This window comes from Pyrus communis, chromosome 17 (assembly GCF_963583255.1).
Source record: "Pyrus communis chromosome 17, drPyrComm1.1, whole genome shotgun sequence".
In the NCBI taxonomy this organism is placed as follows: domain Eukaryota; kingdom Viridiplantae; phylum Streptophyta; class Magnoliopsida; order Rosales; family Rosaceae; genus Pyrus; species Pyrus communis.
Genome location: NC_084819.1, coordinates 3707108 through 3778114, shown reverse-complemented (window position 1 = coordinate 3778114; position 71007 = coordinate 3707108). Strand labels below are relative to the sequence as shown.

General features: G+C 36.8%; 6 protein-coding genes and 1 pseudogene across 9 annotated transcripts; 4 read left to right on the top strand and 3 right to left on the bottom strand.

Moving 5' to 3' along the window:
• Window positions 1-12871: 12871 nt before the first annotated feature.
• LOC137723257 (protein THALLO) lies at window positions 12872-14034 on the bottom strand. Its single transcript, XM_068462413.1, is given in 4 exon segments — window positions 12872-13153; window positions 13248-13316; window positions 13421-13487; window positions 13708-14034. Coding segments are annotated over 4 exon segments (369 nt in total). The 5' UTR covers window positions 13809-14034; the 3' UTR covers window positions 12872-13021.
• On the bottom strand, window positions 13811-27087 carry LOC137723256 (protein THALLO-like). Its single transcript, XM_068462412.1, has 12 exons — window positions 26956-27087; window positions 26582-26673; window positions 25808-25950; window positions 25448-25594; window positions 25151-25290; window positions 24609-24696; window positions 23235-23414; window positions 22433-22517; window positions 22194-22249; window positions 21902-22041; window positions 21725-21814; window positions 13811-13961 (listed from the first exon to the last, which is right to left on the bottom strand). Exons 3-12 carry the CDS (start codon window positions 25898-25900, stop codon window positions 13811-13813), a joined length of 1170 nt encoding a protein of 389 aa, XP_068318513.1. The 5' UTR covers window positions 25901-25950; window positions 26582-26673; window positions 26956-27087.
• A 6487-nt stretch (window positions 27088-33574) lies between these two features.
• LOC137722860 (uncharacterized) lies at window positions 33575-44478 on the top strand. Of its 4 annotated transcripts, none has more exons than XM_068461962.1 (15): window positions 33576-33887; window positions 34060-34303; window positions 34673-34752; window positions 35411-35449; window positions 36130-36148; window positions 36383-36436; window positions 37119-37237; window positions 37337-37405; window positions 38536-38621; window positions 39175-39284; window positions 39983-40033; window positions 40478-40536; window positions 42383-42427; window positions 43646-43720; window positions 44206-44478. In XM_068461962.1, the coding sequence occupies exons 1-15, from the start codon at window positions 33726-33728 to the stop codon at window positions 44335-44337; spliced, it is 1344 nt and encodes a 447-aa protein (XP_068318063.1). In that variant the 5' UTR covers window positions 33576-33725; the 3' UTR covers window positions 44338-44478. The 4 variants fall into 4 exon arrangements, with proteins under 4 accessions (XP_068318065.1, XP_068318063.1, XP_068318064.1 ...); XM_068461961.1 differs by having other exon boundaries at window positions 33577-33887; window positions 37119-37246; XM_068461964.1 differs by lacking the exon at window positions 36383-36436 and having other exon boundaries at window positions 33575-33887.
• A 1624-nt stretch (window positions 44479-46102) lies between these two features.
• On the top strand, window positions 46103-49479 carry LOC137723036 (uncharacterized). The gene is made up of 8 exons (XM_068462189.1): window positions 46103-46349; window positions 46912-47018; window positions 47502-47545; window positions 47656-47747; window positions 48009-48117; window positions 48424-48437; window positions 48779-48880; window positions 49276-49479. The coding sequence occupies exons 1-8, from the start codon at window positions 46299-46301 to the stop codon at window positions 49390-49392; spliced, it is 636 nt and encodes a 211-aa protein (XP_068318290.1). The 5' UTR covers window positions 46103-46298; the 3' UTR covers window positions 49393-49479.
• A 149-nt stretch (window positions 49480-49628) lies between these two features.
• LOC137723254 (UPF0481 protein At3g47200-like) lies at window positions 49629-51296 on the bottom strand. Its single transcript, XM_068462408.1, has one exon. The coding sequence runs from the start codon at window positions 51294-51296 to the stop codon at window positions 49629-49631; it is 1668 nt and encodes a 555-aa protein (XP_068318509.1).
• A 4279-nt stretch (window positions 51297-55575) lies between these two features.
• LOC137723341 (uncharacterized) lies at window positions 55576-59909 on the top strand. Its single transcript, XM_068462508.1, has 10 exons — window positions 55576-55768; window positions 55883-56106; window positions 56191-56299; window positions 56522-56867; window positions 57350-57419; window positions 57588-57655; window positions 58164-58279; window positions 58371-58477; window positions 58751-58890; window positions 59381-59909. Exons 1-10 carry the CDS (start codon window positions 55688-55690, stop codon window positions 59632-59634), a joined length of 1515 nt encoding a protein of 504 aa, XP_068318609.1. The 5' UTR covers window positions 55576-55687; the 3' UTR covers window positions 59635-59909.
• A 1082-nt stretch (window positions 59910-60991) lies between these two features.
• Window positions 60992-62030, top strand: LOC137723773 (endochitinase EP3-like; annotated as a pseudogene).
• The last annotated feature ends 8977 nt before the right edge of the window (window positions 62031-71007 follow it).

Sequence of the window (71007 nt, the reverse complement as noted above, 5' to 3'; positions counted from 1 at the left end):
CTAATATGAAACTACAGGTTCAATTTAGTTTCATGAACGATTAGTTCATAAAGGAGAGGTTCCTCCAAGAACACAGAATACAATATGTTGAGTTAAGTGTAGCGGATTTGAGTTGCTTCGGGAACTCAAGTGTGAGAGCTTCAGGACTAGAAAATAATGTCAACGGTTCAAAGTAGAAAAATAAATTATTGAATCGTTAATGTCCAAAAGTGATATTTAGGTCAATAATTTTAGATTAATTATTAAATTAATGGAATGCAGGTCACTTTTAATTAATTCAATAGATCGGGACAAAACGGGGTCTACTGTGGAAGCAAAATAATGACAGACGGGTCATACTAGCATCGATTGGTGATAAACCAAGTGATAATTAAATTAGAGTTAATTAACGTAAATCAAAGTACCCTAAAAAAATATTTGGGCATGATTTATAACGCGAAGATGCCAAAAATTGGCATTGGGTAGAAAAAATAATGCGGCCCAGCCAAAAGTGGGCTGGTTGTGATGTGGGGATGGGCCCTGTAGCACGGTTACAGGCCATTGGGCCATAGAAATAAATGCAGGCCTTTGGGCAGTGTGATCTGGGTAAGGCCAACAACATGTGCTACTAGTTTGGGCGTAAAACTGAGGCACGAGGCAAGCCCAACCTAAGGCTGGCTTGTGGGTTGGTGCAAGGAAACCCAGCCAAGGTTGGGTTTCGGGTTTAGGTCGGGGTAAGTCAAGCCCAGCAGCAAAAGCTACGAGCAAGTGGGCCAATGGGTGACGAAGCCCAGCAAGCAACACAGGCTTGCTGCAGGCTGGCTAAGGACGCAAAACTGGGCCCAGTAACACACGTGTTGCTGGTGATGGGCCATGGGTGTGAGGGCAGAGCCCAGCAAATGGCTACAGTTTGTGTTGGTAGGTGGGCTGGGGTTGCAGGCCCAATCCAACCAATCGCAGGCCAAGGGGGCCGAGTTATCTTTGCTCACAGCAAACCCAAATGGCTGCTACCATGGATCAAATTTCAAAACAACATCATCCTGGGGGCGTGCTCGACTCGGCTGGGCTGTAAGCCAGCACGGTGGTGCCAGCGGCGGCGAGCAGCTGCCGTCTCGCATTAAATTCCCATAATTTTTTTCTTTTTTGACTTTTCTAGGGTTTGAAAAAACCCTAAATGGCTTCTAATTTATTTATATGCTTTGATTCACAAGTTCTACATAGCAAAATAATTGTGTAATGGATGAAGTGTGTGTGTGTGTGTGTGTGTATCGGAAGGAAAATATAAATATAGGGTGTTCATGCATTATGGAGAATGTTTTCATGCTTCGTGGATGTTTCAAATATCTTACTTTATTTTTAGCGTACTTGATTGGTAAAAAACAAATAAAAGCCTTTGAATTCTGTAGAAAAAAAACCTCCTCCTACGATCCTTTAGTTCCTTAGCTTTTGGTAAGAGCGTGCTGATAACGTGTTGTAGGCCTATTTGATTTAACTGTATTTAGGACTAGAGAGTGAGAGGGGTCGGCGGTAAAAGAGAGAAGAGAAAGATTGTGTTGTATCACCTCATTGTGCCTTTATTTATAGTAGTATGATATGTTAAATCATTACCCTAATAAGATTATAACTCTAATAGAATATTAACTACTAAAGGGAATATTCCAAGATATCTCTAGATACACTAGGATTTACACAATCATATTTCTATTCTAAATATGACCGCAACAATATGTTATTATTTAGTTTTTTAATGATGTAAAATAAAAAAACTTGCGCATGCACCCCCAGAATAACCACACTTTATATAAAGGAACAGACACATTCTAAATTCTCTCAGTTTCCCTCTTATTCTCTCTATTCATGCTTTTTATTTCCACCATATTACTGAGGTGATTTCCAACATATTATTAGCACAAGCTAAGGTTACAGTTTTGTGTTTGTGTGTGTGTTTCTTTTTCAAGCTTAGTGTCACCTCTAGAGATAGGCAAAATTAATGTGGGTATGAGTAATCGTGGTTATCTGCATATTTAAAATTCATGATTACGGTTACCCGCACATTTAAAATTGATGATTACGGTTTTGGCTAACCGTTTAAACAAATACACCGTTACCGTTTACCCATGAAATATAAATGGACGATTATGAATATTACCCGCAGTTACAAACAAATATCCATTTAACCGTTTGTGTAAATTAAAAGCTCTAAAAACTATTCGATGAGACCACTCCTATCGTGGCTCCTCTCTCTCATCTCTGCCAAAACAATTTCGTCGGTTTGATACCCATGCCATCGATGATGTTGGTTCTTACCAAAATCATTGACTTTTGTTAGCTCAATAGAAATACCCCCTTCAAGCGGGCTCCTGCCGAATGTTGGATTTGACATTAAATCAAAATGCTTAAACTAAAACAAGAATCCAACACGGATTAGGATTGGACTCAAGATATTTGGATTTGTGTTTCCTAATTGGTTTGAGATTTGGTTTTAGTATAGGATTTGGTTTCCTATATTCTAGGGACTTTGTGTAAACCTATGACGTCTATTAGTATAAATAGATGGATGTGAGAAAGAGTTTTTTGTGTGAGTTTTTGAAAGGCATAAGTTTGTATACTTGAGAACTGTCACATCCTGGCCCGGGGCAGATCACTTCCAGGGCCCGCTCCACCACCGTAGTACGATATTGTCAGCTTTGGGCTTACCATTCCCTCACGATTTTGTTTTTGGGAACTCACGAACAACTTTCCAGTGAGTCACCCATCATGGGATTGCTCTAGTCCCCTTCTAGCTTAACTTCGAAATTCCCATGGAACCCGAACCCAATGAGCTCCAAAAAAGCCTCGTGCTAGGTAAGGATGGGAATATACATATAAGGTTCACTCCCCTGGACGATGTGGGATGTCACAATCCACCCCCCTTAGGGGCCCGACACCCTCGTCGGCACACACATGGGCAGGGTTAGGCTCTGATACCAAATTGTCACATCCCGGCCTGGGGCGAACCACTTCCCGGGCCCACTCCACCACCGTAACACGATATTGTCCGCTTTGGGCTTACCATTCCCTCACGGTTTTGTTTTTGGGAACTCACGAGCAACTTCCCAGTGAGTCACCTATCATGGAATTGTTCTAACCCCCTTCTCGCTTAACTTCGGAGTTCCGATGAACTCCGAAGCCAGTGAGCTCCCAAAAGGCCTCGTGCTAGGTAGGGATGGGAATATACATATAAGGATCACTCCCCTGGGCGATGTGGGATGTCACAAGAACACTTTGTGTTTGTGAGTTTTCTTGTATTTGTTGGTAATCAATAAAGTTCCTGTTGTTAGAGAGGTACTCTTATATTAAAGGAACTCTGAAATCGTTGTGTTTTGTTTATTGCTTGATTGGTTTTTGATTTAGTTTATAACAGTGAATGCCTTCTTGTTGAAAAAGAATAGCTATTTAGCATTTCGCTTCAAAGGATGTAAAATAGAAACATTGCTCAATTATTCAGGCCTAATTTAAGTGAATTTTCGTAGAAATTATAATAGACGGATGCTTCGCAGGCACATGAAGGACGTTATTAGCGTAACGGCCAATAATATTTGGCCCTTAACTTCTGCTATAGGTTGAAGTACAAAGCTATTTATAGGAATATATTTTAATTTTTATTATGGAATCGGATTCATACTCTACTTTTCGTGTTGACGTTTTTCATTTGGTGATGATAGTCCTGTGAAGTTTTTTGTTAGTAACCTAATCCATTCTTAGAAAATATATTAGTATTATCTTCATTGACAACAACTAAAAACATCATCTGCAAATTTTTATATCAATTTCAAGAATAGTACAAGCACTTAAAGGATTGGAATAGAGAAATGCATGTTAAATTTACTTATAACGGCGTTCAATTGGCTTTTAATTTTCAACTTGTTAAAAATGGGTAAATGGGAAAAAATGGTTAAACGGGTACACGGTTACGGTTAAAGTTGGAATTCAGTTATGTATATGGTTAACTGTTTATAAACGGTTATGGGTGTGGGTATATACCCGTTTATACAATTACCCAACGAGTAAACGGTTATGGATAAATAACTGCTGTTACCTGCCCGCCATAACCGTTACCCATCCCTAATCATCTCATACTGTTTGGGCATGAACAATTTTCATAGACAAGTGAACAATTTTTATAGACAAAATTCTAAAAGGTGCTAGTCAGGCTGTGGATAGGGACTTAGCATATAAGAGACTAGGCGAGGTCTAGCTGGGGCCTAGATTTTTTTTTTTAATTAAATTATTGTGTGACATATAAACATGTGTCAGCTTATACATAAAAATATACATATATAATTATATTGAAAAACATAAATTGCAAAAAGATGATATATAAAATTATAAAATACTAAAACATATTGAAAATATGAACAAGCACATAACAATCTTCTTACAAATTATTGGAAATATAAAACGAAAGTTATTTATTTCCTGTCTAAGTAAGAGTTGTGACCCTAAGCTGTTTTCTTAAATAAAAAAAGTAAGAAAAGTCATAAAACACCAAGTTTGCCTAGATACAGAGCTTATCTCCCTTAGGCCATCTCCAATCGACCCAGCCAAACGATCATAGGACTAAAAATAACTCGAAATGACATGCAAAACCGTTTCCAACAGAGGGCTTGTGGGCTCCACTGAACCAAAACACCAAATCAGGCTAGCGGCTTGACCATTTCCAGCTTGCTAGCCACCCTGATGAGCCCAGCCCTTTTTTTTTTTTATGAAATTTTTTTTCCTACACCATTTCATACTATCTTACCTCTTTTTTTTTTTTTTTTTCTTTTTTCAATTCTTCACATTATATTCTCTTCCAATAATCTTTCCTTTAATTTTTTCAATAATTTTTAAATGACCACCTCTTTCAATAATCTTCCAATATGTCCGAAAATCTTATCTTAACATGGTAGTTTAATTTAATTAACTATATTAATTCAATTAAAATAATAAATTATGTTTGACCTATGGTCCTTTGGCCCTCTCGGTTGGAAATGATATAAAATATGGTCTGACACTGTTCATTAAAATATAATTTCTTGCAGGGCTATATCACTAAACAGAGTCATTTGACCCTCCTTCGATTGAAGATAACCTTACATTCACCTAGGCGGACAAGGTGAGGGTCTAGGCAAGTTTCAGCACCATTTTTTTTTTTTTTGTTGAATAAACGATATTATCTACACTAAGGGAGATGGTAAACTTAGTCTTATAACAAACTAAGAATAATATGGTTCAAATTCATATTTAACAGGAATCAAATATAAGACTTTTCATTTACAAATAATAAAAAATACATTATTTTTTAAATTCTAAAAATATATCGTGGTGATAGCAAGCTGCTTAATGCTTAAGCGATACCTTGACAACTCTAGATGGAGACTAAAACATTGCCCAAGATATATGGCCCAAAACTTTTGACTCCAAAATGGCACCGGGAATTGGGGCATAAAACATGGACATACCCGTGCGATGAAAAAGACACAAAATCCAGAAAAGTCCGAGATTCATTAATCGCCATAATTGTCGGCCCCGCGCCGTCCTCTTTCCGAGCAAAATCCGGAAATCAGATTTAATATTATGTTGCATTTTTCATTAAAATGGCAAATTGGTAAATATACTTCTCTTCCCAAGAGCATCTTTGGTCCCTCTATGTTTACAATTTTCAGTATCTGCATGCATGTACATGCACTCATGCGTTTAATTTTAGAGAAATACGAAGGAGACTGTTTAAGAGCTAGTTTGGAATTAATGTGATTACTATGCTTTGAAAAAAGAACGCTATTTTTAGAAGTAAGGGTAAAGCTGCTTCTACTTTCTGCATTTTGAATCCATGATTTTGACAAAAATCACTTCTTTTTTTTATTTATTTACCAAACACAATTTTAGCCTCAGCATTAAAAAAAAAAATTACTTTTAAAATAATTTTAGCAATACCAAACCAGCCCTAAAGTGGGACTCTCTGCCATTTCACAATTTGACGTTAATTCATGTGTTAACGTTATTAAACATTGCGCAAAAAAACATGAGGTGTCAGAAAGTCCATGGAATGTTCCACTTTTAAGAGAGTCGCCTTAACAATTCTCTTAATTTTACATATAAACTTGGTTAGTCAACGAATTTTATACATAAACTTTGTTAGACAAGGTTTTAAAGAGGCAAGGCTAATTACTCACTTTTTAGTTAATTCGCATATGTTTGTATTGAGTTCGATACCTAATTGGTAGCTGATTAGTTGTGTTGAGTGCCAATTTTAGAGTGCATTCTTATTAAATCTAACAGAATCAGTTCATGAAACTTTGAAGACTCTATTCCTCCGAAGAAACCACAAAATTTTGGTCAAAATACAAGTGGAGCATCAAATTTTGTCTAAACAACTAGCAAATTTAGGAACTGGCTCAATACTTACATGCATTTGATGTCAACCATTGATTTCTCCTTTCCAGTCCAACTTTTTTAAGGAAATGTTTCACTTTCCATGTTTCATTTTTTGGGTAATTCTCACTTTGCTATTTTAAAGTATCGCAATTTTTAAATTTTCATATATCAAGTTTTTTTTTCATCCTAGTATCATACGTAAAGTGAGAAATGTCCATTAAATTTTCGGTGAGAGACTTTATTAATCCGTGACAAAATGTCTCTATGGACAATAACTGAACGTTGCATGGTACCCTTTCAAATTAAAAATATATATATTAAAAACTACGTTTTGCATCTGATTAGTGCCAAAGCCTTCACGAGCCAATTCCCAATTTTTTTTTTATTGGAAATAATTAATTTAAAAAAAAAAAAAAAAAAAAAAACAGAGAAGGAACAAGAATTCCCACAATTTAATGGGGTTGGTTTATAATGTCAAAAGGTTGATAGGGTCAACATCTCTTTTCTGTTGGTGAGTTGAAAATGCTTGCTGAAGGTGCAAAATCATTGTCAAAGGGAGGTACGAGCTTTTCCCCAACCCAGCAACCTAACCTGCCCATTCATTCTTTTGTTTTTTTTTTTTACAAGTGATTAATAATCTAAGTTAAATTTATCTAACCTATGAAAAGAAGAGAATGTTTGAATCCGAAATAAAGTAAGTTAAAGAAAAAACATTTATATACTAAGACAGTTCACCACTAGCCGTTGTTTTTCATTTTCTTACTCAAACAGAAAAACATACCTATCAATCAATATTAAAAAGGAGATTGGGATCTTTGATTAAGATCTTATAAGAAATTTTATGCACCTATCTTTTCTCCCATGACAAGATTGCAAGCAAGATTATTAGCGATGCTTTAATTTGTCGGAAAGTCTTAAAAAATAGTATTCATTAAAAATAAAAAATATATATTTTATATATTTTACAAAACCATAGTCTTATGAGTTTTGTTTGACATCCAGACATTTTACTTTGACCACATTCATCTGCACTCTACGCTTAGCTCAAATTTCTCCTCGTAGAATAAATGTATTGTTGTATCGGTTATTCAAATGTAGAAACTAAGCAAGGTAATTAGTCCAACCGGAAGAGAAAAAAAAAAAAAAAAAAAGGATAAATTGCACAGAACTACCTCAACTATTGGGTCATTAACAGTTTCATACTTCGTCTTTAAAAAGTTTTAATGTCATACCTCATCTACTAATTTGTTACAATTTCATACATTCCGTCAGTTGTCTGTCAATTCCTCTGTTAAAATGCTGACGTGGCAAGTGACGAGACTCATTTTCTATTAAAAAATTAACTAAATATTAAAAATAAAAAAATAAAAAAAACCTCAGCCTTCTTCTTCCCCCAACCCACACCCAGCTCACCCAAAACCAGAGCCTTCACTACCCCCCCCCCCCACCCCACCAAATCCCCAAAACCAAAAACAAATCCCAAATTTCCCCAATTTTCAAATTCAAAACCCCACAAAATTCCCCCAATTTTCAAATTCAAATCCCTCTTCTCCCGGAAGAAGAAATCCAGTCTCTCTTTTGTCGGCGCAGCTGCACCCCACCCAACCTTCACCCCCACGGGCTCGCGAACCCCTTCCTTCCACTCGCACACCCAGATCGTCGAGCTCGACCAAGCCACCATGAGCAGCATGAGGCAGCAACAAGTTCCGGTTCCTCTGGCCCACGTCGCTGGGGTTCGGCGTTCACCGGGTGCTCTCCCTTTTTCCCTTTGTCGCATGATTTGGGATTTGTTTTTGGGAAAGAAAATGTGTGAGAATATGTGTGAAGAGAGAGGGAGAGGGAGGGAGGGAGGGAGGGAGAGAGGGAGAGGGGGAGAGAGAGAGAGAGAGAGAGACGGGTTGCAGGGGAGGGGAGACGAGGGGGGATGGGATCTGGGTTTGGAAGGGGGGATGGATGGGGAAGATGGGAAAGGGGGATGGGATCTGGGTTTGGGTTTCTTGTTTTTTTTTTTTTTTTTTTTAATATTTTTTTAATATTAAATTTTTAATTGAAAATGGGTCTCATCACTTGCCACGTCAACATTTTAACGGAAGAATTGACAGATAACTGACAAAAGGTATGAAATTGTAACAAATTCGTCGATGAGGTATGCCATTAAAACTTTTTAAAGACAAGGTATGAAACTGTTAATGACCAATAGTTGAGGTAGTTCTGTGTAATTTACCTATAAAAAAAAGCAAGGTAATAAGCGGGGTAATTTGGGAAAGGCAAGATAAAAAACTAATTTAGGCCCAGTTAATCAACCTACTCTCATACATGTCAAAAATTTAAAGAGACGGACCAAAATTCAACTATAAGCTTGCATGCTCTATCAACTTGCACCTCATCAACAACTAGGGTTTTATCACAAAAAAAGTCTCAGCATAAGTATAGTGAAACTACTCAATATAAGTCATTTCATTTAGTCAAAATTGTGATGTGAGATTTTTAGGGCTTGTTTGGTATCATATTAAAAAATTTCATAATTTCTCAAAACATTTCTTAAAAACATGTTTTAAGAACAATTTTGTTTAAGATCCAAAAACTTGTTTGATATGAGATTCAAAATTATTTTTAAATTTCAATAATTAAAAAGAAAAAAAAAATATCCTACAACAATTCAATTGGAAGGTTAGAGGAGAGGCAGGTTAAAGAGAATGAGAGAGATGAGAGAAAGGAGGATAGGAGAGAGATTTGGGGGGAGGACGGGAGGACGGGAGGAGAGAAGTAGGAGAGAGATTCTAGGGGAGGATGGAAAAAGAAAGGACAGAGGGGAGATAGATTCGGAGGAGGATGAGGGGACAAGAGAGAAAGAGAGAGATGAGAGTGAAATATCAAGAGAGGAGAGAGAAATAACTGAGAGATTTGGAGGGGAGGAAAGAGTACGATAGGATAGAGAGAAAAATCGGAAGTGAGAGGAGATGAGAGGAGAGAGAAAAAGTAGTGGGTTTGGAGTTTAAAAACTTGTTTTTTGTGTTTTTAGAAGTAGTCTAATTTTCAAGTTAGTTTTGAATTCAGATTTTGAAGAAATCATATCAAATAAGTATTTAGGGTTAATCTTAGTTTACTACCTTGAAGTTTCTTGGTTTTCAACATTTGATACATGAAGTTTTTTTCGTCTTAGAGTGGTACCTAAAATTATAATTTTGGGACACTTTCATAGATCCGTTAAGCTTTCCGTTAGAATCTCTGTTAACTGATAACATGGTGCCTATATAGACAATGATTGAGTGCCATGTGGATATTAAAAAACTTTAAAAAATTAAAATTAAAAAAAAAACAAAAAAAAAAAACCTGGGCCTATCCTACCCACCCACCTAGCTCTCCCTCCCATCCTTCTCTCTTCTCTCCTCTCCTCTGCGCCCACCCCAAACTCAGCCATGGCTTCTCCCTCCCCTCACAACTACAAGATCTGTAACTCCCTCTTAAAACCACCAACCCTCATCGGAGGCAACCGCACATTTGCCCAATTCTGCTCCCACTAAACCAAAACTCCAATATGATTTCTTCAATTTATACAAATTCAATTTATTTTTTCAATTTTGATTCCCAAAATTAGGAAAAACAAAAAGATGGAAAAAGATTTGTTTTTCCCCAATTTTTTGCCCAAATCTTTTCGTATTTTCGCTTTTTGTGTTTTTAGAAGTATTCTAATTTTCAAGTTAGTTTTGAATTTAGTTTTTGAAGAAATCATATCAAATAAGTATTTAGGGTTAATCTCAGTTTACTACCTTGAAGTTTCTTGGTTTTCAACATTTGATACATAAAGTTTTTTTCATCCCAGAGTGGTACCTAAAATTATAATTTTAGGACACTTTCATATATTTGTTAAGTTTTCCTTTAGAATCTCTGTTAACTGATAACATGGTGCCTACATAGACAATGATTGAGCGCCATGTGAATATTAAAAAACTTTAAAAAATTAAAATAAAATAAAAAACCTGGGCCTATCCTACCCACCCACCTAGCCCTCCCTCCCATCTTTCTCTCTTCTCTCCTCTCCTCTGCGCCTACCCCAAACTCAGCCATGGCTTCTCCCTCCCCTCACAACTCCAAGATCTGTAACTCCCTCTTAAAACCACCAACCCTCATCGGAGGCAACCGCACATTTGCCCAATTCTGCTCCCGCTAAACCGAAACCCAATATGATTTCTTCAATTTATACAAATTCAATTTATTTTTTCAATTTCGATTCCCAAAATTAGGAAAAACAAACAGATGGAAAAATATTTGTTTTTCCCCAATTTTTTGTAGAGAAAAGGGTTTATATTTTGCAGAGATGAAACCCAGGGTTTTTGGTGGGTCACGGGTACCTTGCGCATGGAAGCCGGAGTGGAACAAACTCCCAATGATGGAGCAGGCGAGGCTAAAAGCAAGGCAGGGAGTGATGACGATGGCGGAGGCAAATTCATCGGGGAGATATTTTGGAGAAGCGGGTGAGTGATGGGTAGGTGGGCAATGGCCACGGAAAGAGAAATGAGGAAGGGTTAGCTAGCTTCCCTACGACAGAGATGGCGTCTGCATGCTCTGCAAGGTGACTCCGCCTAACGCTGATAAGCTTACATGCAAGACCTGCGTGACCCCCTAGCACGCTGCCTGTCTTTTGGCCAAGCCCGAGTCCCTGGCCGCCACTCTCCAGTGGGAATGCCCCGACTGCACATCGATCTCCGATGATGCTCCTGCGCATGTCTCCTCCGTGAACGTCGGCATGGGCGGCGGTCTGGTGTCGACAATCCGGAAGATCGAGAACGATGCAACCCTGACGGAGCAGGAGAAGGCGAGGAGGAGGCTGGCTGGGTGGGAGCGGGGGATGGTTAGGAATAGGCCTAGATTTTTTTTAATTTTTAATTTTTATTAGTTTTTTAATTAATTTTTTTAATTTTTTAATTTCTATTTTTTTTTTAAATATCCACGTGATACCCAGTCATTGTCTATGTAGGCGCCACGCCATCAGTTAACAGAGATTCTAACGGAAAACTTAATGGATGTACGAAAGTGTCTCAAAATTATAACTTTAGGTACCACTCTGGGAGGAAAAAAACTTCATGTATCAAATGTTGAAAACCAAAAAACTTCAAGGTAATAAACTGAGATTAACCCAAGTATTTAAGTTGTAAAACTTAAAGAGTTTTTTTTAGTCTAAAAAGTCGGATTCAAGTTAAATACCAAACAAGCCATTGTATTCGTAAGCAATATTAATAAAAAAGAGTAAGCAAAACCGGTACACAGAGAAACTTAGAAGCAAATCAATTGGGATGTGGCGTAAGGTGAATTGCACACAAAGGTTTGGTCGTCGAACTAGTATCATGCCCTTAACCCAAGTATTTAAGTTGTAAAACTTAAAGAGTGTTTTTGAGTCTAAAAAGTTGAATTCAAGTTAAATACCAAACAAGCCATTGTATTCGTAAACAATATTAATAAAAAAGAGTAAGCAAAACCGGTACACAAAGAAACTTAGAAGCAAATCAATTAGGATGAAGCGTAAGGTGAATTGCACGCAAAGGTTTGGTCGTCGAACTAGTATCCTGCCCGCGAGAGCCTAGAACAACACTTAAGACAACCCTTCCCGCAACACATACAATGCCTTAAGTTCTAGTGTTAGAATAAGACCCAATATCACTAGTTAAATGAATAAAGTGATGAAACAGCAGCATAAGACACACACCCTTGAAAGACTAACTAAGATTCAGCACACATCAACCAAGTCAACACATTAGATACATCTTATAGATGACGTATGTGAAAATCAATGTACGTCTTTGGCAGTGTCGCACTGTCAAATGCATAGCAGGGCATTTGCGTCGCAGCGCCTAGCATTGGACACATCCTAAGGCCGTACTCATATATTATTTTCAACTGAAAGGACTAAACAATCCTCTCAATAAGTTATTAGTTTTACGTTTATACTTTAAATTTATTGGTTAATTTAGTTAAATTATCGTTGAATGTTTTCAAATCTAATAATTGAATTTGAATCAATGATTGTAACTGAGAAGTTGAGTCTCAAAAAAGGGGCTACGAGGAGGGTTACATTTGGCCAGCCTAATGCCTTGGCCAAATAATAGCCTGGTAGGCTCCATAAAATTATAGCCCAGCTATCGGTTGAAGATGTGTGTTTGGACAAATTAGGCCATTTTTCATGACATTTAGCCCTCTTCATTGGAGATGACCTTCTGGATACAAAAATGGCATACAGACAAGTCATTTGCGTCGCAGCGCCTGGCATTGGACACGCCTTGAGTCTACTCGGAAAGGGACTTGGGAACTAATAATTTGGCGGGGGTTCCCAGCCTCTCAACAAACTCTCCTCTTCAAATTTTTGAGAATTTCACATTTAGGGTTTGGGGACTTTTGGTTTCTACTCCTCAATCTCAAATCTCAAATGGATTAAATAAAATTGAGGCATGCACCTTAGTGCAGGTTCACTCCTCACCTTTTCCCTACTTGCACCTTCATGCAATGCAAAACGAACTTCTTATATAATGCAGGCATTGTATACAAGTACATTTCGGGACGTCATTTAAGTTAATCACAAAATTATCTCGCTTAAACATAAAAAATTCTCACTATCAAAATTGGGACACAACGACGAAAGCAAGAGCAATATTTAGTTCTTGAACCTGGTGCTCCGACTGATTCCCGCATTGATTCCAGTGGCATCTCCACCATACTGACCTAAGGGCTTCCTCACCTCCCGCACCTGTCCTTTTCTACTCTTCACTGCCTTCTTGTGCTTCAACTGCGCACACACAGAGAAGGAGATGAGTTTAACAACAGAGCAGTCATTTAATAGGCTGCAACATTACGCATGTTCGATTATTTGATCAAAATACCTTATACTTCTTTCTCGGATTCTTGATCAGCTTCTTGCGAGCACAAGTAAGTCCCTTGTTCTTCTCCATCTGGTGTAGATGTGGAGGAAGAAAACAATATGGTGAGCCAACAAACTATGGTAAATATTATACAGCCAATTAGATGAGCATGCTCAAAATTGGCTCGTAATTACCTGATACGTAATATGGCGTTTCCCATCAACAGTTTCAATATCAACCAAAGACAGAACTGTCGAGGACCTGCAGAAGCAAAGCACCAACACAAATTACCAACAATAACTAAAAATCACCAACCCCCTTCCTCAACCAACAATAACTCAGAGAGTAACATTGATGAAACCAAACTCGTACCAAAAAGAATGAAACCAAACATGAAAATATGGTTATCAGATCATTTTGATTAACATTTATTGTACAGCAACTAAAACAATGTAGCAACTAACCACAATGAAAAATGTACCTCGAATAAATCTCAGCTTTGGCAGCAAGTTTTGCAGCTCATTTTTCTTTCACTTGTTCGTAGAAGTCATCTTCGGAATCTCCAGTTTCACTATCCTCCATCTTCACATCCCCAGCATCCAAAATAGTGGCATTTTCATCTCTAGCTTCAGCCTGAGACTTGATTCCAGCTCCTGCAAGCACTCGAAGCTCATGTTTTCTCCGCCTTTCCCCAATATCATCTCGCCGAGGTAAATCATCATCGCCTGAGATAACCTTCTCAAAAGAATAAAAAATAAATAAAAAAGAGGGGGAATGACTTCAAAAATTATTTTGATAATCCAATGATATAGTTGATCCGAGAATTATACGCGCACAAATTAAACCCTCTTTTTGTCAAATTGTAGTAAGTATGTAAGTAGGGATCGTTCTGGACCGGGGATTAGGAGGGATTGTTAATCACTTGGATTTGACTCAAAAACGTAAAAACACAATATAAAACACTATACTAGACTCAAAGAATGCAAAACTAAACTTTAAAACACTAAAACAAACCAAAAGACTCAAACATCACCCAAAACACTCAAAACTGCCTTAAAAACACTTTCTGGGCAGTTTTGAGCACTTTGGTGAATTTGGACGAATTTGTGTAACAAATTGGATCAAAACACTTATAAACACAAACTAAATTGATTTCTAACTAAATTGGACATTAAAGTAAAGGGGGATTTAGGTTTTGACGAAATTAAACTAAATGAACAGATTGTAATTAAAACAGAATGTAAATATGAATATGATGAAAGTATGAATGGATGCTAGCCAAGAAGTTCATCTCCACACATGTTACACTTGCATAATAAAAAGATTTCCAATTGCATTTCAATAAACCATGAATTCTCAATGCTCCAAGTTAATTAGATCCGCTTAAATTAACTTTCAGATTTCCCTAGATTCATTGGATTGAATGGAATACGCATTACAACCAAATTATTCCTAATCAAAGTCCCTAACTATGGAATACGCATGATAGAGACATTCAACAAAGATTATTAAGTTCAACGGAAATCATAAACATTGACTAGGCATTCATAACTATGGAATACGCATGAAACTTATGCCAAGAATTCGTTTAACGCGATTGTTTATAAGCAACCTCCACTACTTGTGAATATAAGTTCATAACTATTAGGTGAAACTCACTTATATTCTAGCGTCGTATTCATGCATGAAAATTAAGCGTGCACTCTCAATAAACATACATAAATAAGTTATCAATCAAACGGTTAAACAAATTGAATCCACAACTTATGAAACGTAATTAGAAGTAATCAAATCAAAATGCAAGCATAAACATATATTTCGAATCCCCCCTAGCCAAGGGGGGTTTAGTTCCTCATACGTACAAACACAAAGAGAATTGAAATTAAACATTGAATTCAAAGGAAAAGAAACACCTAAACATTCCAACAACTCAAACTTGAATTGTATGAACGTTTAGGCCCGCTTCTCTTCCTCTTTGTTGTAGCACAAGGTCTAAGGTGAGTTTTGGGGATTATGGATGATGTAGAATGGAGTGGGGTGGTAGGATAGTGTTTTTCGAGGGATAGGAAGCCACGGCCAAGGGATGATTTCTGGATATGGATGTGCACGGCACTTTGGATTCTAAGGGGATGTTGTTGGTGTGTATGGATGGTTTTCTGAATATATGGAAGAATGAATGAGAATTTCTGAATATGGGAATGAGTTTTGTGGCTGCAATGGATGCTTATTTATAGGTGGAGAAAGGGGTGAATGTGCATGTGGCTGATTTGTGGTGCAATGATGAAAGGAAAAGTGCATGTGGCTGATTTGTGATGCAATGATGAAAGGCAAAATGCATGTGGCTGATTTGTGGTGAGTGGGAATGCAATCTGAAATGGGAGAGCATGTGGATTAAAGGGGGAATGTATGTGGCTGCAATGGATGTTTATTTATAGGTGAAAAAGAGGGAATATGACAGCTAGGAGGTTGGTGGAAAGCTGGAAATGCATGTGGAGTGGCTGCAAGGTGTGAATGATTATGAATGCATGTGCAATGTTTTGGGAGAAAATGGGAGTGCATGTCAATGATGGTGTTTGGTGCTGAAAATGAATGTGTTTGCATGTGAATTAAAGTTAGGGTGAATGATGATGAATGCATGTGGATTAAAGAGTGAATGGTGGCTGCAAAGTGAATGAATAATGAAATGGGAAAGCATGTGCAAGGTTTTGGTGTGAATGATTGAATGTGCATGTGGCTGCAATGGATTAGGAATCCTTCAATTTCGTCCATCCTCTTGGCTCCAAGCATATGATATCCATTCCAATCTCTAATTTGCTCCAAAAGGCATCCTTTTGCATACTTTGCCCTTAGAACCTGAAAACACACAAAAGAAGCATAAAGGACTAAAATAACTAAAGAAACATAACGTAAATGCACGAGAACAAGCCATTTAAGTCGCATGAATATGCTCCTATCAAATTCCCCCACATTTAGCTTTTGCTAGTCCTCGAGCAAAACAAAACAAAAGAAACCAAAAACAAAACAAAACAAAAGTTAACTCCATCCACCCTTTCTCTTTGAACACCTTTGAAAAATGACTAACTCATCGAACCTTTGCTTAGATTTGAGTCTCAGCAGCGATCCGGTTGCGCCCCGTCAAGGTAATGTATGGCGCCCTTCTTTTTTATCTTCTAACGGTCCTCTTACAGGTGAAGACTCCATGATGACGGATGCAACAACAGCTACGATAGTAGCTAGGAACCTCCTCACTCCTAAGGATAGTAGGCTGCTTTCAGGACGGTCCGATGAGTTGGCCGTTCAAGAGTCCCTCGCTCTCAGTGTTCAATATGCAGGCTCTGTGCCCAACATGGGCCAACGTCTACTTGCTCGCTCCCGTCAGGTTGAATCGTTGATGGCAGAGGTGGAAAGTCTCAAGTAAGAGATCAAACAGCTTAAGCACGAGAATAGAAGTTTGCACGTGTTTGCCAACAATTATTCGACGGGCATGAAGAGGAAGCTTGATGAACTGCAAGAATCTGAAGGTCGGATTCAAAGTGACCGTCAAAGGCTTGCGGCTTATCTCCAGAGGCACCTTTTTCCTGGGTCATCCAGCGTTTCACCAAGTATTGTGGCCTCGAATGATCTAGCTCCGATGCCTCCCGCTTCGATGCCTCCCGCTCCGAGAGTTTTGCCAAGTAGTGGGGCTTCAAGCAAACAACCTTTGTGAAAGTTACATTCTTTTTTTTTTTTTTTTTTTTGAATCAAACGGCATGGAATTGATCTTTGAATGGAAGGTGATACTTGAAATGATCCGGTAATGGTTTAAATTCAAGATTGGATGCCTGAATCATTAACAACATGTTAGTATAAAAGAAAATTGAAATTGGAGGAGGTGGCTTACTTATGTGCTCCGACATGAACTCAAGGATAAACACATCTTCTTTGAACATTTCAGGAACTTTGCCCTTGGACAGATTTGATGTGAGGATTGGTCCTTGTCTTTTGTCATAAAATTCAACTTCTTTGGGGTTGTTTGCCTCAAGAACGTCCTCTTTGATGAATTCATGATATTCCCTACTTTGCACCTTTGGAAGGGCTTCCAAGATGTCTTTTTCACTTTCTTCTTCCTTGGAATTCATGAACCTGCAAGGAATAGGGATATTAGGTGGAATGGGGTTAGAACTAATTAAATTTGGAACAACCTTACTTGAATTAGATGGCGTAGGAGCAATTGGTGCCTCCGGCAAAGGTGTTTCCACCATTGCCGTGGGTTGGGTGTATTCTTCCTCAAATTGCAATATTTCATCTTCCTTGTGATTTGATTTTGATGGTTGAGGGTCCGTTCCAACCTCCTTGTCACTTCTCAACATGATAGCATTGGCAGTTTCAAATCCTCCCTTCGGATTTGCAATGGTTGAATTAGGGAGTTCGCCTTGGTCTCGAAATTGTCCTACGAACTCCGCGATCTGCCCAATTTGCTTTTCCAAGTAGTCCAACCTTTTGTCTTGATTTGGCTCTCTTTGTTTTGAGTTTGGACTCCCTGCATCAAAGTAGTAAGTAATTGAAAAATCGTATCATTATCATTTGAATTACCTACATTACTTTGGGCAGGTTGTGGTGGCTGCATAGGCGTTGAATAGAACTCCTCATATGGCTGCCAATATCCTTCTTGTTGAGCCTCATTGTCTTGATTTTGTGAGCCCTGCACCAAACAAATTAATTCATTAAGCTTTTGATTATAATCTATTGACGAACTTGAGTTTGGTTGGGCATATTGAATATGAGGTGGCTGCCAATATCCTTCTTGTTGAACATTTTGAGGTTCCCACCACATAGAAGTTGAATGATCACTCCAATCCGAATTGTAAGTATTGGAAAACACGTTATTCCTTGATTGAAGATCAAATGTACCAACGCTTTGCATTTGGGACCTTTCCATGAGCTGTGACAAAAGGGAAGCATTATCAAGTGCCAAGTTGTACTTCTCTAGTACTTGAAATCAACAAACAAAACACAAATAAAAAACTAAAACTAAAATACATAACAGAAACGAACAATCCAAGGGATTAACAAATTTGCTAATCCCCGGCAACGGCGCCAAAATTTGATGCGAGAATTATACGCGCACAAATTAAACCCTCTTTTTGTCAAATTGTAGTAAGTATGTAAGTAGGGATCGGTCTGGACCGGAGATTAGGAGGGATTGTTAATCACTTGGATTTGACTCAAAAACGTAAAAACACAATATAAAACACTATACTAGACTCAAAGAATGCAAAACTAAACTTTAAAACATTAAAACAAACCAAAAGACTCAAACATCACCCAAAACACTCAAAACTGCCTTAAAAACACTTTTTGGCAGTTTTGAGCACTTTGGTGAATTTGGACGAATTTGTGTAACAAATTGAATCAAAACACTTATAAACACAAACTAAATTGATTTCTAACTAAATTGGACATTAAAGTAAAGGGGGATTTAGGTTTTGACGAAATTAAACTAAATGAACAGATTGTAATTAAAACAGAATGTAAATATGAATATGATGAAAGTATGAATGGATGCTAGCCAAGGGGTTCATCTCCACACATGTTACACTTGCATAATAAAAAGATTTCCAATTGCATTTCAATAAACCATGTATTCTCAATGCTCCAAGTTAATTAGATTCGCTTAAATTAACTTTCAGATTTCCCTAGATTCATTGGATTGAATGGAATACGCATTACAAACAAATTATTCCTAATCAAAGTCCCTAACTATGGAATACGCATGATAGAGACATTCAACAAATATCATTAAGTTCAACGGAAATCATAAACATCAACTAGGCATTCATAACTATGGAATACGCATGAAACTTATGCCAAGAATTCGTTTAACGCGATTGTTTATAAGCAACCTCCACTACTTGTGAATATAAGTTCATAACTATTAGGTGAAACTCACTTATATTCTAGCGTCATATTCATGCATGAAAATTAAGCGTGCACTCTCAATAAACATACATAAATAAGTTATCAATCAAACGGTTAAACAAATTGAATCCACAACTTATGAAACGTAATTAGAAGTAATCAAATCAAAATGCAAGCATAAACATATATTTCGAATCCCCCCTAGCCAAGGGGGGTTTAGTTCCTCATACGTACAAACACAAAGAGAATTGAAATTAAACATTGAATTCAAAGGAAAAGAAACACCTAAATATTCCAACAACTCAAACTTGAATTGTATGAACGTTTAGGCCCGCTTCTCTTCCTCTTTGTTGTAGCACAATGTCTAAGGTGAGTTTTGGGGATTATGGATGATGTAGAATGGAGTGGGGTGGTAGGATAATGTTTTTGGAGGGATGGGAAGCCACAGCCAAGGGATGATTTCTGGATATGGATGTACACGACACTTTGGATTCTAAGGGGATGTTGTTGGTGTGTATGGATGATTTTCTGAATATATGGAAGAATGAATGAGAATTTCTGAATATGGGAATGAGTTTTGTGGCTGCAATGGATGCTTATTTATAGGTGGAGAAAGGGGTGAATGTGCATGTGGCTGATTTGTGGTGCAATGATGAAAGGAAAAGTGCATGTGGCTGATTTGTGATGCAATGATGAAAGGCAAAATGCATGTGGCTGATTTGTGATGCAATGATGAAAGGCAAAATGCATGTGGCTGATTTGTGGTGAGTGGGAATGCAATCTGAAATGGGAGAGCATGTGGATTAAAGGGGGAATGCATGTCGTTGCAATGGATGTTTATTTATAGGTGAAAAAGAGGAAATATGACAGCTAGGAGGTTGGTGGAAAGCTGGAAATGCATGTGGAGTGGCTGCAAGGTGTGAATGATTATGAATGCATGTGCAATGTTTTGGGAGAAAATGGGAGTGCATGTTAATGATGGTGTTTGGTGCTGAAAATGAATGTGTTTGCATGTGAATTAAAGCTATGGTGAATGATGATGAATGCATGTGGATTAAAGAGTGAATGGTGGCTGCAAAGTGAATGAATAATGAAATGGGAAAGCATGTGCAAGGTTTTGGTGTGAATGATTGAATGTGCATGTGGCTGCAATGGATTAGGAATCCTTCAATTTCGTCCATCCTCTTGGCTCCAAGCATATGATATCCATTCCAATCTCTAATTTGCTCCAAAAGGCATCCTTTTGCATACTTTGCCCTTAGAACCTGAAAACACACAAACGAAGCATAAAGGACTAAAATAACTAAAGAAACATAACGTAAATGCACGAGAACAAGCCATTTAAGTCGCATGAATATGCTCCTATCAATAGTTCAGCATAATGACAAACCACATCAGGGTCTCTCTTTTTCTTTTGAAAGAAAAAAGGCTGTTTGCGAATTTACGCCCAGAATTTTATGGTCACTAACAGTTTACCCCTAATGGTCAAATTTATACTCATCAAATTTTCATCAAAGTGTCATATGATAGGCAAGTGCAGAGTGAAATTGGTATTTTCAACACGAATTGGGGTGAGAGGAATGAAATCCAAAAGTCTCCAAACTTCAAAAAGTTGGGGTCAGAATGTGATGTTTCCATGAATTAAAGTTTTGCTGATATTACCAAAATATCAGTCGAAATTTTGGCGAAGTATCAGATATTTAGACAGAAGATTTGTTTTACGATGGAAAATCTTCAGTATTTAACCGATTTTGAGCAAAATATCAATGAAATTTCAGTATGAACCCAGCAGAAAATTGGCCACGTTCGGTGCAAATACGTATTCCCTAACTTCCCCTCTATCGTGTGACCACATTGGTCCTAGCTGGGTCACACAATACAGAGGGGTAGTTAGTGAACACGTAATCTCACCGAACTTGGTCAAACGGAGGGGAAGTTAGTGCAACACTTTATAAAGCAGTTGCTCACCATTTTTATATTTTGATCAATATATCCATGAATTTAGACTACCGATATATCCACCTACCGATATCTAAATCCTTGGATGTTTCTGACCCAAATTGGCGTGGACAAGACTAATGTGCCCTCTAAAGTGAGACATGCCCAATGGTGACGCTATTAGACAAACAAATTGAATGGAATGTGAAAAATAAAAATTGACAAGGGGGAAAATTTTGCTGATTAAGCACCAAATTTTCCAAAAAAAAAAAAAAAAAAAAGTTTAGGGGACAAATTGACAGTGGCCACAAAGATCGGGGGGGGGGGGGGGGGGGAGTGGTGGGGGTTGTGTGTGGCCACAAAGATCGGGGGGGGGGGGGGGGGGGGGGGGGAGGGGGGGAGTGGTGGGGGTTGTGTGTGGGTGGTTGGTGTGGTGGCAAATTGACGGATTCCTAGAAACAACATGGTAAGGATGGCCAATGGATACCCATTAGGTGTTACATTGTATGTGTTAATGGAAAGAAATGCAGAGGTTTATTTCCTGTTTGAATCTCTTGAGGAAAAATGAAGACATAAATATTATAAAGTTCAATATGTTTCATACCTAGGAAAGAAGTCAAAAACAAGAATTGATTGGAAGGCAGCAGTGACGAGGTCAATACCTTCGACTTGCACGACCGTTGTTCAATCCATGGATGGCACCCTCAATATTTACAGTGTCATCATTAAAATCATCATATGATTCAAGCTTCCTGTTTACTCGCAAATTGGTTGAGTTAACTTAGTACTCACAATATAGGAATAAATACATACTATAAAGTATGGAAGCAAAGTGGTACCCATTCAATGGCTTCAGAAGTTTCCTGGGTTTATCAATTTTCGGAGTGATGGAACTGAAGACACCTTTCTGCTTCAACTTTTCCTCAAGGGCAGCTCTTACTTTCAACATTTTCATGCTCTGTACATCAACTTCATCATTCTGCCACATACTAAGAGGTCAGCATAAAACAAAATGATAATCTTCTTGCAGCCACAAAGAGAAAAGGAGTTACAAAATTTAGGAAAGAGAACAGAATCAGATACTCGTAAACAAATATGCCATGTATTGACCTGAAATTTGCATTTTCCCACCTGGTTTTCATTATCCTTCAGAGACTCCGGTATTTCTACCTTAGCAATGTCATGCACTGCAGTGAATTAAAGTATGAATCTCTTAAGATATCATTGCTTAAAACAATACAATGTATACTGCTCAAAGACAGAGATTAAAGCAGTATCTACCACAGCTGCTGCTTCTCCCTCAACCAAGACAGGTTGGGGTCCATATTCTTTAGAAAAAGAATCAGATGCGTCAATAGAAGTCTCCTTACCCGACTTTGCCACTGCTGCCACCCAATTATATTTGTTTAAAATTTCCTCAAAATGAGATGGTAGATTGCCATCAAGTTGCTTCATCTGTAAAGGGAAACCCACATTAGCCAATATCTTTGGAACAATGAAACAGCATATCGTCATACAAACCATTACTATAATAAGAGCAAAAGGAAACCAAACTCTATACTACCATATGTAATTGTTAATCTGCACTACGTAATTGTTAATCTGCACTCTGCAGGGACCATTATAAAACAAAATTTTGACTCAAGTGGGTTGTAATTTTCCTTTTGCCCCACACCAGTTCCAGTTATAAACAATACCAACACTAAGTTGCAATAGTCATCCTGATCTCAAACGAGACCTTTAAATTGCAAATTAAATACGACATAGTTCCATTGAAACCAATAAAACATAAATTTGAAGATAACAATTAAAAATCCTTAATTAATTGGGACAAAAGTTTAGGAGAGCAATTCAAGGAGAGGCAGACAATCTAACTAAATTTATAGTATCAAAAGGAGAGTTGCTTACTATCGAGAGAAGGGACACATTCTCATTATTCAATAATCACCGATATTCCATTTTTTCAAAAGAAAACATGTAAATAAAATAGAACTCGAGAGATGGGAGCAAAAGCACTGCATCAAATGTATATGCAATTTGTACACACATATCTGAATATTATTTACTTTTTCAAATTAAAATCTTTATGGAGACCGTAACCAACATATAGATCTGTGTAAGGCCGGCAAGTTCAAGATGCTTTAGTGAGTGAGTTAAAGGAAAAAAGATGACCTTATTCAACAAAATCTTGATCTCTATTAGGCAAGCAAGTACTGGATGGTCACGAACTGGTTGTCCTTCAGACTTGAGAAGAAGGTAGAATGTTATTGCTTGGCAGTAGGAAAGCAGAAGAAGCTCCTTAACCTCTAAATAGCGCATCCCTCCTTCCAACATGACCTCCCCTTTTTTAACCTTGAGAAAACATGAAAATTTCAATATAACAACTTAACACACGACCGAGCAAATGTATTCAAAACATTTGCATGTAACCAGGGGAAAAAAATCATACAAAATTAGACAATAAGAAGAAACCTAAAGAAACTTGACCCTTAGATGTACAGAAATTGAAGTCTAAAATCATAAGAGCATATTTACAGCCAGAAGGAACCAAATACATGGATGATTATGAATTTATCCCAACACATTAACTCCTTAAAGGGACTGATCATCATACCACTACATCTGCAGGCATTCATGCTGAAGACAAATAAACATGAGTCCTGTATCTTAAAATCAGCGTATGCTTTTTAGGAGAATCTGTGAGACATTCCCTATCTAGTTTTGTTATTCCAAATTTGCCGCTTTAAGTTTCATCTAGGCATAGGTTAGAAATTATTTTGAATTTGCAGGAAATATATGCAAAAGGAAATAGAAATGTTACCGTCACTTCTTTTAGAACAGTAACATTATTTTGGGGCCAAAAATAAATCCGTGGGACAGAATCAAGGAGTAATACTAAAAATGATTTAGGTGTAATATATAAAATAGATTCCGGATGCAGACATGAACATCCCATCTCCAGGCACGATTTATTTTATTATAACTATAAGCAATGAAACCCATGAATGCACGTATAAAACTGACAAATAAGAGAACAGGGAAAAATATCGCCGGATGCAGACATGAACATCCCATCTCCAGGCACGATTTATTTTATTATAACTATAAGCAATGAAACCCATGAATGCACGTATAAAACTGACAAATAAGAGAACAGGGAAAAATATCGACATTGCAAAGCCTAAGAGAAAAAAGGAGACCTTGTCAAGGAAACAAAAAAAAGTAGAAAGGAGACCTTGTCCAGAAAACAAAAAAGAGGAACAAAGGAAACATCAGAGTGGGGTAAATCCATAAGAATGACACTAAAACGCTTTGCTTCAACATCATGAAAAATAAGACACAACATTATCCTGAAAAAATTGCCTCTTTGCTCTTCCTACTAAACCCTCCATTTTTTGTAATAAAAATAAACCTTCGTACCAAGATGCCAAGAAAAGTGTTTTGCAGTGACACTTAAGAGTACATTCAAAAGAAAATTAGGATAGCACTTCAAATTTGACGACGTATAGGTAAATTTTGAAAATAACAAAACAAAAAGAACAATACCTTGCCCAGAAGTGGATTCACTTTTCTTTCAAGCTCTTCATGTGCATCATTCAGCTCTAACAACAACCCAACTAATTCAGGTGCGGAACTGGAGGGAAAAAGCATTAACTAAGCAGGGTACAACAGAAGAGGCAAAGTGCCAAAGTAGAACTAAAATAAATACAAAACACAAAGATGTGCAAATTTGAATAAGAGACAAGGCAAAGGAAAATCTGAACTTCTCATAATCCAACTGGAAAAAAATAAAAAAATGTGTCAAATCAAACAAAACGCTGCACAATCACTTGGTACAAAACCCCAAACCAGTCCAGTTGAAAATACTAAAGTGAACATCCCCTGTAGTAGGTACATGTAGGTCGCTCCATAGAAATAACATGAAATGGTAAAAACTGCATAGCACATTTAAAATATCAAACTTCATAGCACTCAATCTTTAATTTAAAAAGAAAATATAGAGATGAAAAAATTTACTTATATACTTAGAAGGTCGCACTTATACTTTAATTTTTTTTTTTTAAATATATATAAATGAAAAACCTTACTAATATAAAACATCCATTTGCTCCGCTTTTGACCAGGCACTCAAATCTTTCTTCACCTCCTCATAAGCTGTACCCGTGCCATCTGCAAGATCGATTCCCACTGGAAACCTTTTTGTACTGTTTCCCTTCATTGAAATTTCCTGTACAAATAAAGAAATTTGATGGACATTTGAAAGAAAAATTACATCATAATCCCTCTTTTAAGTTTTGTACAGACTATATTTAACATTTTAAGTTCGTCCATTTCTCCCGATCCAAATAAGAGATTCAAAAGAAACCCTTGTCTTCAAACCTCACCTCAAAAGTTAATTCCTCATCATTCTCATTTTCCCAAATATCGTCAAGCCCATAGTCATCCAGCGTTGAAAATTTTGCCCTTTCTTTCTGCAGCCTCACCACTTCTGATTCTTCCTCTTCAACAGATTCATCGTCACTTGATTTTTGCTACATCAATAACAAATAACTAATTTAAAAAATCAACACAAAAGAATATTAATGAGTACACAGGACTCCTGCTACGCACATTGTGATTAAATTTGAAAGGGGGAAGAAAAAGCATAAAAGAAAAATTGTCAACAGTAAACTGCAGTAAGTAGAAATAGGTAGGTGTGTGTGTGTGTGTGGATATATTATAGCACTTAATGTACATGCCCTCACCTCAAAATCACCATTATCAACACCATAATAGTTTTGCTTCTTTCCACCCCATACAGGTTTTTCTTCTTCCTCGTTTTCTTCATCATCATGCATTTCATCCTCAGCACCAAACTTCTCCCTTAGGAACTTCTGCTGCCTAACAACTGTAAGCATACATAACTATGAGCAATTATGTAACTTCAAATAGGGTGTGGTCATAAAACTTAAAACTTGTAATAGCCACAAGAATGTCAAGAAAGATACTTTTCACGAGAAATTACATAAATATAGTGATTTTTCAACCCAAAAGGAACAAAGAGTTTCAAGGTAGAATAATGGTGTTTGAAACAAGGTAGTTTGTTCGCTTGTTAAAAATAGAATCATTCATACAATGAATACAAAGTGACCAATAACATATCATGTACATTTCATTTATGCACCCTGTCAATGTGTGGCCTAGCAAAGCATAAAATGTCAAAAGATGATTACTTTCTTCATCTAATGGAGACCCATTCCCATCTACTTCATTAAATATTTATTCTTGACAAAAACTCAATTTTCCAAAGATTTCAACAGAGAACTATGAAATCAAGCATAATAGGAAGTCTTTTCGTAATTTGAAAATTACACAGGCCTAAGGATTTCATCAATAAAAAAATAAATGAAAAGAACAATGCAGCAACTAAAAACTGATTCTGCATCTCTCTAACTAAAAGAAATCAAATTACTAAATGGTTGTAAAAGGTCCATAGCAACTTTAGAACTTGATGAAAGGGAATATAATGAAAAGAAAACCTCCAAACCAAAGACGGGTTGTTCGTTGTCTTCATCGGAATCTCCATCCTCTTCATTAACATCAAGAGGGATTATATCTCTTTGTTTGTGAACTGCAACCAAAGAATTCAGTATAACCCATCATTTTCTTGCCCAAACAAGAACCATACACATCCATCAACTTCAAAATATAAAAAAATTAAGCAAAAAGGAGACTAAACGTCTATTAAACCCGTTGCTTTCTCAATGCGAATTCAATTCTCTTGCGATAGTGATACCAAATGTGAAATGTCCAAAACTAAGTTTCATAAAACCAATTTCAACGAGGTATTAAACAAGCAAACACCAACTCAATTAACAAAACAATAAAAATGATTTTAGTTAAAGTAACATACAGGCATCAATTTCGTCGTCCATGTCGTCGTCTTGAATGGGACTGTATTCATCCCGGAGCTTTCTCTTACTCTGAACTGGATTTCCATCGCTTTTCTTCAGACTCTTTCCTCTCTTGCCCATTTCGTCGTCACCTTACCCCTACAAAATCAAAGCATATCTAGCAGTTGAGTATTCGGTTCTACAAACTATCATGGTGCAACGAATTCAAATTACCAAACAATGCAAATACTAACTTTACTGTACTTTTCAGGTTCACAAATAATACCATTAATTTTGTAAAAAAAAAAAAAAAAAAAAAAAAAGAGAAAAAAACAAACGGAAGAAAAAGACGTTAAACTCACTGTGTGAGAGAGAGAGAGAGAGAGAGAGAGCTGGGTTTGAAGGTGGCGGGGTGCGGCGCCTTTTGGTATTTATTTCCCTGATAACGCCGGAAATCAGATGACAACGTGCGGTTAAACCAAAGAAAATATCAGAGCCGGACGAATGGAGAAGAAAGAGAGTAAGCAGGTAGCCGTGTATTGAAAAAAAAAACTGCTTTTGTGGAATAACTAGCCGTGAAACAAAGCCTAGAGTTTTTAGTAAATATTTTTGTAAAAATGTTTTTGGAAAAAAAAAAATAATAATATTGTAGTGTTTGATAAAGTTTGATGTAAAACAGCTGTGATTATGTGAAATGATAAAAAATAGTATAATACTAGATGTGTCATTAATTTAATTTTCTTAACAAATAAAGATGAATTACTAAATATACTTTATTTTTAAAAGAAAAATATTTATAAACTTTATCTTAAACATATAATTCAACGTTTAATAAGAAATTATAATACAACGTTTAATAAGAAATCATAATCTAACATTCAACATATAATCCAACATTTATAATATCTATTCACTATACAACAATTACTCTTTATCTTTTCTTTTAGGGGTGTGCTATCCACACATCCTTTTTACTTCTCACACACCCCTTATTAATTTATATCTATTGATCTTCTTCAATTCATCCGATCTGACGGCTGAAAACTAAAAAGGTGTGGGATAAATAAAAAGGGGTGTGTAGATATCGCAATCACATCCTTCTTTTATTATGGAATCATCATTTCTTATTTTATTTTCTTCCCCAAGGTTCGGTTCTTCTCTTTTGCAAAACCTGTATTTTCTTTACTCTTCCGCCGCCCACTCCCTCTCTCATCCTTCTCTCTCTGTCTCTCTCTGCCATATCCTAAGGAAGGCTGGGTCGCCGACAAATTGTGACAACATGTTCCTAATTTTACGATTTTATTAATTTTAAATGAGTGAATTAACGAAAATGCTGCTAGAGGCGAAATCATTGATTTTCGTTGACCAACGTATAGTGAGACGTACAAAATATTCTTTTAGCGTATTCTCGAAGTACTCAACAGTACGAACGCGTAGGCGCAAGCAGAATTAAAATTAGAGCTACGGTTAAAGTTTTACAGAGGTACAAATCTGAAAGTATTTTTGAAGAAATCACTATTTTAATTATATTATATTATTTTATATCACTAAATTGTTATGCCACATGTGTGTGGCTGAGTGGGGAAAAGAAAGGAATCGGGGAGGAGGAGAAACAGAGGAGAAGGGATTGGGCAGGGCTACCCAATTGGAAGAGAGAGGATGAAAGTGGTTTGCCCAATCAGGAGAGGAAGGAGAATGAACTACCCAATTAGGAGAGGGGAAATGAGAGAAAGGAGAGGAGAAGGAGAATGAGGGGAACCAACTCAGACTCCTTTGCAACCCGTGCCAACCCAGTTCTAACCCGAGGAGTTTTCCGGCGATTCTCTGCCATTTTTCTTGGGAATTTCACCAAATCACCACCTAAAAACTCCCCACCGACCTTCCATATCCATTTTACAGTCAAGATTGCAGGGGTTTTGGCCCTATATTATGAAGAACAAACCATACGGGTTTGTGGGTGCACTACAACGATTTCCTTCGACCACCACGTCCAGTTGACTCCCCTTGAGCTCAAGAGCAAGGCCCATACACTTGCAAGGCCATCGGAACATCAATAGAGTCAAATCAAATTCCACTTTTTCTAGGGTTTCTTGTTGTTCTAGGACGATTTAGGGTTTTTCCCGGCCAAATTGGTCTTGGCCACAGGTATAAAACTTACTCTACTTATTGAGATCTTCATTCCTGTAAAATTTGGTAATTTTTAAAAATAGTTTAATTTTCCGGTGAGCCAGGGCGTAAGACGGCGCGTGGGGCGAGGCCTCACCTACCCTTCCTAGACTAATTTGGTTACTCTGACTTTATATGTGGTGTTCGATCGACCAAATATCGTCGTAAGACTATAGTTTTGATAGAGACCGCCACTTGGATATTGAATGAATTGACGATCCAACTGTTGGATCGTCACCAAACTTTAGTACGTAATATTTGAGGATATTAGAAACTTATGGATCGGGAATTCGACATACGAATCTTCCCAAATTGAATTTGTAAGCTCAAAAAATAAAACGTTGACCTCCACTTGAATTTGCAATTGACGGAGATCCAACTGTTGGATCATAATGAAACTTTAGTATGATGTTCTAGAAGCATAATGTGGATCTTTGGAAGTTATGGATTGGAAATCCAGGGTGCAGATCTTCCGGTCCGAGTTACGTAGGGTTGTGGACCTTACTGTCGATCTTTGATCGACAATTGATTTTTGGTCAATGGGTTTCAAATCATTCTAGAATATCCTTGGGTATGTGTTTTATGTAAGTTACGTATTCTATCAATAAGAATTTTGAAACATGATTTGCTAATTGTTCTAGGTGATGATCGTTTGTGACGCCTTAATATTCGTGCTAGGGAGTTGTAGTTCGGACTCTAGGTGAGTCTTTTTTATAGTGTGTGTGTGTGTGTGTGTATAAATTTTATAGTTTCCACAAATGCTTTTAAATTGATTTATGCATTTCATGCCATGATTAAGAAATGTTGCATTGTTGTGAAATTGTGAAATGCCAAAATGATCTTACGGGATGCACAGGTAAGTTCAGGTAAGTTCAGGTAAGTTTATTATGTTAGTTAGAATTATATTCATGTAGTGCTCATCATTGCTACACCCCCGGTGTTAGTGCTCCCGCCCTATGCCAAGGCTAGTCATTTACGTGTATGTTCACCTCCCGCACCGCACACTTTCCTTGAATCCAAGTAGATGTCAATCTTGTCGTACATGTCGCATTAGGCGACTCCGACTCGTACGTGACCGCGATTATCGCCAGTCTTCATGTGATAGTATCACTAGAGCATATATTATTACACCCAGTCCTATCGTACAGGTCATACTAGGCGACTCCAACTCATGTGCTAACATAGATTGATGAACAATAGGTTTAGTCGTACAGGTCGTATTAGGCGACTCCAACTGATGTGCTAGCATAGGTTGTTGAGCACCTGATTTTACTTATATTACTGTGGAGATTTTGTGATTTTGGGATATCATGCCTTATTTACGTTTTGCAGGTTACGGTAAGTATTTTCATACTATACGTAGTATGTATACTTTGAAAACTATACATGTTTTTACGGCGATGAGTTACAACGTTTTCAAAAGGTTTTTAATTAAAACTTTATTTTCAGGCTTATTCACCCTTGTTTTTCGCCCCTTCAGGTTTAGTAGCTGTGCTCTCGTGTCGACGAGGATTCTTGGCAAATCTTGGGGTAGACGGTTACCTTTGATGGTATAAATTCTCACCCTATTTTACTGTACAATATTTATGCTTTGTTATCACATGTGAATTGGGTTCATTCCCGCTCACCGCGCACTCTTATATTTAGGCACTTTTACATTTAAATTTATTCACATTTTTCCACTACACTACACTTTATGACTTCGTCACCTTCCAGGTGTTGGCCAGTACAGCTCGATTCGGAGTCCAAGTGGGCATTCCGGGTCGGGGTGTGTCACAAATTCCACTCATTTATCGAAGACCACCACCGCAACAACACTAATCGCAATCCCTTGAACACAATCCCTGCTATCTCGACGGAGATTTGGGAAAAGTCATGGGAAAAGTCATGGGAGAGTTCCCCTCCATGTTAGAGGCTTCGTGCTGTACTGTATTGATCAGCCAGCTTGCTTTCACCCATGACGCCTTCGCGGGACGCCTTGAGTGCGTCAACGTCCATGGCCATGGTGGAGCCGTGGTCTTCCATGTCATTGAAGAAGTCCATCGTCGCCTGCTGCATCACTCTGAAACCTAGATTACCCAGACTATCCAGAAATCCAAATCTTCCAATTCTACCTTCCAATTATTCAATTCAATATTCCAATTACCCAAAAATAGAGGTTGAAAAAAGGAAATTTACCTTTTTATTGATGAAGAGTGCCCAAACCAAATGAGAGGGAGAGATCAAGCTCGAACAGAGAGAGAGCTGGAGAAAGGGAGTGGACGAGAGAGAACAACGAAGAGATGGGTGAGGGTAGGTTTGGAAATTTGGAAGTTTCATTTAATGAACACTATTCATCCGTGTTTTGGCAAAAAGAAGCCGGTCTTTCAAAGCTTATTTTTGCTGCTTCACATTTGCAGCTTTTTTTCATCCAAAACTGTGAAAATAAGCTGTTTTTAAGTGTTTACCAAACACCTTTTTTAGCTCGGTTTTTTTTTATACCCACTTTTTATAAAAGCACATCAGTAACAAACCAGTACTAAAAGATATGCAGACGACCCAAATATAGGAAACAGAAGAAAAGAGATTAGGAGATAATTAATGGAAAACAATTAATTATTACAGTTTTGTTAATCTAAACTACTTATTAAATTTTCTTTGTCAACTAAAAAAGAGTGAAAAGACGATTTAGTTTTTTATTAAACAAAAAAAAGGCAATAATATAATTTCATAGATCCAAAATTTTATTGTTTTTTATTGAACTCTTGCCTAAAATTGGTGTTAAGATATCTAATATTAAAAAAAACAAAAACCTCCCTTCCACTCCCACTTTTTTCCCTCTCTTCTTGTCATTTTAAAAATAAAAATAAAAGTCTTCATACACACAAAGTTTGCATGCAAATACTAGTATTATGGCAATTAGTTGTTTTATTGTCTTAATTTAGTTCTTTTTATTAAAATGTAATTTGAAAAATAATGAACCACTTATATTTTTTTAATTCTAATAAAAAAGAATAATTTGAGTATTATGAAAGCTTGACCCTTTTAGGTTTTTTCATTATATATAGATATAGATAGGGAATAAATAAAAGAAATTAATTGGATTAATTAATACATTTCAATCATTAAAAGTGTACAATCTAATGATTTATGCGTAATTTTTTGTTTGAGTAAATAGTAGCAATGATTCCTTAACTTTAATCTAACTAGAGCAATGGTCTCTCAATTTTAACCCAACTAGAGCAATAGTCTCTCAACGAAAAATCCATGACCACTAATCCCTTAACTCCTCAAAACGTGCAGCCATGATTTTTTTCGTTAACTTCGTCAGAATTTCTGTCGAAATGAGTCAATTGGAAAAATCATTGCTACAATTGAGTAAAAGTTAAGGGACCATTGGTCTAATTAGATTAAAGTTGAGGAACAATTTCTCCAATTAGGTTAAAGTCGAGGATCATTTTTACAAATTTTTCATTTAGTTTCCCATATATTGCTCTTTGATTCTAAGCTCACGTGCGTGATGTCATTTTGACGGAAATTCTAATAGAGTTGACGAATATGACCATAATTACGCATTTTGATGAGTTAAGTGAGAAAAAATTTTCAGCTCTTTTTGTTTTAAGGGTAATTTTTTGTTTTAAAAGTTTTTTATGGGTGGGAAACTAAAACAATGTCAACAGGTGAGCATAACAGGGATTTCAAGGCAAAACGGAGGTAAAACTGCCTTATGTCTTACACTTCCAAACAACCAAACAAAACGGAACTTTTCTCTTCATGTGAGAGTTCCTTCTCTTTTCTTGAGAGTGTTTTCCACCATATGTGTGTGAGTGATTTTCCCACCATCTAACATCGTTGCCGACGGCCTTCGTTGTGGCGGGGGTCGGCGGAAAGCTTTCCATTTCGCTGTCTGTTTCTAAGTTTTTCAGTTTTTCTCCCCAGTTCTTCCTGATTCAACCCATATGTCTCTACCTAAAGCCTGTCTTCCCCAACTACTTTCAATTCGATCTGTAGTCAGATTTCAACGCAAATTTTTGCAATCTTTTGAGAGGGTGCGTAGAGCTCCGATGGACTCATGGGCTCAGGTGTTCACAACACCACCTCCCTCTCTTTGTCTGCCTTCGATAGCACTGTCGTTCGGGATGTTCCCTCGGACTTCTTCCGCTTTCTAGCTGAGAATGGGGCGATCGGGACAGCTTTCGTGGTTGGGTTTTGCGGAGTTGCTCGATTGGATTTGGCGTTGGCTGGTGGATTGGTTCTGGGTTGATCGGGAAAACTTTGAATGCGTTGGATGCTGGGGTCAAGAAACGTCTTTTGTTTTGTCTCTAGTGTTGGGCTCTTTTGTTGAGCTTTGTTGGGCTTGTTGGGAGGTCCATTTGTGTGTCCGGTACTTTTTGTATATAGGCCTCTCTTTGTATTCTAGTGTTCGAAATAAAATTGACTCTTTTCTTCGGAAAGGTTTTCCCAAAAAAATGAAAAACAAAAAAAAAACTGCCTTATTTCACCGAGGGTATAACTGGAAGTCCGTCTGAAAAGACGATGTATAGGGTGGGAGGCGGGAGGATGTGATGCTGTTTTATGTGCGGAGCCAAAGCTTGCGGCTTTTGTCATTTGGAGCGAGTCGTGACTGAGCAGCAGAGCGCCGGCGATGGCCTGTTGTCATTCGCACTCTTGGCTGCTTCACAATACTCAAGCCCTTTCCCTCTGGAAATGGAGAAGCTTCACTCTCAGATTCGTAGGAACAACGAGAGGAAGAAGCAGCATTCAATCTCCAAATTCACTCCGATTTTCTCCCCTAATTTCCCATAAGGTATAAATTACCTTTAACAAGTCACTCTTGCAATTGCTGCTGTTTGATATTCACATACATATATATATATATATATATATGTATTATATGCTAGCTAATTTGTTCTTGGGCAAGCTTCTGAATTTCCAATTTCTCGTTTTTTTTAACCGGAATTTATTTTCATAAATTTTAGGGCTACTGCAATACATTCAATCGTAGTTTTAATTCGGCTTCACCGGGAGTTGTTAGCGAGAGTGGTGATGCCGCCGCCGCAGCCTCTTACTCTAAAAGTGAGGGAGTAGTAAGCCGAGACATGCTGCTGGCTTCAACTTTGTTCAAGCGTGAAGAGAAAACAGTGAACAGTAATCCTTCAGATGGTAGAGTAATGCTCATCGACGGCACATCCATCATTTATAGAGCATACTATAAGCTTTTAGGTATGCTCTACAATTCCTTCCTTTGCTTGGTATAATATATATAACACTAGCGGTTTTCTCATCACTTTCGATTTACAACATTTTTACTTGCACAAGATCACATATATGCAATGTTGGTGCAGTATGTTAGTTCTATACTCGGGCGGTTTCTGCATATTTTGAACCTTGCACAAGAAATATTTTGAAACTTGCACAAGAAATATTTTGAACATTCTTAAGATTCGCCATTGTATGATAGTTTGGTTTTATGGGATACCTGTTACTTTTAGTCATAGTCATACTAAACATAGCTGATTTGAATGTCGTTAATGTTGTTTTCTTTTTCATTCAATACTATCCACTAATCTTTGTTTCTGTTGATGAGAGTAGCAAAGCTGCATCATGGCCATTTGTCACATGCCGATGGAAACGGAGATTGGGTGTTGACCATCTTCTCAGCACTTTCTCTTGTAAGTGATGTTTATATAAAAGGTTGAGTTGAGCATTTTGCTGTTTTTTCTTTTCATGTACTTGTAATAAGAACAAAACCAAAACGTATGTTATTCTCCTCTTCAGTTGCAAGGTTTTATGCTCAAGAAGTTATGATGTCTCATAGAGTGTTGAGTTAACAGCAAAGATACATTAATTGTTGTGTAAATATATTATTGTGTAATAAAAATTAAACTTTATTGCTCTTTTCTATTTAATCGAGGCATCCTGATCCCAATAATAATTAAAAAGATATATATTTTATAATTTTGAAATAATGTCATTCCGGGGCTTTTTGAGGATGTAACTTGGTTGAGTTGGAAGTGTTTTGGTTGTGCATCTTTTGATTAAGTTAGACCATATGCACAACCATGGGGTATCGGGTTCCTAACTTCCTGTTAGGATAATTTTCCTGTTACAATTTCTTTTTCACTGATATCTGATTCCTGCTCTAAATACTTATAAATATAGCATATTAATGTCTACGTGGACCTTTCTAAGGGGCTATAACTGGGTATATAAATTTTATATAACAAGTCTTTATGGATGTGTTGAACCCAAACCAAAAGTAGACGTTGTCTTTTATCATTTGGAATTTTTCTGGTCTAAGGCCTTTTCTGTTAATTGATTTTCTTGCAGATAATTGATGTCCTGATGTTTATCCCTTCCCATGTAGCGGTATGATTTTATTCCATTACATATTTTGTGTATTTTCATTGTATTTCACTTGTAGGTTCTAGACTTCTAGCATGCATGTTCTCTTCGATTTTTACGGTGTTGGCTGGCCATATGTTTCATATTGATTGGCTCATTCCACTTTGGTTAACAAACTTAAAAGGATTAGTACTGCAGAACTTGTAGGGAAAACAAAAGAGAGAAATGAATGAGGGTGAGAGAGGAGAAGGAGAGGTGAAGACTCTGAAAGAGAACAATGGGGAGGCTTCAATATTTCATAATTCAAACATGTCTTGAAGAGCTAGATGATCAACTACATCAAATTAAGTAGCTCCATAATCCAATCGGAAAGCCATAGTTAACTGAATTCCTTAATTGAATCGTATTCCTCCCAAATTATTTCTTTACCTCATTGTCCATCAACTAGTTATTGCTGTTCAGTTTTTGTGGTTTCAACTGTCAAATGTTTTTGAATGCATATAGAATGTAGATATTGGTTCTAAGAAATAATTTTATTTATAAGTAGGACATGGAGCCATTAAACCTTGTTTTGTTTTGTTCTCCTTGAGTATTATTCAATTTCTGAATATCATATTTGCCCACTTTTGTCTTGTAAGTTGTAGCACAACTAATAACTTGTTTTTTCTTCTTCTTTTTTTTTTTTTTTTCATCTTTTCATGTAGGTGGTGTTTGACCATGATGGTGCGATACGAACTTTGCTGGCCTCTTCATTTTTTTATTGATTTTCTCATATTTTGTATTTACTTGTACTGTACCAAATTCTCTACTCTACATCACCATCTATCTCTTTAAGTGCTATATACATCTAAAGTCTTGGGTTTAGCTAGTGAAGTCATACACAGTGTAATCAATGTGTAAGTTGGGGAGCATGTTTTTCCAAGCCCAATTTTGATAAGACGGGCATTCTCTTTTCAGGAGTTTCATTTGGTCAAACTTGTAATTCATCCAACGAAAGTTTTAAAGGAAAAGGTATGCTTCTTTTGTTTTATTTTTTCCCTTGGTTTGCATGTTGGAGTTTAGATTGTAGGCCGTTCTGAGAAAGCAAGTCGCGGTTGTTTGTTGGTTTGCCTGCATCATTTATTTTCCTATTAATCTTCATTTGTTAATATATAAACAAATATAATATATAAACATAAGTTAATGTAATTATAGAATATATGTAACGCTATACAGTAATTGAACCTTTCTAGATTATAGTTTAAATGAATTACCGCCCAAAGTATCAACCAATTATGTAACCCCCTAATGATGTATGTAGTATGTGCACTAGAACCTACCCTGTACCATAGAACAAAGTACCTACCATAGAACCTAGTAAACCCAGGACCTGTTTCCCTTCCACATATTGACTTAGACCCACATGGGAGGTAAATTGGGAAATGTTTATCCATCGTTCATTGTTAGTTAGAGTCACATTTCACTTTATATCATGTATTTCATCTTTTCATCTGTACACCTTTACCTTGGAAGTAATTTAAAGCTTACCATGTGAAGTAAGTTTTGACCTTAGCATGTACTGATATCTTTGTTCTCCTTTTTTTTTGGCTTCGATGCCCTGGCATTATTTTTCTGTCTTAATATTTGTTACCTACTGTTTTAAAACAATAAGAGATTATGTTGTGTCATAATATTATCTTTATTTTATTTGAAGGCCTGAATTTTCGTCACACTTTGTACCCCGCATACAAGAGCAATCGCCCCCCTACACCTGATACCATTGTCCAGGGACTCCAATACTTGAAAGCATCCATCAAGGCTATGTCCATTAAGGTGATTGAGGTAATAGCTATATATCACAGCTTTATATGACCAGTTGACCCCATAGGTATCTTGGGAATCGTGATTGATCGTGAGTCTACTCAAAGGCAGGTGCCTGGTGTGGAAGCTGATGATGTGATTGGAACATTGGCTGTTAGAAGTGTTGATAGTGGGTACAAGGTAACACTCTGAAGTTATTTTATGAAAGAAAACTATGTCTTTATTTATTTTTTAAATATACTTAATGTTATCCCAGTATGATTATATTTTTGGTTGTAGCTAAACAATGATTAAACAAAATTTCGTTTCTTTTTTTGGTACAAACAAAAATTTCATTTCTATCCATATGAAAATAGGTCACTTTGATTGTCAAGTGGGACTTCAATCTGTGCTCAGCTCAAGAGAGTGTTGGAGATTAATTGTAATTAGAAAGAGAAGAATATATTGTTTCCTACTTTTTTTGTGTGATCTAGTTAAAGTGATTTGGTTTTTGTTTAGTGTCTTCTGTAACCAGGGTTGTGCTTGGTTGTGACTAATGAATCTTGTGTTCTCTCTGTTTTTGTTACACACAAAGAACAAATCTGAATTCTTGTTTCATTAGTTACAACCCAAAAAGGGTTCAAATGTTTAGAAGTGGGTTGGTAAAAAGTTTGGTCTCAAAACTGTTTGTGATTTAACAGTTTCATAGTTTGTGCTAGTAATCTAGAAGTGGGTGAATAACAGTAATCTAGAAGTGGGTGAATAACAAGTTTGCTGTAGTCGTTGTCTCAAAACTGTTTATGGTTTAGCAGTTTGACATTTTGGGCTCGTTTGGGAAGTTAGAGAAAATGTTTTTAAACCAATTCTTAGTAAAAATTCAAGTTAATCCTGGAAAAGCACTTGAAGTGCTTCCTGCAAGAAGCACTAACTTGTGCTTCTTGCAGAAAGCACTTCAAGTGCTTTTGAACCCAAAAATATTTTCTCTAAAAGCACTTTCAGGCATTTAGAAGCACTTCCCATATGAACCAAAAGTGCTTTTGACTGTATTTAGTAGAAAAACTTAAAATTGTTTTGGATTCATAGAAGAACTTTCTGGAAAGGCACTCGACATGTGCTCCTTCAGCAAGCACTCCCAAGTGTTTTTCTAGGAATCACTTGGATTTTAATAAAAAGTTCAATGTATTTTTAATACTTGTACTTCTAGCAAAAGCACTTATGAGGAGACGTGCTTTCTAATACAGATAACATAGTGTGATAGTTGTATGAAAATCGAAAAGAATTGTATGAGTTCTTTTGCTCGGTCATTTTCTTATTGACCTAAATTTTGATAGGTACGGGTTGTCTCCCCAGACAAAGACTTTTTTCAGATTCTATCTCCTTCATTGCGCCTTCTACGAATTGCTCCACGTGGCTTTGAGTAAGTAACCTTGTTGAATATCGACCTTAGTAATTTATGTTCTAATCTGTATAAGAATCTTAAAATCTGTACATGTTTGCTTGTATTTAACTTCGTATATTCATGTAATATTGTTTAGCATATAATACCTCTGCCGCTCAGTTTATTCCTTGCTTTTTTAATTCTAGATAACATTAAGTGGCGATTGACTGTCTCAAAATTCTTAAGTTTCTTCAGAAAAAATATAAAAATGAAAGAAAAATTTGCGCTCAAAATAAAAACAAAAAATGAAGAGAAAAAGTGGTCTGATCGGTTTAGGATACTTAAAGTTCTCATACTGTGGCAGAATTCATCAGTATTATTTTCTTGTACATTAAAATAATTAAAATAGCACAATTTCTTGATAATTTGTTAAGAAAATGGTGATGTGTACCATTTTTTCCTTTCTCTTTTGACAGTTTTGTGAAGGATGAAAGTTATTTAAATTCCCAAACTTTGTAGGCATATATCTTTCTATTTATTATTATTTGGATTAGTAGAGTTGAGCTCTGATGTATGTTTACTGATTTCTCAGTATGGTTTCATTTGGAATGGAGGATTTTGCTGAAAAATATGGAAGCCTTCAACCTTCTCAGTTTGTTGATGTGATCTCGCTTGTCGGTGACAAATCTGATAATATTCCAGGTTACTTTCATTTTGTTTTTTTGTGAAAATTCAAATGAGAAGGGAGGAAAGTGATTAATTTTTATTTTTATTTTTACAGGATAAGCGTCCAGTTATTAACATTTAGTTATAGCATGATATTCGATGCATTATTTTATGAATACCATCTCATCAGCATGAATAGCATCTCAAGCTACAGAAAGCATTTAGTTATAGCATGATATTTGATGAATGGCAACAAGAGTATTTCTAGTGACGAGATGAAATTCAGTGATTTTTCTCTGTAGCTTGAGATTCCATTCATCAGCCTCAGGACAAAACTTTTATACGAGAACAGTGTCCATCCTGGGAAAAGTGCCAATCCTGCATTCCTTACATTTTAAAAATGAAATGCAAGATAGCATTTATTTAAAATGTTGTAATTGAGTTGATTTGAATAAAGAAAAATCGTAGATATCTTCACAAGTTCTCTTGGCATCATACTGATGACTTGAGACAGAAATCTACTTTCAATTGGGCAGGGAATGAGTGGTTAGTGGATCCTTGTCCTTTAGTTGGGAGAAAATGGAGTTCTAATGAATAACAATTGCTTATAAGAATCTCTAATTTTGGAAAAGGATTCTGGAAATTTCAAAATATATTTTTTTTAATCTTTTGTATTTCCTAGAGAAAAATGATCATTGGATTTTATGTCTCGAACCTGGTTGTTATAATTGCAGGAGTCCATGGAATTGGAAATGTTCATGCTGTGCAACTCATCTCTAAATTTGGTGCGTAAAACATGTCATCTTTTTACTTTCTTTGGAATTGAACTTGCATGGTTCTAGTAGTAATAGCCTTTCCTGAATGCCCAACTGCTTAATGTGGTGCTGATCTGCGTGTACCTAGAATACAAATAATAAATGCACCATTCTAATAATGTGTAGCCTTTCTTTCCAACTGAAGTAATGCTAAATTTTTACGATGTTTAAGCTCTATATGATTGCCAAGAAAGCTTAGACTTTCAAACCTGTTCTGTTAGTACTGTCAGTAAGTTTAAATTTCAATACAGATGGCTTTTTAAATACCGAATTTGCGCCTTTGTATTACATAATTTTTTCTAAGTCACCTGGTATTACATGTCCGTATATATGCTTGATAATTTTTCTAATTAGTTACTGGATACAGGGACTATATTGCTTGGTAGTAATAAATAATCTCACTTCTGTGGACAGGCACATTGGAGAATTTATTGCGGTGTGTTGATCAAGTTGAAGAGGAACGAATAAGAAAGGTAATGCTATTGTTAATGACTAATTAACAATCTCATAAACAATCAAGTGCTTTTAAAATAAATTTTCATTCGTTTATCAACCTTCTATCAAAAGAATAAAAAGCTAGTATGGTTTTATGGAGATAAGCTGGGGTGAACTAGGTACCCGGATTATTTCTGATTGATTCAACCTGTCTGGACCGTTAATCACAGTTTGAGATCTTCTACTGGGGTTTTAATCACTATGGGTGAAGCATGGATCAGCACGACCTGACTACAAATAATTGGGAATGAGATTGCATTGTTTTTTTAAGAAACATTAAAAATACAAGAGCGGACAAGAAGTCCGCAAAAGCACAAACAAAACAGGATAAATAGCAACATCACCCTGACACTTAGAAACTTCCAAAGCATCACAAAACTAACTAATAGCAGCATTTCAATTATGCAAAGTTCTGGAAAAACAAAAAACTTAAAATTGTGTAGTAGCTGATGCCCACAGAGATGACCATAACCCAACTTTATCCCAAAGATCCTCCCTCCTACTGACTTCACAGTCCTAAAAATGAGCATGTTTCTTTCCATCCAAATGACCCAAAAGATAGCTGAAACTACATTACCCCATAAGACCTCGGCTTTCTTCCCCCTTCCTAGTAATTTATGTTTCTCTACCATAAATGAATAACATTCCCTGGGTAAAACCCAACTGACACCAAACTCCCGAAACAACTTCAACCATAGATTTAAAGCCACCGGACAGTGAAGAACAAATGATCAACAGACTGAACTTTTGTTGCGTAAAATACAGGAATCAGGTCTCCGTTTTTGGAGCATGTCACAAATGTTAACTTTCCATGAGCCACCAACTGAGTAAAAACCTTCACTTTAGTAGGAACTTTAGATTTCCAAACCAAGCCATAAGCCTGAAAACCTCTATCTGCACCGTTTTTGAGTAGGAAACCGCAATAAGATTTAACAGAGAAGCTTCCTGAAGAATCGAGAATCCTATTTCTTGCATCAACCCTTGAAGGGTGTATGCGAGTCTGATCCAATCTTGTCAAGAAAGATGACAACTCATCTAGTTCCACATCACAGATTCCTTTGAAAGCCAAAGTCCCAATTCAGAGAATGTTCAACAAAACTCACTACACTAGAAGTACTCTTGTTATGAAACATGGGAATGTTGAACTGCCCGGGAAATGAGAATTGTAAAGAGCTTTCGCCCGGCCAAATGTCTTCCCTAAATCTAATTCGATCTCCTTTACCAAGAACAAAACAGCAACACTCCAGAAATGAACTATAACCATGGGAAATATCCTTCCAAGGACTTCTACTTGATCCATACCACACTATCTTGGAATCCCAGCCGTTGTCACTGAGACCATACTTGGTTCTAATCACTTTATGCCAGATAGAATCACTTTCGAGTTCAAAAGGGATTTTAATTCAAAAGGGAACAAATACACTATAATTCTCATTGAATTCAGTTCACAAATCTAAACCTAATTCTCACTGAATTCCATTGCCTCTCACACATTCAAGTTTTGATGAATTTTGTCTGGATCAGTAATAAGGAAGCCGATCTTGTCCCGGTTGGGTTTTTTCCGTAAATTGGCCGACAGGTAGAGATGAGAGATTTGCATGGATCCTCCTGCAGTTGGATCCACATTTTATTAAACTCCGAGTAATGCTTCAATTTGTTCTCCATGTGCTCAGAAAAGTTTCCTTGGATTACTGAGGTTATCAGATTAGGTGTATGCCTTTAAATGGCTTGGAAAGTCAGTATTACCAGGCTGTAAGCTAATTTATAACTGTTCAGAACTTATCATGCCTAACTCACAATGCTGCACCTGTTTTCTCCTTGCAGGCCTTGATAGAAAATGCTGACCAGGCTCTCTTGAGCAAGAACTTGGTAATCGTATTTTCTTTATCCAGTTTCTCTTCTAGCTTTCCTTTTCTATTTTCATAAGGGATTGGGGGTTTGCCCATTTTTATGAAAAACAGTTTTGTTTTTTCATAAAAGATAAACACGCATTTATCTTAATAATTAGTTATTAGTGTTAAAAATGAATTCTTGTTCACGATAAAATTGGGCTTAGTCCTCGTTTACCAAATTAGGAAAAAAAAAAAAAAAAACAAATTCTGATAATCAGAAGAAAAGATGAAAGCATTGTAAATCTGTAATTTTTTGTCAGTGATCAACTTAGACTACGTGTTAATGTACTACTTTTTTGTGGGGAGGACTGATGTTCCCTTATAATTTTCTGCTCTCGGACAGCTCAAGGTTCACTTGAGAACAAGCCTGTTAATATTTGTGTGTTGAAGAATCAATTCAAGCTGAAGCTTCCTTCCGAAGCTTAAACCCATTAGTGAACCAAGTCAAAGCCATACAAACATGCTTAGCAAACAAAAAGATAATGCTTATGGACAAGCTTGTGAAGAAACCTTGACAAGAGTTTCAGCCCGTTTAGCATATTCTTATAATATGAATCGTCTTCTCATATTACAAAAATCTTCCCTTTATTCACTTACAATGATTTTCATCTTATAAAAAAATGAAAAGCTACATCAGTTTGCATTTGAGCTTTTTCTTGAATTGAGTAGTCAATCAAAGCCAAACTAATAGAAGGTCGAGCAATCTGAACAAAGCCCAGACATTTGCTGTAACCACGAAAAGATTTTAACCTATGCATATGTGCTTGAACCAAGTTCAAGTCTGTCTTCAGTACACTTCTCTTCTTGTTACTCTGTTATGTATTACTATTACGTGTAGGAAAAAAAAACGTATAAAATAAGTAAGACTGCAATCTCTAAATTAGAATTTAACTAATATAGGATTTTGTATAATTTATTTGGGAGCTGTTATTGGCATTCCCAAAAAGTCATTCTGCACTCTTTCGTGTTACTTCTCTCCTAAGTTTCTTTAAAGGAGCGCAGTTTGACTATTTTGAAGTGCCAATAACAGCACCCTTTATTTTTGCAGATTTTGAATTTTTTATGGCTAGAGCAATTATCTTCTGGTTGTCATTTTCATTCATATAGCTAATACTCTTTAACAACAGATGTTAATATTGTTTTGATATGCCCTCTGTATAATCATTTGATATGTAGTTCCTTTGTATAATGACAGGCACTACTACGCTCTGATCTTCCACTGTACATGGTGCCTTTTGCCACAAAAGATCTGACATTTCAGAAGCCTGAGGTTTGTGCAATTAGACTTAAACGATGTTATCTTCTTTTCGTAACTATAATTTTGGAGTATTTAGTTAATACAATCCCATAAAGCAAGTCATCTGAGTACAACTTCTTGTTTGATTTGTGATACCATATTAATAGACCACGCATAACTTTTGATTTAGCATATTGTATTATCTGCATGGAGGAAGAAGTAACGGATGTAGAGGCCACTTCGTTCGGTCACTTAACTACGTTGTAATACATATTTCCCTTTGTGAAATTCATTGATATCTTCAAATTTTAAGCTATCTTAGATTAGATGTTGTTAGAATATTGAAAATGAATCCAGAAACCCCAAAGCTTATCAGTGTTCAAGATGTTTGTAAAAGTACAAAGCGATTGAGTTTTATCTATATCTTGCTTAACTAATTTAAACATGCTCGAGCGCATACATTTAGCATAAGTGTGACTGTATTTGAGGAGCTGATTCAAAATTTCGGATGGTTACAGGACAATGGGGAGAAATTCACGAGCCTCCTAACCGCTATAAGTGCATATGCGGAAGGATTTTCAGCTGATCCAATCATCAGGAGAGCATTTTACTTATGGAACAAACTTGAAAACCAAAATCAAGTTACGTAGTTTGCATTTGGTCGGAGTATGAAGCGCCTATGCTTGTTGCAAAAGACAAGCAATAGAAGGTGCATCATTTTGGTTACCTACATGTAAATCAACTTGGTATGATTCTAACGTCTTGGGTATATAGGAGTCAAACAATGGCCATCATTTTTCTCAGCAATTAAACTTTTTTTTTCTTCCCGAATGTTACGTATGCATATAGTTCTTAGTTGCCTCTATTTGATTTGGAACCCACCCACCATTTTGTTTAAAGATCTCACAATTCATAGGTATACCCAGGCAGCTTCCAAGTTACCCCCTTGTCTTCTAATGCACCAAAACAGACTTCATTTGAATGAAAACTTGGTGTGGTGGCACTTCCTCCAAGTGGTCTTTTCTTCTTTGTGTGTGTTTCTATAAATGTACGACTTTTATCGGAAAATAGGTCAACAGTATTGTAGTTATATTATTATTTTGCTAATTGGACGATCATACTTGTTGTGAAGGAAACTTTTCGCAAAATTTAGAATTTTATTTTTTAATAATTCATGCGTTAAAATTAACTAAAGGAGTGGAAGCTAAATTGCGTGTATTTAAAAACGAAATCATTTCTCATTTTCTTCAAGAATTATAGAATGATGAACGAAAACTTTGTTCAAAACAAAAGAAGGGAGGAGTTTGTCTACGAACCCCATACTTTGATTCCTACAAACTTTACATCTTGGAGGAAAGACCCTCAATTTTTTCTTTAAATTTGTTGTCGAAAGGATGAGATAACCATGAAGCGAGAGTTGTGCTAGCACTCTCTAACGTTAGAATCTCATCTCCGTCAAATTGAAGGTTCCATACGTCTCATGCTGCTCGGGACAGAGTGCAAGCTAGTGATGTTTTTGGCTACTGGACTCCCGCCATCTAAGGTGTGGCACTCCACCACTCTTGGTAAGATGAAGTTATAATGTAGCTTACATAAGAGTAGTAATTCTCCCCCCAAAACATTTTTTTCATTTTACGAGTGAAAGAGTGAGAGTTAACTGCATGAGATTTAGTTAAAGTAATCTCATGTAATTAATTACATTTATTAATTAATTGCAATTAACATCCTTAAGTTTTGTTCATCTTCATTGTTGTCTAAAGAAAAGCACAACATTGACAATATAATAGGAGCATGAAGCGGCTGGCAGCAAAACATGAAAATTACCTAACATCTCCAACATTATTAGCTATTTTAACAAACTGAATATTTTTTTGGGCTAAATACATTTGACACTCCTCTCCTCTCTACCATTGTGGTAGAGGGTCACTTGCCTACATAGTTCGAACCCACGTCGTGGTGCAAGGGCAACACTCATCTTCACCATTGTGGTAGAGGGTCATTTGCCATATCAACTTATGACTTTCTATCTTTTTGACTATATGAACCTTGGTTAAACTGATGACGTGTGTTTACAAGCCATGCTTACATCGTTGAGACTAAACACGTGATTTATTGTCCTTTCAAAATATAAAACATTGATTAAGGAGAATGTGAAGCTCCATGATGCCTGTTTCAGTTGTGACTTCTAACGCTAATTTATAAATGAATGAGACTCTTGTTGTGCCATCAATTCAACGAAAGGACAAAACATTAGGCATAAATTTCAACCATTCAGCTCCTCGTAGTACAAAATGAGAAAATTAACACTACGTAACACATTTCAAAAATCACTTTTAACCTAGACGACTAAATATTGGGCCTTGCGAGCGTACGGGTCTGATCCATTCATCCCACATTTTTGGCGCACAGATTTTATCGGGTCGGGCGTGGCGGATACCTCTCTGTCCTGCAACCGTGCCTATCTTCAACGCAGTGCACTGCTTTGGCCCCCAAAGCACCCCACCAAGTTACCAACACAAGTACATTTGGTGGCTTCTGGGTTTGATGCTCTTCGGCTGCTGGGCGTGGCAGTGAAACTGATATTACAGGGAAGGCAGAATTGCAGGAGATCATGGAAATAGCCGTTAATTTCAGCCTCCCCTTCTCGAGTTTAAATTCTAAGGTTAACAAACAAGCTCCTCCTTTTTCTTTTTCTTTTGTTTGTTTCTCTCCTTTTTCTTCAACATATCAATTTTGTATGACATTCTTATCCATTTTTTTATTTTACAGTCACTACCCAAATAGTAGGTTGGATTTGTTATTTCTATTTAGTCAGTGAGAACTGTCAAGTTTGAAACTTTGTGTTTGTTTCTATGTTCTTTTTTCATTTTTGTATCGAATTCGAACCTGGCAGACAAGTATTTGTGTACAATTTGTAATATTGTTTCTGTTAATGTTGTCAAAATCAAATTAAAATCGAAAACATTTTTGCTTGGATACAATAAGCTTTACCAAAACCCTTGTTCATGGGTTTTTATTCATGTGTTGCTCCCTTTCTCTACTGCTTTCTGTTGGTGATTTCGCGTGATTAACTCCGATATAGCCGGATTGGTTGCACGGGAATTAACTTTGTATATCCATTTTCCGGTTAACAGCAAGTGAATTGCTTAAAGTATGTACATTTTTCATGAAAGTTGTTTTCCGCGAGACAAACGAACTCTTCAAGTTGCCTAACTTTTGTACAGGTAATTAGGCACGATCAGAAAATTGGTGGCTCTTTTCCAAGCCTTACTTGCACAAGGGCAAAATCCTCCAATCACATCACATATGCTGCTCAAGCATTTTCCAGAAGGTAATAATTACTTGTACTACTTACCTTTCTAATATTTATCCTATAACACAGATTTTGTGTTCAGATAAGTTAAATGAATGCCCGAGAGTAACTTCTTAAGCTATTCTTGAGCTTCGCAGAATTCGAAGGTGTTAATTAAATGCATGCTTGAGTTACAATTTTGTATGAGGATAATACAGCCAATTTGATCTGTATATGGTTCTTTAGCAAGTTATTACTAGTTAGTGAGTTTTCCGAAAGCTCGTCATAGTTTGTATGCAGGCACTAATGTTGCTTTTTCAATTTTGTATGAGTTTTTCTTATATATATTCAACAGAATATGAAAAAGGTTATCAGACTGGTTTAGTTCTTTTTATATATATTTATTTCTCTGTTTGCTTAATTAAATTATTGGGGCAGACGAAGGGTAACGTGTTTATAAATGAGTGGTTTATTGTTTTTGAATCAATATTTGAGTTCTAAATTTCTGAATTTCCTTTACAGGAAAAGTCACAAGTATTTTCCTCCAATTTGTGCTGCATTATCAGGTGCGGTTGTCAAGTATTTTCTGCCTAAGTGCCTAGTCCTATTAAACCAGTGCTGTTACTTCTCTATGCAATTGCCAAGTATTTTTAACCCTTGGTTTCACTTAACATAGGCACAGAAGACATTGGAGTATCTTCATCTCAGATTGACGACTTGCCTGTTACTGTTACTACTTCAGGTGCCAATGATGCTGGTGAACTGAAGGTATGACAACAACAAAATTTCAGTTGGGAAGCTTTTTCTATTTTGTTTTATTTTTTATGTTTTTAAAGGTTAGTAAGAACACGACATTCCTAAGTGGATGATGGAAGGGAAAGTTATTATAATGTGAGGATATTTAGGCCCTAACAATGATCAAGATGACCTTTGCTCTCTGTTCTTGTTTCATGATAAACGCATTTCTATTGAGACATTTGTATTTTTAAATGGTTGTAAATTTTGACCGTATAAAAATCTTTTCATCAGATAAACGTTGAGGCATCTGGTGCTAAAACTCAAGCAATTTTCGACGAAGTTTTTAATAAAATGGTTACCGCAGCCCAACCGATACCTGGATTCCGAAGAGTGAAAGGAGGTAAGATTTTAGAATTCTATTATATTCATATAGTGTGAACTACTTATGATGATCTTCACTCATTCTTCAAACGTTGTAAGTGTCAATTAAGTGGCAAATTAAGTGGCTTACATCATTATTTAAATTAGTGAAGAGAAACGATTTTGGAGTTATTAACAATGACCTTTTCACCTCTTTTTTTATACAATTTGGGAGAATATTTATTCTTGTATGTCTTGTTTCCTTCTTCCAGACAATTCTAACTTTTTTTTTTCTTGATTTCTTCCCCTGGTTATTTTCGCTGATAAATGAAACCGGGACTACCAGGCAAAACACCCAATGTAAGTTCTTAATTCCCAAGTATGCCGCTGCAGTTAGCATGTTGACTTGGATATGATTAGTTTCATATGAATCAACAACTTAATTTTGTTATATCGATCACACCTATACAGAAAAGTACTGGCTTCCTTCTGAATCCTTCTGTTCAGCAACTTAATTTTGTTTTTAATTTTTTGTGATTCTCCAGTCTGTCACACACATCCACAGATTTCGTGGTATATATATATACTTGTTAATTTACACATACAATTGTATGCATTTATACTCTAGCACTCAGTAAATTATGTATAATTGCATTTGTACAGTTGCATCCTTTTACTCATTCTTTTTATTGTTCTAGCAGATACCTAAAGACATTTTACTAGAAGTCCTTGGACCTTCGAAAGTTTATAAGCAAGTAATCAAGAAAGTGATCAATTCGACGGTAGCTGAATATGTAGAGAAGGTAGTCGTTTGGTATTCTGAAATTTTATTATTTTTTCTTGTACATGCTTCATCTGGGAAATTCTTGTATGTTGTTGTTAGATTTACTATGACCAAGTATACTGGTTCAAAATGCATTGAACCGCTTCGTTAAATTGAATGAACTCAGTTTTATGAAATTTGTCCTTTTGTTTGTATCACATTTCTGTTGCTATCAGTCTAACAGATCAGACGCTTGATGTTTTCTTATCCATCAAACCATGAATGTTTATAACTTCTTCATAAAGTTGTAAAAATGCTGCTCCCTGGGAGTTCATTGCCTTGACATTGCATAAGTGAGCCAAGGGATTATTTCTTTTTCTTCAACGAAACTCGAGTTTATGTACATCTATTTATTTGATTTTTTAATTGGTGCAGGAAGGTTTAGAGGTTAGAAAGGACTTGAGAGTGGAGCAAAGCTTTGAAGATCTTGAAGATGCTTTCGAAGCAGGTGAAAACTTCCGCTTTGACGCCGTCATTTATCTTCGCAAGTGAACGGAAGCATTATGTATATTTTTCTTTTCCCTTCTTTTAGTTTTGTACATCATTCATTTGAATTTCAAACAAAGTTACATTACCATATGCTCAAACTGATAATCGTCTCAGACCCAAAAAGATTAAAAAGAAGAGAAAAACACCCGAAACTGATAATCTGTCAATTATTTGTGTCGTAATTCAGAACAAAAACTAAAAACGAAAATCAACCATTGAACTCAAACTGATCTGGTAACTTAAAACATTGATTCCATAAATTGTTCCAAATCATGTGGCCAGTCCATGGCATTAAGGGCCTCGTCAGTGTGCTCGTCAGTGAGAAAGGCTCCGGAAAGGAACTCGTGCTCCAAATCCTTACCGAAGACCAGAAGCTTTTCCAGATATGTTATGAACAACGAATCCTTGAGAAAGGCTCGGAAACTGAACATGTGCTCCAAATCCTTTTTGGCAGCGGCAACTCCACAGCCGGTCTGAATCAAGGTGAGGTAAAGAGCTAAGATTCCACCGAGCGTTGAGATGCCCACAACCCAGCTACTTAAATAGTGGTGCACCAATGCTGCTCTTACTTTTGCAAGTTTAGAATCATAGTAGACGTTGGCATCGCCAATCACCCTGTATAAGTATGTCTGGGATGCATCCGGACCAACTTCCTTGCAGAGGTTGTTGACAAGTTTCGCCACGCTTCTGTTGCTGCCTAGAGAATGTTGGAGGACTCCATGATAGTGGAGAAGCCCTACATCCTTGGATGAATTGATCAGACCGTCGAGAAAAAACAGATAGCTTGTAACATCTGGATGGCAATTCCGGTGACATTTTTCAAATGCCAGCAGGTTACGAAACAAAGTACCTCTATGATCATCGATGTGTATTTGAGGGATAGTCAGAACCTTTCCCCTCAGCGTGCTTCTGAAACTTATATCTAACGGCTGACGATTCATATCAGTCTTGAGCTTGACACCAGCCTCCTTTAGCTCCTGTATGGACCGGATCAGCTGGGTTTGCTTCCCTCGTGGCTCTTGCCATGGAAGGGTAGAGAAGCCCTTTTCGTGGTCTGGACGGATACTATGGTGGAAAAGATGAAGAAAGTGCTTGTGCTTGCCTTCATCTGCTTGTAACTGTTTTGGTGTAAAATGTTCCAAGGGTTTGTTCGGATCTAGATGTCCTTGCAGTAGCGGGTTAATGAAGCGAAGGGCAAGGGCTTCCAGTTCCAAAGATGCTGGTCGCTCGTGCACAGAAGAAAAACAAGAGCTTCTCGCTGTCAGCTGAAACAATTCACGTAAAACAAACAGAGGGAGCTGATTTTCAAGCTTGATTAAATCCTGACGGAGAGTTGGCAGCATCCACCGTTTAATGGTGGAGGGTGTATGTACGAAATCTTGATGCATCGAGTCTCTGAGCAACTCTACGATGAAGCAACCATCAATGAGCATCATCTTTACAAATTCGTCGCTGCATAGCTTGGATTCTTCGGAGTAGCAGCTCCGAGCCGCCTCCTCTAGTTTCTGCATTGCCTCGGTCGCCTGATCCAGTTCTTCTGGCTTTGGTTTAAAGACGCGATGAAAGTATACTCGCTTCAGTTTTTCCATTTCCTGTAAGCTCGGCAGTCCATGATGGTAAGGGCCAATGGAGACAATACTTGGTTGGTAAGCCTTGCTTTTTACTTGGCGAAATGTATTAGGAACTTTGTAAATGCAGACAGAGCTACTCTCTCCAGGAATCTCTCTCTGCAATTCTTGTTTTAGCAAAGCTTTCGTGTTTGACGAGCCGCTGAAACTTCTCGCTTTGATTACGTGAAGCGCAGCAGCACTTGTTCCCCTTCCGGCCGCCAAACCATGAAATTTCGTCATGGTTATCTTGTGCAAGAGAAACCAGCTGCTGCTGAAGTTGCCCTTCGCCTTTGCCATTGGTGTATCTCACTTCTTGTTGTATAGTAACCGTTTATAGAGTGAAGTCAATGTTTAAGTCTTTGTTTGTCTTTTGTGATATTAATTTTAATAGTCTATTAAGTCAATGTTTGATCGGTATTATTATCTGTCATTTTTTTTTTTACATTTAATTGACAACGACATTTGAAATTAACTTATATAGAACGAGTTCATTGTCACGTGAAATTCCGATCTTATAATACCTTGTCATGTGAAGAAAAAATGACACTTGAGAATGTATTATTAGATACGGAATATGACTGTAAATCCATTCTATGTAAGTCATTCTCTAAGAATCTGACTGGCTAATGACTATCACAATCACAAATCATTAAGTCTTGCAGGTTAAGCCCACCCCATACATAATTAACGCTAATTATATGTTGTGTTACCTCATAAAGATTGTGCTGCCCATCCGATTTCATATAGCTGCGAAGTTGGATGGTCAACTATAAAAATTAGTATAGCACCAGCTTGTGCTGCTTGTTTCCATTGGAATAAATTTAAAATAAGGAAATTGTTACAGAAAGACAAAAAAAGAGTCGGTGGAGATTGAAGTACGAGAGTTGTTAGAGATTGAAGTGAAACGAGAGTCATGTATTATTCTATTTATTTTCTTCATTAATCTCAGATATGAGAAATGAACGTAGAGAGAGACAAATGAGGAAATTATGATTATTACTTTCTGCTTTTCATCTTTTTGTACTACCCGTACGATACAAGCATACCTCTATAGATAGAGGTTTTAACTCGACATCTCTTTTAATGCATGTAAAAGGCTTACACACCAAAACAATAAAAACCAAACTTCTACTATTTAAGCAATATAATTTTGACTTCTATTCTTCTACTTTCCACCCTTAGCCATATGTGGTTGTTTTCTTTACGTGGGCATTCACACCAATTTCACAACAGAAATCATTACTTGAGTATTTATAGTCTCGTAACAACTACTAATGCTAGTGAGAAACAATTCAAGAATTAATTACAAAAAACAAAAAGGCACAAGGTACGAAGAAATATCATCACAGTAATTCCCAAGCCTATTTTTTCTCTTTATGCAGATGCACTCCTCTCTCTCTCTCTCCTTCATTTAAATTTAGGCCACAACATGTTGTTAAACACACTTCTGACATTGAGCTAAGGAACTGAATACTTGTTTATTACAAAGCCATTCACAATATTCATCAAGCAATCCAAGTAATCTATAAAACATGGCTTCAATTTCGATATTTTTTTTAGCAATGATTGTATGAAGCATTCATTATGAAGCATGAACTCTAATTTTACGGTTTTTTTTTTTTTTTTTTTTTTTTTTTTTTTTTCAAATTATAGATTTAGCTTAAATTTATTGTTTTTATAATTGTGGTGAATTGAATATGCGTGAATAAGAGAAGAAAAAAATGGGAATTTTCAAACCCAACACGCATGGGAGCCGCAAGCCGCGCTGCTCGAGCCACCAAGTCGTTCCTGCTCCAAAACTCTAAGGTCCAAAACAAAGTCGTTTGGCATCACCTTCCTTACAGAATTGGGCTGCCTGCAGTCGACCCGCAACCCAATTGGGCATATGCACCAAACTGTCCCACTTGTTTTTTTTTTCTTTTCTTTTGGGCCTTGTTTTTTGGCTCGCATGAAATAACAAGCCCATGGGTTAAGCCTTATTTTTCACCTTTCCTTCTTAGCCCAATAATTCGGTATATAATCTGTTAACCCATTTACTTCTCATTTGTTGCCCAGCAACCCAACAACCATTTTTTTGGGCCTGTAAGCCACGACAGCCCCATATTTTGGGTCGTCACTCATTCTTTTCACACATAGGTCCCAAAGCTATTCCCGTTCACTACATATGTATATTGTGTTTGTTTGCAGGTATTATGAACCTAGAGTTCGTACTTTAAACTTGAACTTGAAGTTTTGAAAATAAGTGCCATAGAAATTCAAAGTTTCATAAAACAATACACCCGTAAAAATTCAGAGTTGTTGTAGGTGATTTGTTAGGATTACATGCAGGTGATGCTTTTAAAAACAACTGTAAAATTTAGTTTGTGCAAATTACTTTATTGTCTATAATTTTATTTTGTGATAGAAGACAAATTTTTTTTTTCACCCTCTTATAGTTGACAAAATTCATTAATATGTGGTTTAAATTAACTTCTTCCTTACAAATCCGTTATGTGTAAATAAGCTAACTTGAAATAGGTTCAATTTAATGAAGAGAGACCCTCTCCAGATCCTTTCCACCAAATCCACCCAATCAATCAATCTAGGCCCTTGAAATTTGATCCAACAATTACAAACAGGGGGCCCCTTTAAAAGTTATAATAACTTTAGCTGTTGGACTAAATTTCAAGGGTCCGAATTAGGTGATTGGGTGAATTTGGTGGAAGAGATCTGGAAAGGATCCCTTTCCCTATTTTATGCCCTAACAATTAGATTAGTCCAATTTTTAGTTATTTTTTTATTTAGGTCCATGAATAGGACTCCATGTGTCAGCACTTTTTGTTGTTAGGTTAATACTTTACATTGTGATTACTATTTTACTCTACTATAGTTATTCAATGGAAAAAGAAAAAGAAAAAAAGAAGAAAATGATACGATCGGTACTTTAGAAGCAATTCTCTTTGACGAGTATCGCTATAAAGGTAGCGACTATTAGAAGAAAAAGTCGCTACTATCTTACCGATCCCTCCTTTTCAATTTTTTTTTCTGTTTTCAGTTTTTTATTCTTATTTTTTATTTTGTTAATGTTTTTTTTATTTCTCTTACTATAACAACAAACCATCATATTCGTGTTTTTCAAAACATATTTTTTTCAGTGCAAAATATATTATAATTCATTTTTAAACACTTTTAATCAATGATTTAAAACCTAAATTTAAAGATATTTTTCTATTTTCTCATTTTAAGAATCTATAAAAAATAGTTTCGGGACCAATAATCAGTAGGATCACATTCAAAGGTTTTGCAATATTTTCCTTAACTCCAGCGCAAAATATTTCTTAAAGCTAAAAATTTCAATTTTTTTTTTCACAAAAAACTATGTGCTATAAACCAAAGTTAGAGTCATTCTATTTGCACCACATATTTCCTAAAATTAATTTAGGACATTTCCAAAATTTCGGACACCTATAAATCTCTTGGGGGGCCTTGCTAATAGTTATATTTTTTTTCTATTTTTTTTTTCAACTCAGGTACCCTATTAGTCGACATAAACCAATATTTCAGTTGATCTTTTACAATCTAAACTACCTATCATAGAAGTACTTTTATAGTCTAAACTACATGTCATATAAGTACTTGTACAAGCTAAACTACCTATCATATTATAATATTAGTCGGCATAAACTTAGATTTCAACTGATCTTTTATAATCTAAACTACATGTTAATTAAGTACATTTACAGTCTGAACTACCTACCATATAAGTACTTGTACAAGCGAAACTACCTATCGTATTGTAACTACCTATCATGGTGGATTAAGTAATTTTAGTTCACCATCTTGATAATGTTAAAAGCTCCCGAAGCTAACACAATCAATGTCAAAAGCCTCTTGAGCAATTACTTAAATAAGACAATCAATGTAGCTCGCGAATCATGTAGACTAGAATCATGTAACAAATACCAGCAAAATGAAGCTTACTGTTGTAAACGACTCAACAAAAACAAGTAAAATTACTTATAGTTCTCATAGCTTTATGCGAAGTCAAATTCAAATTTGGATACTAATCTGCATGAATCACGAGGAAAATTCAAAACAAGAGTCGGATAGAGTTTTTGATGAAACGATGAGATTTGATGAGTAACTTTATTTTTTTTAATACAACAATATATTTTACACCAAAAAAGATGAGAGTTTTTTATGAAATGACGAGATTTGATGTGTAACTTAAAGTTCCATGTTAATTCTGGAAGAGTCAGGATAAAACATTCAACGACAGTCGATGCAATTTTGTTTTCAAATTATGAACACTTTAATTGCTCTACTTATTAGAACCTAACTATGACTGTGCAATACATTAGACCCATATCAAAACATGCTTGTAAAATTGGACCCACATCAAAGACCTCAATAAACAAACACTAATTAATTTGACAATCCTTGTTCCAATTTGGACCTCGAAACGGGCCTTGAAGATGAAACCCCGTACACCTCAGCCCCAAGGCCTGGGCCTTCCCACCTGTTCAGTCCAGTCTCCTCAGTCCGTACTCAAGCGAAGCGAGTAGCAGCCATTCCCCCTCCTCCTCCTCTTCCTCCTCCTCCTTCAGTTCATCTTCTTCCTGAGCAAGAAAAAGAGTTATTGAAAATCTACTTTTTCAAGGCCAAAAGCTTTAATCTTGCTTGTCGTTTCAGAGTAATTTCATTCGGTCATGGAGTTTGAATCAAATTACGAAATTGCTCCTACCGCCGACTTCATTCACACTAACAACTTCACCAGAGTTGCTTTACAGGTATTATATAGGTATTATATATATATATATATATATATATATATATTTTTTTTTTTTTTCAATCTTCATTGAATTGATCAATTGAATTTGAATTTGGACTGAATTGAATGTCAGTTCCCGGATGAGCTTCTGAAGGACTCTGTGAGAGTGGTGAGTGCTCTGAGGGCCAAGCTGCGTTCACTAAGAAAACCCAGCGCCGACCTAACCGACGACGTCCCGGAGGTGTCCTTGTTCGTGATGGCGGACACGGCCTACGGTAGTTGCTGTGTGGACGAGGTGGGAGCGTCGCACGTCGATGCTGATTGTGTTGTTCATTACGGCCACACCTGCCTTAGCCCGTGAGTATTCACTACTAGTGTTACTTGATTGAATGAAGGCAGGCTCATATCATTCATCTCTCTTACTTGATTGAGTTTTGACAGGACAACGACGCTTCCAGCTTTCTTTGTTTTCGGGAAGGTTCCCATCAGTGTGCCTGATTGTGTAAACAATCTATCACATTATGCTCTCGAAAATCGGAGGCGTGTTTTGGTATATCATAATTATTCGCTTTCAATTCAGTATCGGCTGATCGCTAATAATCATTTCGGTCGCATTAAGTACTAGAAATCGTACAATGATATGCTTACTTGATTCAGTTATTAACTAGTGGAATGTAGATTCTTGCCAATGTCCATAAGTTGTAGAAAGTTGCGAACTGCATTTTGTTTTGGTGAGGTTACCGAATCTAACTTGGTATACATTAAATTGTAGGTCCTTTTTGGGCTGGAATATGCACATTCGATTCAGCATATAAAAGAAGAATTTGTACAAGCATGTGGGGTTGGGTCCGAACTAGAAGTTCAATATGCTAATGTTATGTGTTCAGTTATGAATCCATCAAAAGATCGTAAACTCTCAAATGAGCTCCCAGGACCAGCTGGCAGCCTCACTAATGATACCAGTTCTGGGACAACGTCTAGTGTTACTTATAGCATTGGAGGCTTGGTCTGGAAATTACCTGAGGGATGCAAGATGGAGGATTATTTACTTTTCTGGATTGGTTCAAATAACTCCGCCTTTGCAAATATTGTTTTAACATATAATGGATGTGAAATAGGTACATAAATTACTTCTTTTTTCATTTAATTCAGCGTGTTTGAGTATGCATACGTGTGTCGCTGTGTGTGTGTGTGTGTGTTTTCCCCTTTCTTCTTTTTTGACTGAGGCAATCAAACTGTTTTCCTACTTATGTGCCCATAGTTCAGACATAAATTCTCATAAAGAAAAAAGATTGTTGCCTAAAGTAACTAAAATTTCCTCAAGTCCTGTTTGTCAAAATATGATTGAGTCCTTTTAATTGGTAATGAATTCTGGCCATGCAATTGCACTTATGATTCTCCGCCAGTAGGAACTTACAGAATATAATTTTTGTATCATAATTTTCTCTGTATTGGTAGCAACTTGATTCATTACTGGAAACCAAGTTTGAAAGTTAATCTTCTTAAAGTACCCAGTATTAAAAACTTGTTATGCGCTTGTATTGATTCTTCAATCTTTCTTAATTAATCTTGCAAGTGATTTTTGTGGTTATTGTTTTAGTCAGATATGATGCCTCGGAATGCAGTATGGTGACTGACTTATCTCAACAAAGAAGGATTCTTAAGCGCAGGTATTGTCTCCAAAATAATCATTCAATTTCCTGTGTCTGCTAATCTCTGCTCTGAAAAGCATAATAATTCCCTTGTGACATGATACATTGTTTTGTCCCTTCCACCATGTATTCTATTGTCATGCTTGTATTTAGTATGGTTTATTGAGTGATCAATCTTTTGTCCAGATATTACCTAATGGAGAAAGCAAAGGATGCTAACATTGTGGGGATCTTAGTAGGAACCCTTGGTGTAGGTGAGTTATTGTTCCGAGATTCTTTAGTCTTTTTCAAATTTTTACTTGTTCCATCTGTAGAAGCTAGAAACTGAAGTAATTATGATATTGTGTTCTTCTCTAGTTTTTGAATATCGACTCCAAATCCTATGTTAAGAATGATATATTCTGAAAATATTGAATTGGAAAGTGAACAGTCGGTTTGATTTAACATTGTACTAGCAATGTTTCTATGTATGCCGGAAAGTTTTTTCTTTCCCTTTTCCATTTCAAACCGCAATCTGGTGATGAAAGGATTTGTTTTATTTTTTTCCATTTTAGCACTAAGATGGCACAGTTAAAAACTATTGTATTTTGATCTCTGTACATTTTAGTGTGTACCATACATGGACTTTGTATAACCGCATCTTACATTTCATTATCCTCGGATCATTTTCAAAAACATAAAGAAATAACTTTCAATTGTATTGGGATCAGTCTCTTGATTGTGCATTTCGTTAATTAATCTTTTCTTGCAACTATGATGCAGCTGGTTACCTGAACATGATTCATCAGATGAAAGAGCTGATTACAGGAGCAGGAAAAAAAGTTTATACCCTAGTTATGGGGAGACCAAACCCTGCAAAACTTGCAAACTTTCCAGAGGTAAACTTTGATACATGCAAGTATATGTTCATAGGGAATTTAAAATATTTGAAAGTTTCAAAATGTTAATGATAGATTATTACTGTGGCAGTGTGATGTTTTCATTTATGTCTCTTGCGCTCAAACTGCTCTTCTGGATAGCAAAGAATATTTAGCTCCAGTAATTACTCCTTTTGAAGCCATGGTAGCCTTCAACAGGTACTGCATTGAGTACGTTCATGCTTATAGATTATAGAATTGGCGTATCTTTTCTATTTTCATACACCGTGTGCTCAATCATTTTCCTTATGATAGACCAGTTCCACTTTTATCTACTATCTTTTGAACTGCTTGCCACATACTAATTGTTGCTCATATGAGATTGTCTGTTATGCAATTCTCATTAGATGTGCATTTAAATTACAACCTTGAGAATATTAATTGATTAGCTCTATAGTTGTGATACTCAATGTTCAGTTTCTCTCACCACAGAGGATGTGAGTGGACTGGAGCATATGTAATGGAATTCCGCGATTTGGTTAGTTCTTCTCCAGTGGATATAAGGATCCAGTCTGAGGAAGCACGATTTTCCTTCATACAAGGTGGTTATGTAGAAGATTTCCAGCTGCAAGGTAGCTCTCTTTTATTATTATTCTAATTTACGCAATTTGTTTGACGTAAGAGTTAAAAAAAAAAAAAAAATTGAAAATATTAGACTTCGACTACTCTGAGAAAAGAAGAATACTGCCAGCATCTTGACACCTTCTCCCTTCTTTTCCCCCTTTTAAAGAACATTTGTGGAGTTTGTATTAGATCTTTGTCAAACAGTGCCTAAAAGTGGAATAAAGATGAATGAATTTACTTTTCTTCCCCCATAGATTGGTTTTAAGAAGCTTAACTGCTTGTAAATTACATTAATGGTTAACTTGATGTTGATCATGATCTTTTTAAGATAATTTTCGGGAAATTTAATTTTATTGATGAACTGATGATGAATGTTGTCTGTAGTTCGCTTTATTTTGGTCTCATTGAGTTACTGTGGGACTAACTTTTCATTCTACAAAAAGTCCTTTTACGGTAGACATCTTGTACTTGAAAGTTCTGAAATTGTTGCATAAACAGGTAATGGCACTGAGGAAGACAAGGAAGGAGCTCTTGCTTTAGCAAATGCGACAGAGAAGGCTCTGCAATTGCGCGACAACCCTAGTTCTGTAGTGAAAGGAACAGCTAAATCGGGTGCAGAGTTTTTAGCTACTCGATCATATCAGGGTCTAGATATACATTACGAGACTTCCTTTCCCGAACCATATTTTATTGGGAGGAGTGGGAGGGCAGCAGGTTATAAAGATGAGAAGAACGGGGAAGAGAAATTGTGATCAATATTACGAACATGGAAAGAGATTAAAAGTGGATACGAAGAAGGCGGCAGTCCAGACCGGCAAGGGCAAAGAGCACACTCTCCATGTCTGTCTCCCTTGCAGCTGTGAAGCCTAGACCAAGCTATTCCTTTTGCCACATGTATTTTTGGAATTTTGTATTGTTTTCAGTTTGAGGTCGTCTGTAATTTTTTCAAATTAGTTTTTATTTTGTGTCGAAGAATTTATTTAATGAAACATTGAGATGCAATGAGCAACTAACCTCTTCTGTTTTTGATTTTCAGTTTTGGTTCTTTGTTTCTCCTAAAAGGCTTTTGTAATTCCATTGAAACTCAAACTTGATTCCACCTTCCCTCTGAATCTTGAAACTCGATTTTCGTTCCGAATTGTCTAGATTATGTTATTGCTTATGTGGCAAATGTATGGGACCCTTCATACCATCGACATGATCTGTGAAGATAATGGCATGATACGAAAACGATACGAACACGCAAATACAACCTATTTGCAAGTCTACCCATTAGACATGACAATTTATTACATGACCCGTTAATCCAACATGGAACAACGCGAAAATAGCAGGTTCTGTATCAACTCGTTAACGGATCGCGTCGTTATTGGATCATCCGTTTGAACATGTTAATTGATCTGACACTAAACAAACCGTTATAATAACGAATACAATAAACACGATCCGTTTGCTAAATCTAAGTGCAAGCTTCATAAGCTTGGACTTTAGAGAAATGGGCACTCCACTCCTGTCAGTCATTGAAAACGCCTCCACAATCGAGGGAGCCGCCTGTGTTTGACACAACGTGCAAGCTACTCTACTTTACAAGGAGAGGTTGCAATCATTTGCGTTAATTTAGCCTACTTTTTAATTTTTCTTTGATTATTTGAGATACTAAGTTCATATGCTTATTCTATTTTAGGGTCCATTTCATTGAGTGATCATTTCCAAATTTAATTAATTAAGGTCAAATTGTATGCTTTTGGGCGTCTTAAAGTTTATGTTGTCACAACCCGAGTTCAAACTCGTACGACTGCATTTTTTTGAAGTCACCAACTCTGTTCTGACGTATTGATTCAGCCGCTAATAGGATGATTAGATTAAATACTTAATTAAATAGCCAAGTTAATGAATAATGGTTTAAGGAGAATCAGTGAAGGATTACTGACCATTGGAAGTCCTGTGGAAGTAGACGCATAATTTGGGAATCATTTTTTGTATGTCCAACTTGCAAAGTCAATGTCCATTCAAACCACACCACACCTTCTCTTTTCCAAAATACGGACATTTCAAACTCTATTATTCTCTATAAAAAAACATCATTCGAATTGTCTTCTGTTCAGAAAAATGGAAACAAAATCCCTGATTGCACTAGTAGTAGTATTTGTAGCCGTAGCCGCAGCCCTAACAAAGAATGTAACTGCCCAAAAGGGCCAAAACTGTGGTTGTGCCTCCGGTCTCTGTTGTAGCCAGTATGGTTACTGCGGCAGCAGCGATGAGTACTGCGGCCAGGGTTGTCAACAGGGCCCCTGCACCGGTGGCACTACTACACCTTCCACCCCAAGTGGCAAAGGTGGCTCTGTGGCTGACATCGTCACACCGGACTTCTTTAACGGAATCATTAGCCAGGCTTCTTCAGACTGCGCCGGGAAGAAATTTTACTCTTGCCATGGTTTTCTTGATGCTGTCAAGTCGTATTCCGGCTTTGGTAGGCTCGGTTCTGCTGATGACTCCAAACGTTAAATTGCAGCATTCTTTGCTCATGTCACCCATGTGGCCGTAAGTTCCTTTTATTTCTGCCCTCGTATATACCACACATCTATATGGATCGCATTCGCTTGCCTTGCATATATTGGCATAGAGATACTTATGTTGTCGGACTTTGTTTTTGGACGCTGCATTCAAAAAAGTTTCAATCTAATTTATTTGGAGTTCTGGTTCACCTCGTCTTGTATCGCAAGTGTATTTATTTGGTGTTCTTATTTATTAATCTTTCATAGAAGAGATAAATCGTGGCACCTACTGCGATACCACAAGTACTGACTATCCGTGCAACCCCAAGAAAAAATACTACGGTCGCGGACCACTCCAACTAACATGGAATTACAACTATGGAGCATCCGGAAACAGCATTGGTTTTGACGGCTTAAACTCTCCAGAAAACGTGGCCTCAGACCCCGCTGTTGCATTTAAGACTGCCTTGTGGTTTTGGATGAACAATGTCCGCCCAGTTCTAAGTCAAGGATTTGGTGCCACCATTCGAGCCATTAACGGCGAGGTTGAATGTGATGGGAAATTACCTGATGCAGTTCAAGCTCGCATCAACTATTACAAAGACTACTGCAACCAACTTAATGTTAATCCTGGCGGCAATCTCTATTGCTAGATTACCAACTTGATCTTTCTTCCATTACATGAAAATTTATTATTTGGAGAGTGAATAAAAAGTGAAGCCTAAAAAAGAAATTAAGGCCAGTTGATTCCTTTTATGATGTAATTTTGAATAAGGGTTTTGTTATTAACACCCATGTACCGTTGAATACACTTCATATATAGAATACATCTCACATCTGCTTTCTCAATTAAAGTTTATTTTAATACACCCAATTTCATTCTCAAACTACTCTCACACTGCACACTTTCTATGTACCCCACATCATTACTTGTTCCGTACTAGTCTTTTAAAAGGAAGAAGAAGCATACGAAGGCACAACGTGGCGTATTAAGAGCTATAAGCTTCCCATCTGAGAATACGAAACGAAGCTTCTATCGTTGATTTTCATGGATGATTTCGAAAAAGCAATACTTATATTGTTTGATGAGTAAGGCGCGGTTGAATCTGAAATGAAACATGCAAAAGGATACTGTGATAAAATTAAGAAAGACCAAGTGATATATAGTGTTCTTAAGGCTAAGTATCTTTGTGGCACTAAGAAGAAGGGGAATGGGGTTTAGGGACCTTGAAAACTTTAACATCTCTATTCTTGCAAAACAATGCTGGAGAATGATGGAAAATCCAGATGCCTTTTGGGTTCGTGTTCTTAAGGCTAAGTACTTTCCAAGGTGTGATTTCCTAAAAGCTACAAGAGGAGGTCACCCTTCTTGGGCTTGGTCTAGCTTACTTGAAGGCAGAAGAATTATTCTCGAAGGAGCTACATGGCATGTAGGGAATGGTGAATCGATCAAAATCTGGCAAGATAATTGGCTTCCTACCTTGGAATGCACCAGCCCTCTACCTTTGCAGGTGATTCCTGGGCCAATTCCTACTTTGGTGGCCTTTTTGATTGATGTGAACACTGCGAGTTGGAGACTGGACTCAATCTCTAATATTTTGTCTTCACATGACATTGCTCTTATCAAATCTATCCCACTGTACAATACTCATGATCACGATTCTCTTTTCTGGCCTTGGAACAATGATGGTGTCTATAAGGTAAAAGCAGATATCATTGGGCACTATCACAAAAAAGAATTTCTATGACTACCACTACATCCTTTTCTCACTGGAGTGATAAAGAGGTCTGGAAGATTTTATAAGGGATAAGGGCAAATTCCTAAAGTTCTCAATTTTATTTGGCGTGCTTTAAACAATGCTCTTCCTAGAAGATTTAATCTTTTTCGCAGGTATCTACATGTGAATCCAATTTGCCCTTTTTGCAAGGATCAAGATGAATCGATCGAGCATTTGCTTCTTCTCTGCTCGTGGGTACAGTGTGTGTGGTTTGGCCTACCAATTAATTACAAGCCAAACTCTCATCAAATTACATCTTTGGATTGCTGGCTATTCTCAATGGCAAAACTAGTTAAAACCAACACTGCACAACGCACTCTCCTACTTTCTTATCTTGCTGTTGCTTGCTGGGAAATTTGGAAGGAACGATGCTTTGCTTTGTTCAATGATAAATCCCCCAAACCTGCTACTGTCTTGCATCGCATTCTCAATTTGGTATCGGGCTTCAGTAACATCTATTGTTGCCATCAGCCACATGCAAATCCTGTAGTACAGAGAACTCTATCTTGGCAAGCTCCTCAATGGCCTCTTATTAGAATTAATGTCGACGGTGCATGGAATCAAGCTACATGTGAAGCTTGTGAAAGGATTATTGCACGCGATCACAATGGTACTTTTTTAGGTGGTGCTTCTTTACACTCACATCGATCCTCGTCCGATGCCGCCGAAGCAGAGGCTGTTCTTGGGGGTCTGAAATTTTCCAAAGCCACATATTTCAACCATATCATCATTAAGAGCAATTCTTCCAAGGTCATCGATTGCTTGTGGAAACCAAACATTCGCAACCAATGGTTTCTATATCAAATTATTGATGAAATTCGTCGGGCAACGGCTTCTTATGCTTTTGTTCAATGGAATTGGGTTCCAAGAACGGCCAACCAAGCAGCTCATGTGGCTGCATCTTTAATCGATTTGAAGGTGAGCAATCTCTCATGGGCAACTTTGCCCCCTCCCTCATTGGTTATGGTGCTATCTCTGGATGGGCTTCCATGTCCTCCGCCATCTTTTGATTGAGGTTTGATAGTGGTATCACTATTAGCCTCTTCCTATTTTGTTTCACGTGAGTGGTGTTCAGTAGTGTTTGTCTGATTGTCTAGACCGTATTCTGCTACTGCCTAGTTTGTATCGACCGCACTCTCTTTTTTATTCTGGGTTTTACCTTTGGCTGTCATAGCCTTTATTTGTACTTGCTGCCCCTCTTCGGGTCTTTAATGAAGTTTTCATTTGACCAAAAAAAAAAAAGCGATATGTAGTGTTTGTGTTGAGCAGTTCTGCTTTGCGAATTTAGTTCAAGTGTAGTTTGGGTGTTTACTGACTTTGCATGAGGTGATTAGGTTCCAGTACGCATCGATGAGTCTAGGTGAGAGGTTTTTTTTATCAGGAAACCCGTGTGTTTTCATTGCTGTTATGGTGGGTTTGACGATAAAGGTATTAGGGTTTTAGAAGGTGGTTTTATAGTGGAACCTCAACTTTCTTCATGGTATTGGAATAAGTTGTCCCATGTGTGAAGCTAAGTAGCTCCACGTCACCCCGTTGTGTTATCCACATGTTAAGCTTGAAAATTCGCCATATGTGAGATGACGTGTTGAGAATGAGTCACACATTGATGGGAGAAAGGACTTTGCATGGGCTTATAAGAGATTGAGCTACTTCCCATATTGCCAATTGATTTTATGATGGAACCTCAACTTTCTCCATTGCATTTGTAAAGAACAAAGTTGCTTAGGTTTTGGTGACTTTGATTTATTATGAGATGAGTACCTTCTGATTTGGTTGTAGGTTTTTGTCATGTGAAGACTAGAAAACGTTGATTCAACAAACTTATAATTTTAATGGTTACGATTTTGTTCTACAAGGAAAGGGGAGTGACTTTGAGAACTTTTTTTTTTTTTTTTTGAACAAAACTTTATAAACTTGGAGAAGAAAATCTTAGAATTCACGTTTGAAAATAAATTGGGGTGTATTAAAAAAAAAGTCTTCATTCTTAATAACTTGGAGAAGTGATCATCATCTTGTTGAATCTTATCTATCAAATTTTGCAGCATTTCAACTGACTTCTCCCTCAGAATGGCCACAAAACTGCATATATTTACAGGATTGACCATGGTGTCGATGCCTGCCTTTTCGTTCCAAGCTTCTTCTTCAAGCTCCAACAGTCTCTCCATGGACAGAAAACCTCTCACGATTTCGTTCTTCAATGGCGGAGGTGTGTGCCTTATGCTTTACTGAAGTTTTCAGTTAATGCGTATCTTTTAGATTTTCAATTGGACTTCCATATCTGCCTCTTGGTTGTTAACTCTGTGTTTGCCCTGATTTTTCAACTTGCTTTGAATGTTTTGAGACTTGTTTATTGGTTGGTTGGGAATCCAAATAGTTGTATTGAGCTTAGTGGAGAGTGGGTTTTCTTTGCTTCTAAGGCTGGCTTTCATGGGGAATGGGAAAACAGTTGATGGGGAATAGAGTTTGTGTTTGCAAACGTTCCATCTTGTACTTGTAGTGGGGAAATAGGGGAGAATAGATAATTAGATTTTGAGAAAACAATTGGGTTTGGAATCTGCTTTGGGCCTGTTCGGAAGTTATTTTAGAATAGCTGAAAACGTTTTCCTAATAGCCAAAAGCGCTTCTGACAATTTGTGGTAGAGAAAAGCAGAGGTGCTTTTTGTTTTTTTTTTTTTTTTTTTCCGGAAGCACTTCACTTGATTATATGTTTCGACGTTCTTCTAATTGAAGCTCTTATGAAAAGAAGTGCTTTCTAGAGAGGCATTTCCAATTGGACCCTTTGTATATTTGGCTTCCAGTTCTTTATACAGTATGTTCTTTTCACTAAGTGTCAATTGCTACTTCATTTAGTCTCGTCCGGTACTCCTTGCATTGGGAAAGCATTAGCTTCAACTATTTAGAAATTTCTGACCCAAAAAGAGCTGGTTATAAACTCTCAATTGAGACTTATTCAAGAACAATATGACATAGATATTATTGCTCCATCTCAATCTCTATGGGCTGGCAGTAGTAATGTAGCAATAACGATGCATTGGTGGAAAGTGGGATGTTTAGCAGGTCATTACGAGAGGGCTAGGAGGGACACTAATAGGAAATTACGTCAGGACTCTTTCCATCTTGTTTTGCTGAAACCATTTCAACTTTGTTGTCATTGACCCTATTCTGCTGTTTAGGGTCCTTTAAACTACCCCCACATAACCCCTCGTTTTATTTTATTTTATTTTATCCAGGTCCTATTAACCCTTTCAATTACACGTACATGTGCCCCATATTAGCTATGAAGTGTTATTCACACATACCCATGAGAACACAGTTATAAATTATAACATACCATGAATGATCTGAGAAAAGAGGATTAATTGGTTCTTTGTTTTTTAACTTTTTCAAACATCTATTAGTAGTTCTTGATATAGAAGCTGAGTACAGTTAAATGCCAATAGAAATTAAAGATTGATAGCTTTCATTGGACAATTCAAAATTTTGAATCACTGATTTGATTTTGATTGTATATTTCTTCAGCTCTTGTTTGTAAATGTAAACAAAGAAGGATTGGATCCTCATGTTTGACAAATGTTTTGCAAACCAGCTACATTCTTCCAATTGTACCGTAGCTTCTGTCCCAGCAACAAAACTTGCGCATTTTGATGTGATAATTGCACGCATACCATCTGCCTAAGGGATAATAGTGGGGATATCATTTCTTCATGCTTTTGATTTTTTTTTTTTCTCATCTGAAAATTGATTTCTTACCATTTCCAGACCTACACCAAAATTGCAGTTAGCGTTGCTAAAGAGCTCTTCGGTTGACGATGATCTTGCAAACTTGAAGAAAGAATTATCTGGTAGTTCAAAGGTATGTTATATCGAGTAGCACGATTGTATATTCATGAGATTGTGCATCCAAGTTTCCACTGATATATTCCCGTGAACTAGATTCTTAACCTTATAGTTTCTTATTGGGTTGACCAAAGAAGCATTAAGAGGAATCGTATGGCCAAATTATCTGGGTTGATGGTTCTTCTTTCCTGAAATGTGTTGTTTGGTACCAAAATGGAGAATAAATAATCGGAAACGGCTTTGTCCATAACCTAATGCTCCTCCACTCATTGCTGTTAATTGTTCCCTTTGTTGAAAAATTGATAACGAACCAAAGCACTTCTGTTTGGGCCCAAAATAATATTGTTGGGCCGAGTGTAGGTTTATGCTCGGCCCAAAGCTGTTTCAAATATACTATGAGCTGCTTGGTGATCCCGAGCCATTTAGTAAGGATGGTCGAGTCCTATCCCAAGAAGGAGTAGTTTGGATAAGCAAAGGGGTCGAAGAAGTCCTAGTGCAATTTGGATTCTCGATCAACAATGAATATAGCCTCAAAAAGGGGGTGAGTTCAAAGTCTTAATAGGGGTAGGATTGGTCGAAGTAGAGTTGGAACAGAACAAGAAGTCCCAATCGAGATATGATTTTGACTCGATCTCAAGGAGGATTTGGTGCTATAAATACAAGACATCATGCAACAATTGAAGGACCTCCAATTCAACACACAATTGCCCTGCGCAAAACCTCTCAAACATCTTGAGATTTTTTATTTTCTCTTTTCCGCCGACACATCTTCAGTTTGGATAAATAGCACTATGAAGGCAATTGGCGAACATCTTCACTTTGGATAAACAACACTGTTGCCGTAGAATCAGCCGACCAAGGAGCACCTTCAGTTTGAATAAACAGCACTGCGTCGAGGCCGACTGGTTAACTATCCAAGTCTCGGTCGAGGAGGGTTTCCAAATCCTTATTGGCAGAGGTCATCTTATTAGCCTTCTCGGTGAAGTAAGGTGTTACGACATTCGGCGCATTGAACGCCGAGTGATTTTATGATTAGATACTCACAAGTGAGTTTCAGAGTTTGGCATTCTGACGGCCGAACCACATTCACCATCAAGACATACATCACCTTTGAATACTTGTGTCCGTACAATCTGGTGTCGATGCGACGTGCTTATACTCTCACGAATATAATCACTGTGACCGAGTCCGGCGCCGATGATTTGTTACTTTGCAGAACTAGCAGCCTTGTCTTTAGGCTTGAGAATCCAAAGGACGAGATTGGTTCCTTCCTCGGCCGTAGTCACAAGATAAAGAAGTCAGCAATGCGCTCAATGCAACATCAACAAATTTTACTCCTAGGCTGAGCTCGGCCGACGAGTTGGCATGCCCCGCATTCAACCGAAGGACGTAGTTAGCTTATTAGTTACTCGGCCTGCGTGCCACGTAGGCTTTGTAATTTTCAGGGTCAACAACTTCATAGACGAAAATGTTAAATTTCATCTAAAAATCGTCATTTAGGGTTTAAGTGTTTTGTTTTTCAAGCTCAAAATTATTTAGAGCCTTATTTGCTCAGGAATATAATTCCCACAAACACTTGTTTTTCATTTTGCACACTCTTGCTTATTTATTTTCTTTGACTATTCATTTATTCAATCCAAATGATATAAATTTGACAAAAAGTTATTATATTTGAATCCAAAATTCTAACATATTCTAGTCAACATTTTATTACCATTCAAAACCCTATTTGTAAGACCAAAATTTGAGAATAGTATGCTCATCTTCTAGGGGCCGCTAGCATCTCGGTGGCTTCCCTTAAAACTTGTTTCGAATCTTTCTAGCCGGTCCATTCAAAACCAAGAACACTAGATTGGGAAGTAGCCAATTCAAACTTTTGCCCAAAAAACATAAGTTAATTCAAATTAAAGAACATAAAGCTTGTAACCTTTTTCTTATTATTTATAGATAAGGGAGAGGTCCGAGAGGAGATTTGATTGAGGAAACTAAACACAAAACTATGGCTCAAGCGATAAATACTCTTAATTATTTAAGTCATAAGGTATTTTTGAGCAATAAGATATTATCATTTATTTTTATATATTATTACAAATGATATTACTATTTTAAGTCATATTATAAGGAGAAAGAGGAAGTGTTGAATTCGATACACAATGATTTAAAAGAAGAAAAACTTCACCACTTGCAAAAGTTTTGGACTAAGATACATTTAGACTAATGAGAGTATGAATAAATTGATTACGAACTTGCTATTTACGAGAATCGAATTTAAAACTTTTTATTTACAAATAAAGATGAATATTATTACACCGTAATGCTAAATAACCTTTAAATAAAATTTGCATGTAGAATAGTAATAAGTATTAGGAACTGTTATTAGCATTTTAAAAATCTCATTCTACACTTCTCGTAAGTATATTTTTCTTTCTAATTATAGAAAGTTTAGAATGCTAAATGAGATTTTTGGAGTATTAATAATAATTCTCTAAGTTAACGCGGAGTGCATGCGAAGTGAACAAGAGCATATAAGTAAATTCACTCCAATAGTTCAAAAGTTCACATGTGTTGACAAATTCAAACGTTAGAACCCATGTGAACGTGGCATTCCACGTCAACCACCAAAGCTAATTAGACTACCCTATTAGTATTCGTTTTCGCATGCATGGATGGACCCTTTCAGAGGAGCTCCTTGGTCAACACGTAAACCCCACACGCCCACCAGAAACCCACTGCTTCAACAACCAACTTTTAATGCACAAACTCTCCCCCCCCCCGCATATTTATAAGCGAAACACTTTGAAGCTTTCTCATGCACTTCCATCAAGCACCCAAAAGGCAAAAGCTCCTATCAGAAACAAAAGCACAGCTGGTAGATCAACACCCCCAACTCCTCGTTTCTTTCAAAACATCAGAAACCCATACATACATATAAACTTTTGAAAAATGACTTTCCAGAAAATGAGCAGCCTCCTATTGATCATCTTCGTGTTGTCGGTGGCCATTTTGGTCAGCCAAGGTCCGGTTGAAGCGAGCAGAGTGTTGTCGGAGGACTTTGCCGGTGCTAACCACTTGGAGACTTACTCGTCGCCTTCTGTGTATGAAAAGGCCAAGTTCACCATGGAATTTTGGCTTGAACGGTTAGCTTCGGGACCTAGCCCCAAGGGGCCTGGTCACTAAATTTCTCTCAAGCAGCGAAGGCGGCCTTCATAATTGATGAGTTGCAACTTGCAAACCCAGAAAAGCAGACAACAAGTTTATTAATTTCTTTGTTCTTTTTCATTGATTATTTCTTTTTAGGTGGTTGAGACACATATATATGTAGCGATATTTTTGCTATATAGAGCAGAAAATAATTCAATGGAGCAAGTGTAAACGGAAAATAACATTCTTTTGTTGAATCATTTATATTAATGAATATATCGATGCTCGTTTACTCCGCAAATGCAATGATTCTTGAATTACGTACTAGTGGCTTATGTGCATGCAACACCTCCCGCTCATACTGAAACCTTAAAACTGTAAGAAAAGGCTCACAAAATTAAAATTTAATTAATGTTTTTAAAAATTGTTTTCTCTTTCAAGATTTTGTTTTTCATTCACTCTTCTATCTTCTTCGCGTCTAGTCTCATCGCCCTTCTCCATTCCTCCTTTTTCACATATATTGACGAGAGGCTGGAAGAGTTGTTCGATAAGGGTCCATGATACCTTTTCTAGAAAGAGAAGGATAAGATGAGTTCAACTCATGGCTTTGCCGTCATATAAGATGGGTTTTAGCGTTTAACAACATTTGAAGGCTTAAAACTGCTTTTAAATTTTAAGGATGTTTTCAGAATTTTTTTAATTTCCAGTTTTGTTTCCTTTTGCATCTAGGGTTTTTCTTAAGATATATAAACAACTCTAGGGTTCTATTCAAGACATCTTATCATATTATAAATCAAAATTCGATACTTTTTCTCTGGTGTTCCTTTCTATAACTTTCAATGTGTCATATACCCTCTTCATATTCTCAATATCA

Coding starts and splice junctions, on each gene's coding strand:
- LOC137723341 (XM_068462508.1), top strand. CDS start 55,688: ATGGAGTTTGAATCAAATTACGAAATTGCTCCTACCGCCGACTTCATT. Junction 56,300..56,521: donor AAAATCGGAGGCGTGTTTTG/GTATATCATAAT, acceptor ATTAAATTGTAG/GTCCTTTTTGGGCTGGAATA. Junction 57,656..58,163: donor AGTAGGAACCCTTGGTGTAG/GTGAGTTATTGT, acceptor ACTATGATGCAG/CTGGTTACCTGAACATGATT.
- LOC137723254 (XM_068462408.1), bottom strand. CDS start 51,296: ATGGCAAAGGCGAAGGGCAACTTCAGCAGCAGCTGGTTTCTCTTGCAC.
- LOC137723036 (XM_068462189.1), top strand. CDS start 46,299: ATGGAAATAGCCGTTAATTTCAGCCTCCCCTTCTCGAGTTTAAATTCT. Junction 46,350..46,911: donor TCTCGAGTTTAAATTCTAAG/GTTAACAAACAA, acceptor ACTTTTGTACAG/GTAATTAGGCACGATCAGAA. Junction 47,019..47,501: donor GCTCAAGCATTTTCCAGAAG/GTAATAATTACT, acceptor TTTCCTTTACAG/GAAAAGTCACAAGTATTTTC.
- LOC137723256 (XM_068462412.1), bottom strand. CDS start 25,900: ATGCATGATGATGAAGAAAACGAGGAAGAAGAAAAACCTGTATGGGGT. Junction 25,291..25,447: donor ATGAGGAATTAACTTTTGAG/GTGAGGTTTGAA, acceptor TTATTTGTACAG/GAAATTTCAATGAAGGGAAA. Junction 24,697..25,150: donor CAAATGGATGTTTTATATTA/GTAAGGTTTTTC, acceptor TTTTCCCTCCAG/TTCCGCACCTGAATTAGTTG.
- LOC137722860 (XM_068461961.1), top strand. CDS start 33,726: ATGGCCTGTTGTCATTCGCACTCTTGGCTGCTTCACAATACTCAAGCC. Junction 39,285..39,982: donor CAAATCTGATAATATTCCAG/GTTACTTTCATT, acceptor TTATAATTGCAG/GAGTCCATGGAATTGGAAAT. Junction 42,428..43,645: donor CTCTCTTGAGCAAGAACTTG/GTAATCGTATTT, acceptor GTATAATGACAG/GCACTACTACGCTCTGATCT.